The following is a 72,089-nucleotide window of genomic DNA, read 5'->3' on the forward strand; positions in this document are numbered from 1 at the left end:
TAGTGGAGCTAGGTATGGCCCCGTCATTAATGGCGCGGACAAGTGAGGAACTGTCAACTCACTGTGGGCTGTCAAAGCCGCCGTGAAAACGTCATGTCGCCGTGTAGCCGTCTAATCGCCAGGGTTGACCAGGCTCCGGGTGGGACAATGCTCCTAGGTAACTGTGCCGCATGTCCGTGTCAGAGCTGACAACGTCTGGCGGCCGTACGGCGGTTGGAGGAGTCAGCCGACCCTAGGTCGGCAGCCAGCAGAGTGGCGTCGGGTTCCTCCGGTCAATCGGCGAGCGTCATGTAAGTCGGCCATCGAACCTCGGGGTTCGGTCGGTCGGGATGGTTACGCCCGACATACCCCCGGTCGGCGATGGGCCGTTGGACGGCCGGCGGTTAGCCGCTGATGGCTCCCGCCAGTCGGTCGCCCCGACCGACGATCGGTCGGTCTATCGGCCAGTCGGAGTCGTCCAACGGAGGCGGTCAGACCGCCAAGCGGTCGGGCGGTCGGGCCCTCCGGCAATAGGTCGGGCCATCCGGTCGGTCGGGCGGTCGGGCCCTCCGACAGTAGGGCGGCGGGTATCCCCAACAAGAGGTATAGGGGTGCTCCACAAAGAAGATGCAAAAGAACAACTTACCCCTTTACAGATGATGAATGGTACGGAAAGTAGTGGAAAAAAATCCATTGGTGCGAAGTTCTAGCAGTTAATGCCATCTAAAAAATCCATCTAATAGTTTTAAGTTGACAAACGTTTGGTTGTTTGGAAATCTATGTTTTATCTTTTCAATATTATTATTGTTATTATTATTTTGTGCTACATCTAAGTGCCGTTTTAGATGTTTTTTTGTATCTTTATTTTCTTAAATAAAATTGGTGAATTTTTTTTTTAATCTTTTAACTCGAGAAAAAAAAGCATCTCACGTGGTCCATATTCATCGATACTTGCAGTCGAATAATTTAAAGTTTAAGCTAAGGTGCGGTGGACCACTCAACCATGGTGAGTGGTGACTGGTGACGAAGATTGCGGCCGTTTTGTTAGGTTCTGGATCGTTTTTCACGTGGCTGACTGATACACTGTGCTGGCGAATGAATGACCGTAACACTGTGATCTTGCACTGGATGGGCCAACGGATGGTGGGAGCGAAGGAAGGAGTGTCCACCTTTCGGGCGAAGCATGCATCCAGCCGGGCTCCTACTGGTACATCTCGATCCAGTTGCAGAGAGCCAGAAAAAAACGAACGTCCAAGTTCCGCGTGCTCCCGCGCCTTGATGACCTCAATTAATTGGCCGGTTCACACTGCCATTTGGACCACCACTAGTGTCCTTGTGTCACACATGCATGTCTATGGCCATAAATACCCATTGTTTCTTCACTCGCCTGTCCACTGAAACAAAGCGGATAAAGGAACCCATTTTTTGTTCGCACAACTTCACAATGGTGAGGTTCAAGAACTTAGGATGGAACTAATTTCATCATCTGTAGTTCATTTTATATTACTTCAACTCAAGCTAATATGCTTACTGTTACAAGATGGTGCCATTACGGTAGGGTCATGGGGTGGATCTAATGGGGTTTATTGGTCATTTGAGCATGCTCGGATGATCATCGGAATCAAATTTATCATGGGGGATGTCATTAATTCAATTTCCTTCCAGTATTTGGACGGTGAGAGAGCCAAGTGGTTTGATGCGTTCGTGGGTAGCGATGAAGGCACACCTAAAACGGTACTGGCTCTAAGATATTGTTCTCATTCTAGTTTAATTCAATTTTCTTATCAAAAATTAGTTTCTGCATACTATTATTTTAATACTCATTTAAATTGCAATTATCATCATCATCATTGTCATCATCATTATTATTATTTTTAAATCAAGTTATTTCTCGATCCGCCAAATTCAAAATCATTTAGAAATTCTCATGCTTCACATTTCCTACCACATGCCGGTATGCTGCTATATTTGTGCATTTTTTATATTATTGTCATGGCACTTTCTTGTAACCATTTTGATGGAAAAGAAGGTTTCCTACTCTGATCCTCTCTCTGTCTCTCTCTCCCTTCCTCCCTCTCTCTCCGCTCTCCCCGGCAACAACCCCGATCCTCCTATTGTTTATAGGGAAGAAAAAGGATTCAATAGCTTACCAGAAAGGGAAAAGGATCAGGTACAGTCCAATAATATCAATTTCTGTAACAGACATGTTTTCAGCATGTGGATTTACGTGTATCCGTCCTGGATAAAATATAGGTACATGTATTAAAATGCTGATTGTTCCTGTAGCGTCTTTTAAAGCATTTGATATGGAGCTGATGTCAAAATTGTTTCAGATTGTCTTGGCAATGCTTGGCTCGAGCTGGATATAATCTAGGTCTGACCTTAACTTTTTGTTTTTGTTTTGTATATTAATCTTGGAACCAATAATTACCTCAAGACTATTTCAGGCTACTAGGGCGATTATTGTGGTGACAAAGTTATTGAATTGTTTACGTTTGAGAGCAATTAGGGCAAATATGGGCCATACGGTCAGGAGCATGAAACCACTTTCTCCCTTGCTAAGAAAGCGAGGAGCGTTGTTGGCTTCTTCGAACATGCAGGTCAATGACTTGATGCTCTCGGGTTCCACTTGAAGCCCTGGTAGGTCTAGTTATTCTAAATTAGATTTTACCAAGTGCTTCAAAAATTTTAGTCTTTTTACTGTTCATCTACTTCCGATTGTCGGATTAAATCGGAACATTCGGATTTCAACCAATTAATGTATCAATATGTATGGTTGGTGCGGTAAATATTTCAAAATTTAAGATTACCTTATGCCACAATTAAATTGAACTTCTTTTTGTTTCAAAAGCCATGGTGGTGGGGGGTTGTTGTGGTGGCTCGAAAAAGCCACAGGCGATTTGAAAGGTGGTGCAAAAGCTGAGGATAGGTGCACGCGAGAGAGTGCAAAATAGAAGTCAGAGGCAGGGGAAGGGGTGGGGGTGCTCGGGGTAATTGCAAGTGCACATGACGGGGCGGGAAAGAAGGGGTTGGGGGATCAAGAGTTGAGGAGCCATAGGCGCTAGAAGAGGGGGGTTAAGGACAAGAATGGAGGAGCCACGAGCAGGTGGGGGCAGAGGAGGTGCGAGTGGCACCAGAAGGGGGGTGCAGGTAGATAGAAGCTCGAAGCAAAGAGAGGAAGAAAAAAAATAATAAATATTATTTTAAAAAAATAATAAAATATATAAGAAATTTAATATATCATATTTGAAATATTTTTATAATAAAATATTAAAAAATATCATAAAAAAATCTTTTCAAATTAGTTATGGATGTCAGCTTTGGATCGCATTATAATAAATCATGGAGATGCCATCTTCAAACTATGTTTGTTGCTGTCTTGGATTCTATGCTACCAACTTTGTATGTTCGTTTTTGATCTATCCCTTCGTAACAAATGGTGATGTTATGTTTGATGTTATTATCCAAATAGATTTGGCTGGTAGATTGCACGGGTATGGACAAAAGATAGGGGACTCATTTGGATTTAGACTTGGAGCATATATTTAATTCCTGGTGCAATCAATAATCTTTTATGATGCTGTATGTTTAGGATTACATATCTTGGATACGTTTCTTAAATCAGAAATTTTTTAGTTTGAATTCGGTCTTCATCACCTCCCTACATATTGAGGACGATTGTTCTCGTACGCATCCATCCAAATATGCTTCTGGTCATTTTTTATAGCTGTTTACATAATAAAACAAAAGAAAAGAGCTGATCATAATTTCCTCCTGTCTGGTTAATTCCGATTTTATTATGTCCTCTATGGTTTGAAAAATAATATTTAACCCACTTATGATCAGATCCGTCAGATATTATTTTACTCCGTTACTCATCTGCATGATAAAATAGGTTCAAAAATTTTTTCCACCGTGATTTGAATGCACTATTTTTTTCCTCAATATCCCTCCCTTCCCCAGCCTGGGAAATGATGACGCCCATCTGATTCTGAGTTGGCGGCACCCTTTCCCTCACTCCCTTTGCCTTCCTTTCCCTTTATCTCTCTCTCTCTCTCTTGTCTATTTTTCCACATACGAAATTTTTTCTACACCACGAGCAATGTAAAAAATTCAAGCACCGTTTTATATGATTGATCTACGTAGTCAGTACTTTTCAATATGCATTTAATACCTGCAGTTTCGATTTTTGATTTGAAAATTTTGAATAACGAAAATATCTGTCTTTTATAAAAAATTAAGACATTTTATATCCATATTATGACATCCTACATATAGAAAGTCATAATTTTGATGCAGGATATCATAATATGCCATAAAATACCATAATTTTTTTTAAAGAGTAGGAATATTTTCATCATTCAAAATTTTCAAACGAAAAAGTAGAAATGCAGACATTAAATGCGTATTAAAAAATAGTTGGATAAAAATACTCCTTCTATATTTTGACATCCTAAGATATAATATGACATCTTGAACCATATTATGACATCTTGAAAGCAAAAAATCATAATTTGATGCAGGATGTCATAATTTTTTCAAAGAATATATATATTTTCGTCCTATAAAATTTTAAAACAAAAAATCGAAATACAGATATTATATATACGTTGAAAAATAATGGCTATATAAATTAATTACATAAAGTGATGCATTCTATATTAGATTTTTTTGCACCATCTGGTGTGCATAAAGAATTTCTCTTTTCCATGCGGCAACGGCTCTGCCATGAGGTTCAGATCGTTGCCACTGGCTCTTATGGCCACATAGTTATAGGGGCCCAAGAAGAGCGGATCCTTGGCCCAGCTACTCCGCTTCATCCGGGCGCTCCACGGGTGGATGGCAGGCAGGGAGGCGTCCAGCATGGCGTGGGCACCGCGGATGATCTCCTCTGCGCTGAGCAATTCAAGCTCCATGCCCTCCTCCCCGCCCAACCACGCCAACAACACCCTTGACCTGCCGTAGATCGGGCAGTTCGAGTGCGTCCTCCTCATCCACTGCGCGATCTTCGCTACGTGTCTCGTTGACAACTCTGCTTTGTCGAACGCCATCTGGAGGAACGGGAAGAACTGCTCCGAATCATCGTCCATCTTCATGAAGAACTTGTTTACCACGCCGAATCTCAGCCGTCTGATGGCACCCCACTTGAAATCCGGAAGGGTCAGGGAGAGCACCACATCGGGGCCCAACGGGGACCCCAAGCCGACCTCCTTCCCCAGTTCTATCCCTGCCTTGAGGACCCCGGCGTTACCGTGACGATCACATGATCCGCAGCCATCAGGGTGTAACCCTGCTCGAAGTGGAGCCTCATGGGGCCGCTGCTCCCGCCTCCATCGGGGCACCACTCGATGTGGCGGAGCCGCCGCCCAGATTGGATCACGCCTGGGGGGATGGCAGCCGCGAGGGTCTCCACGATGCGCGAGTACCCCTTGGTGATCACGATCTGGTCAGCAGGGAAGTCCCGGTACTCGCTCTCCGCGGCGAGGTCCAGCCACCTGTGGTCATCGGCCAAGGTGCAGGTCTGCTCTGTGTTCAAGTGGATCGCGAAGGTGACGTCTTCCAGCGCCTCCAGGGTCCAGTCGCCCTCGCCGCCACCGCCGCCGCCGGTGAAGAATGGTTGGTTCATCACCAGGGAACCGCATTAATATTACCTCCGGGTATGAAAGTATTGGGTTGGGGTTGTATCCTTACGCGAAAAAACGATTGATCTTCTTTGGCAAAGAACCCTATGCCCGCTCAAAATTTGATATCCAGCCAACCATCATCCTGGGCTAATTCCTTGTCCGTGGGCTAATTTCCATGGAGTCTCGTATTGAAATTAGGATCGATAAAATATGATTCGATCCATCAATTCGATTCATATTCGATTTATCATAAATAAATTTAGATTTAGATTAAACAGATTTGGATCATAAATGGATTAACTCGTTTAACCCGTTTAATAAGTGGGTCGGATATGGATTTTAAATATCTGATCCGTTTAACCCATTTAATATTTAGGTTGGGTTGAGTCAGATAACTCATTTAATCTGTTTAATCTGTTTCTGATCCATTTAACCCGACCTGTTTAACCTGTTTAATCCATTTAAGACCCGTTTAATCTGTTTAAAACCTGTTTAACCGACCCATTTAACTTGATCCGTTTAACCTGTTTAACTCGTTAAATCTATTTAACCCATTTAACCTAATTTAACCTATTTAATAAATAGATTAAACGGGTCGGGTTATCTGTTTAATAAACAGGTCGGGTTCATGTTTGAATTTTTGATTCGTTTAATAAACAGGTCGGATTTGGGTTGACTATTTTTTGATCCGATCCGTTTACGATCTGACCCGTTTATGACCGATCCGATCTGTTTGCCACTCCTAACTGGAATGGTGGAGAAATATATGGCTTTATCTGGCCATCTTTCTACGAGTTCTGTCAACCAGCTTAGAGGTATCTCTTTTAACGATTCTTTTAAGAGAAACAGAAATGCCAAGATAAGTGAAAGGGTTGCCATGACATCGGGTTGCAAATTCGAGAAAATCGATTGTTTCAAACTCAGATTAAAATTAAAAATTTGGGAGAACCAATGACTTGATGCGCTCAGGTTTTACTTTTAAGCCCAACTTGGTCTAACTATTTCAAATTGCCAATAGAATGGGATATTTCAAATTGTGTGTTACGGTGCTTACCGTGAGCGCCTCGGATTAGCACTACGTCACAAGATATTTTAAGTTCTCGGATCAACAACACGATCGCCGACCACCTTATGAGCCGAGGAGTTCGTCTCCATACTGAGCTGAGGCATCCACGAGGTCTAACTTGTGTATGAGCTGCTCTCATCACCTCAGCCAACTTATCTCTTCAACATGCACGATATCTATTTATCCTGAATAAATAGGATCTGGCGTAACCATCTCTCCTGATCTTATAGGAGCGATTAAGGGCTGAATTATCTTATCCAGTTTGGTATGTCCAACGGTCCGACAATTTCGAGATCGTGCGATGTCACAGCTAATAGCTCAGTTGTCTGACATCCTTCTATATAAACAATCAGAGTTTCGAGGACCCAAGTAAGTCCAATTCAATCCCTCTCAAAGAACCTGTTGTTGCTCTTTTATTCTTTTCTTTTCTGACTTGAGTGTGGGAGAGTCCTCATCGGAGCCACAACCTCCAGTTTGGGATTTGTCTTGCAGGTCACTCCAACACCAGCATCCCTGCACGAGGACCAAATGTCCTTCTTCCAACTTCGACCGATTTCAGCAACAACAGATAGAGGAAGAGCCTACATTCGAATTTATAGCTCAAAGACGGACATCTTCTCGGCTTTCTAATGTCACCGCTTCCCGACAGGCGGCTAGCTAGGCTGACAATCAAGTTCAACTGCTAGCGCTAGAAATTTCTCCACCAGTTCAACTGATCGTCCCTCCACCGATTCAACCGACCAACCAGCACCAATCATGACTGACCAATTCGGTCAGCTCTTTCAGCAAGTTCAACATCCAACGATTGCAATTCAAGTGGTCCAAACCTTTCTCTCACCCTTTTAGGCGGCACCACAGCCTCTCCAGGCTGTCCCTGCACCCTCTACAGTGGTGCGTTATACAGTTCCCTTGTTGGTGCCACCTGTGCCTTCCATAGCGACGCCTCCATAGAATCCTGCTTTGACTGTGGCTCTGCAGCTACCACCTCAACCAGAGCCATTGGCGCCTCTTTGAAGTCTAGAGAGGAGGTTGACTCATCAAAGTTGCCCTAAGATCCAGCAGCCGATCAGGCGGCAATCTTCAAGCCCACAGTCGGACCATAATTCAACCCTCGGACGTCGATCTCCCCTATGCTCCGAGGCTGGTATCATCCGTGAAGTTGATTTTGAAAGGTGAATCCAGAAATTCGTCCAATAGTTGGGCCAAAAAATAGAAAAGGTCCTCAACAATAATGGCTCCTCGGTGCTGTCTTACAAAAGGTATAACAGCTAGCTGCCCTTCGCCCCGAGGATGTACAGGAACCACTCCCCCTGTATTTCAAATTGCCTCAACTGGAGGTCTATGATGGGACCACCGACCCCATCGATCATGTGGAGAACTTCAAGGTAGCCATGCTTCTTCAGGGAGCATCAGATGATGCAATCCTCTATCGAGCATTTTCTCCAACCCTTAAAGGGGCCGCTCAGCAGTAGTACTCGAGTTTGAGGCCGACATCTATCCATTCTTTTGAAGACTTATGTCGGTCTTTCATCGACCATTTCATCAGCAACCGATGATAACAGAAGTAATTCGACTACCTCCATACCATCAAGCAAAAGGAGGACGAGTTGATCCGCTCTTTCATGAATAGGTTCAACGTGGCGATCTTGAAGGTCCAAAACTTGAACCAGTCGACTGCGATGGCCGTGATGATAAGCGGTCTACTGAAGAACGATTTGAAAAAGTTATTAATTATGATTTATCCCCAGGATCTTCTGGATATGCTTGTCCGTATGGAGAAGTATACTGGTATGGAAGAGGCCTTTGCCGATGATACTCCTGCCGGTTCAGCCGTGGCGAGATCCAGTAAGAAGTGCCATAATAGCTCTGTTAATAGGTCCATTGGCATAAGTTTTTTTGAAGTAGTTCATGGATATTAACCTAGAAAATCAATAGACCTCATCCCACTGCCTATGCATGCTAGGATTTTTGAATCCGCAAATTCATTTGCACAGCATGTCAAGATTCTACATAAAGAGATCAGTAAAAAAATTAGCATTAGCAATAAAGTTTATAAACAGAATACAGATTCTCATCGACGTGCCCAAAAGTTTGCAGAGGGAGACTATATGATGGTTCGATTGAGGTCTGAATGGTTTTCACCCAGAATCGTGAAGAAGTTACATGCCCAAGGAGTAGTCCGTTTAAGATCATAAAGAAAATCAGATCCAATGCGTATGTGGTAGACTTACCTTCTGATTTTGAAATTAGCTTTACTTTTAACATTATAGATCTTGTCGCCTATAAAGAACCAACTCGGATACCTAATGAGCCATTTGAGCCTGAACCAATCTTTGAGAGCGAATCTGTCCCTGAGCATCCACCAGCCAAAATGTCAGCAAAACACGATCAGATTGAGAGAATTTTGGATGAGCAAATCCTCTCCACCTGAAGTCGAGGCTATTAGCGATATTTGGTTAGATAGCAAGGTCGACTGGAGTCTGAAGATATCTGGATCACTCGAGAAGAGCTGCAGTGCATTGATCCTGATTTACTTGAGCGTCATCGGAGCGGAATCGATCCACACTCGATAGGGTCGAGTTCTCCCCACCTCGGGAGAGTTGGTGTGGACACCAGAGCCATTAGAAGTCAGCGACATGATGTAGATTCGATTTGGATCGAAGAAGCCCCATTAGATTGATTCTACTTCAGTTATTTATTTTCAGTCAATAAATTTTTAATGCATTTAGCTTTGGGTCTATAGAGCCATATTTGGATTTATCCACATCACCTTTGGAGCCACCACTCTCCACATGCCCAAGAAAAAAATATGCATGCTAGCGTGTGCCATGCCCAAAGATTTTCATGCCAAGTTGTGCCAAGCATCAAGCGCCCATATAGAGTTTCATTTCTTTCCGAAGATTCCTTAAGAGTTCTTGGCTACTTATTTTGTTGAAGGCTGATTTCTTTCCTATGGTAGATTATTTTTTTTTGAAAATCAGACATAATGCTTTATTTTTTTATGGAGGACTGATTTCTTCTGTGTAAAAGATAAGAGATTCCTAAAGAAATAAGACCCCTAAAGTCCTATATAAATCTTTGTATCTTTCATGAAGAGGATAATGAATGATTTTACAAACTTCACAAATACTTATGTCAATTGCTCCAAGAGGGAGAAGGTATAAGATCCAACAGAAATTGCCCCACAAGGGGAGGGTGTGAGGCCCACTTTCTATCCTATCTCTTTAACCTTCATCTACTTAAGATTTAGTATTCCTACGATCCTGATTCGACTCCACCATCTACCCACGCAAGTCTATCCCACCAAGAGAAATCTGTCTCCTTCAGAATTTTCATCTATCGCGCTAAGAGAAAAGAGTGATCTTTTATTCTACAAATCATATGCTGTCAAGGACCTTCATTTTTTCTTAGTTGATCTTTAATTTTATATTTTTTTATTTTCGATCTGATGTTGGTAAAGACCTAGTTCTTTATTGATGGATCTGTTTGATTAAAAGATTAAGAGCCATAGTCAGGATAGTTTCTTAACTACCATGATTCAAATTCTTATCATCTTCTTAGATTTTTCTCATGGGTTTAATGTTTACTCTTTCTCATTCCATTCATATCTCTTTTTTTGCATTTACTCGTAAGCATGTTTAATTTATACTATCTATTTATGATTTTTCTATTGCTAGTTATTTACTGATCTCTAGAATGACATTTATCTGCATCATTTAGGTTGATCTCATTTTAATCTTGTATCAATCAATCATACCTCCTGAGCAGAGTATAGACAACTATACTGTCTGTCCTGAGAATAATGAGCCCATGACCGGACATGATTTGTTGTTGACGAACAGAAAGAAGCTTGATCATTAGGATTGATTTTTTTCTCTCTTCTTTAGGATTGTCCCGCATCACTCGGCTTACAATGCCATCCTCGACCATCCTAACCTGTGGACTTTGAAAGCTGTCATCTCAAGCTACCATCGATGGTGAAGTTTTCGATCAAGCACGGAGTAGGACAGATCTGAGGCAACCAAGCCATAGCTTGTGAATGCTTTACTGCCAAACTGAGAGCAGAGAATCAACCGACCCCAGTAGAGATCTAGCTCGAGCTCCCGATAGGCTTGGATGCTTGGGAGGACATGATTGACGAACGTCTCCAACCAACCGAGGACCTTTTAGATGTCCCGCTAAGGAAGGAGAATCCGAGTTGGATGGTGAAAATTGACTCACATCTAGATGAGGTAACCAAATACTGGCTAATTAATCTTTTGCAGGAGAATGTGGATCTTTTCGCCTGGTCTGCTGCAGACATGCCCGGCATCAATTCTGAGGTGATATCCCATCATCTAAAGATGGACCCAATTTGTAGGCCAGTAAAGCAAAAGAAGCAAAGTTTTGCCTTGGAGCGTAAAAGGCCATAGCTGAGGAAGTCGATAAGCCTCTCAAAGTCAATTTTATTTGGGAGGTCATGTACCCATACTGGCTAGCAAATCTTGTGTTAGTCAAAAAGACAAACGAAAAATGGCACATCTGTATTGATTTTGTCGACCTCAACAAAGTCTACCCTAAGGATAGCTATCCTTTGCCTTAGATCAACCACTTGGTGGATGCCACCTCGGGGCATGAACTCCTCAGCTTCATGGATGCTTTTGTGGGCTACAATCAAATCCACATGATGCCTGAGGATGAGGAGAAAATAGCTTCTGTTACTAATCGTAGACTTTATTGTTACAGGATAATGCCTTTTGATCAAAAAATATAGGGGCCACCTATCAGCAGTTGGTGGACAAAATCTTTAGAGATCAGCTCGGTCGCAACATGGAGGCATATGTTGATGGCATGCTTGTCAAGAGCCGAGCTGCCCCAGACCACTCGAGGGCTTCCAACTGATAAAACATCCTTCAACTTGGCTTTCGGGACTGAGGCAGTTATTCCTATGGAGTTTGAACTTCCATCTCTCAAGATTGAGGAATATAATGAGGGCACCAATTCGGTGTGGCTCCATACTAATCTTGATCTGATTGAGGAGAGTAGAGAATGTGCTGCCATTAGAATGGCTGCCTATCGCTAGTGGGTGATCAGATATTACAACTCCCGAGTTAAGCCAAAAGAGTTCTAAGCTGATGATTTGGTACTGCGGTGAGCTGAAGTCTCACAGCCTACCGAACAGGAAAAGCTATCGCCCAATTGAGAAGGTTCTTATCGAGTGGATGAAGTGTTACGCCCAAGAACTTATAGGCTAAAGCAGCTTGATGGGACTTTAATTTTTAGACAATGAAACTCAGCGAACCTCCGCATATATTACCAATGATGTAATAATACTTTTTATGAAAATAAAATTTACAGGGCCATCAATTCGCGATGGGTGCTCGAGTCCTCCAAGAGTTGCCTTCTCCTTCAAGAGTTGCCTTCTCTTTCTACTTAAGATCCTGAACTATAACTATGGTTAACTAATGTGAGGGCTAACTTACCAGATCCTTGAGAAGACCTCGATGACTCTGAGACGGAGATAACTTACCAAACCCCTGTAGAGTTTAAGTCACGCAAAAAGCGGAGGGAGATCTTTGAAAAAACCTCCGAATGGATAACTAATCAAATTCTCAGAACACCGTCGAGAGTGTAAGATACCGTAGGCACAAGCTCGCTGTTGGCACACACTGCCCCTCGTACGAAGATGAGATATGTTAGATGCCGTAGGCACAAGATCACCGCAGGCACACAATGCTGCTCGTGAGAGATAACTAATCAGATCCTCAAAATGCTGTCAAGAGTGTAAGATGTCATAGGCATAAGCTCATCGCTGGCACATACTTCCTTTTGTATGAAGACGAGATATGCTAGATGTCGTAGGCATAAGATCATCGTAAGCATATAACACCGCTCGTGAGGGATAACTAATCAGACCCTCAGAATGTCATCGAGAGTGCAAGATGCCATAGGTACAAGCTCACCGCTGGCATATATTACCTCTCGCATGAAGATGAGATGTGCTAGATTCCGTAGGCAGAAGATCGTCACAGGTACATAACATTGCTTGTTAGTTGGCCGGTTCATACTGCCATTTTCACCATTATTGTTGTCCTCGTGTTATGCATGCACATCCATGACTCTATTATGATTCCCAATTATCCCTTCATTTATTCGTCCATCGAAAGAAACCATCCGTTAGCACAACTTCTCAATGGTAAGTTCATGACCTTAGGGTGCAACTAATTTCATCACCATAGTTCTTTTCATATTATCTACAATTAAAGCTAAGATGTCTACTGTTACAGCCTGCCGTTGTGGTAGGGCCATGGGGTGGATCTGGTGGGACTACGTGGTCTTTGGAGAATGCTCTGACGATCACCAAAATCAAAATTAGCGTGGGGAATGTCGTTGATTCAATTACCTTCCAGTATACGGATGGCGAGACAACCTGCTGGTCCCCTAGGTACGGGGTTGCAGGAGGCAGTTCTAAAGAGGTATTACTTACTCTGAGATTGTATTTCCTTCTAATTTAATTTTATATTTTTAGGAAACATTTGTTCTTTCTATTGTTTTGACACTTGTTTAGCTAACTGTGCCAGTTAATTAATTTGCATTCCTCCGCAATAGGTATGCATGCAGTCAATGCCGGGAAGACTTGCCACCATCTCGGATTTAACAAAAATAAAAAAATAAATAAATATAATGAAAGCAATCAATTGGTCGAACAATCTCGTTAAATGCATCTTTCAAATTAATTATCAACAGATATTGGTATATAATTAACTTCCGAAGAAGGAAATAGAAAGGATTACTGCATGCAAGACTGGTCCATCGAACTTTGTTATTTTTGGAGCTGTAATATATGAGCTTCATAGTATATATTCTCGCCTATGCTTTTAATTGATGCATTGGACTAAAGATAGTCAATGCGTGGGTAGTTTCTCTGGCAACAAAAGATTCTGCTTTGGCAACATGTATGATTATTATAGGTCTTATCGCGAAAAACTTCGTTGCAACGGTGATACCGCATCAAATTTATTGCTATCCAATGAGAATATTTATATTTCATTGATTACCATGTATTTCATCAATTTCTATGATAATACCCTACACTGCCCCATCGATTTTCAATTTTTGATCGCCTTGCTACAAATTTGATATAGTATCACCGTTGCAACGAATATTTACTCAGCTTTACCTCGATGAACTCCTCAAAATCCAATACCTGGTGAACAAGTCCGGATTCGTAGTTCAACCTTCTTGGACCCAAAAATGATAATGTTTTTCATTTGCACCAGCTTTGTGTTCATCAAGGCATGTGAATGTTTTACTAATCCATTCTTATTATTTTTACGGCTACTATTACCATCATCACCACCATCATTATTATTTCTTTTAAATCGAGTTATTTCTAGATCCAATGAAAAGAATCTAAGGCAAGGAAACCTTGTTTTTCATCAAAATGTTTACAAGAAAATGTCATGACATTAGTATAGAAAATGCGATATATATAATTATATAGGTCTGACCATAAATTTTTCATTTTGTTTTGTAGATTGATCTTGGAACCAACAATAACCTCAAAGCTATATCCGGCTACTATGGCAATTATCAGGGAAACATCGTCATAAAGTCGCTTACATTTGTGACCACCACTGGCATTTATGGGCCATACGGTCAAGAGGAAGGAACCGCTTTCTCCCTTCCTATGAAAGCTGGGAAAGTTGTTGGCTTCTTCGGACGTGCAGGTCAATGGCTTGATGCTCTTGGGTTCTACTTGAAGCACACTTCGGCCTAGTCATTCCAGATTAGCTATGGATCTCTACTTATGTATCGTTGCATTGCAATGAATAATGGAGATGCTATCTCCTGGCTCTGTTTGTCGTTGTCGTGTTGATCTGTGCTACCAACTATGTATGTTTGCTTATGATCTGTCCCTTCGCAACTAATAGAGATGTTAAGAACCGTCTCTTTGTTATTATCCATTGGTAGATAGATTGCATGGGGATGGACAAAAGATTGAGGCATCATCTAGATTTAGACTTCCAGCGTATATTTAATTCCTTGTGCAATCGAAAGCCTTCGATCATGCTATATGTTTGTCGGTCTAGATCCTGGTTGTGTTTTCTAAACCCAAAATATTTGAGTTTGAATTCGGGCTAATTCCATGTCCGTTGGCACCTGTCGCATGGAGGTGGGCTAATTCCATGCTATATTTTGTTTATCCTTCTGTAATAAATAAAGATCATAATCCTATTGGATTATGTTGGTTAATTGAAAGCGCACACGTAGCAAACAGCCCCACAAATACTGGAAGTTCGTCGAAGGCGAGCGATCCCGTTGCAGTCAGGTGACGCGCTCCCCGCCGATTCGCCGCGTGACTATCTGTAATGCGACCATATCCCATCCGCCCCTTATGTCTCCACTCTACCTGCTCGCCACGTCACCATCCCATCTCTACATCACCTCGTCCTGTGCGGAATTAAAAATAAGAAATCCCAAGCAGTGAACATCGCACGAAGTCCAGATTCCGCGTTGAATTAAATATCCTCAGTAGATCGTGAATGCGGACGCGAGCATATGGCGAACAAAAAGTTCTATCACTACATCTCTATTTTGATAGTAGAAAAAATGGCTAGTTTTTATTTTTTAAGATGGATGCTGGCAGCCTGTCGGTTTTAGTTTAAAATTGATCCAATTGAACTGCTTCTCACACAATCAATTTGTACAGTCTACTGAGATGTCAAGTATAGCTCAGTTGGGCCTAAAAATATCTCAATAGGCAATAGAAGTTTGCCTTCGCATAATTTTGATTGCAAACCTCATACCTTGAAAATTGGAATGATGAAAAAACTTATTGCAGCCAATTCAATGGAAGGACTCTGGAAACCCAAAAAAAAAAAAATTAATGATCTTTATTTTGTCAATATTTTTTATAACTTCAAGGGCTTTCTTTTGTATTTGAATAAGTTAGTGAATAATCTTATCGAGAAAAAGAAAGATTTTCTTTAATCCACTAAATTTCAAGTTTCAAAAGAAAACTATAAAAGATGGAAGAATTATGAAAGTATAGCTTAAAATATTTTTTTTTATTGATTGTTTCACTTCATGATAAATCGAGATAAATAATTTCTATTTATAATAGTGAGATTTGTCATTATATAATTTGGATCATATTCTTCTTCTTATCTTTTAGAAGGATATCCATCTTTGAACAATGTGGGTTACATTCCTCTTCTTGATTCAAATAGTACTAACTCTCTAAAAAAAATTAATAAAAAATCATGAAAAATATTAAAATATCAAAGAAGATAGATCTCAACTTTTAAATTAATCTAGCCTTTTATTACTTCATCTAATTATTTATGGATCAAATAAAAATATCTAATTATTTATGAATCGAATTAAAAAAAATTATGTTTGTTTTTTTTTGTATTGGATAGGTTGACCCAACATATAGACTATGTTTCTTGTTTGATCAATCAATTCAAATGCCACTCATGTCCCATCCATTATGTTAAAGCAGTGATTTGATTTTCAATATAACATAAGTCATAGCCATGCACCATCCTATGATAGGTCAAATACAATATTGCGAGTCTGTCCCAATATACATATCGTATTTCTTACATAAAAGGTTAACCCAGATGGTGTTAAATCATAATTCTCGTTACTCTCTATGATATCTATAGTTAAGCATTAATTAATTGTAAATCATGCAACATCAATTCATCAATGTATAATAATATATCGGTACCTATAAAATATACAACAATCATGCAACTATACTATATATAATATCCTATAATCATGTGGATGATTATTTTGATGAATCCTTATCTCTATTGATAACTAACTCAAATATTATAAACATCGATCTGCTTTTGGATCTACAAAAAGGATAGTATTTTGCTCAACATTATCTTTCCTAGATAATTGCTCATCCACGGAGCCAAACCTCATTGTTAGAACAACTATAAATATCCAGATTTCCTGGAGGAAACATTACCGAAGTCCAAGGTAGATGGTTGCTTGATGCTAACTCGAGACCCGTGACAGGCAACACCAATGTGGGACCCTTTCCAGGGTCGACCTAAGCCCACAAAATATCTCTAGACTCACACACTAGTCCACTAAACATGTAGAGAGAGAAAGAGTGTAGATGAGAGAGAAGGGAAGAGAGTCGAGGATATATTTTTCCCCCTGAATCTCTCTTTCTCTCGTTTTCTTCTTCTTCTTCGTGGGAAAAATAGGGGAAGGGGGAAGACTTCTAGGTTGGCCACTCCAAGGCAGCGACACCTAATGGGTGAACATCTTGTGGCAACAATGGGCAGTCAGACGGAAAGAAGAAGAAAATACAAGAGCAAGGGAGGCCTTGTCTTATGAAATCCGGTAGCTCTTTGTCTTAAATCTGGTGATAGTGATGACCTAGGAACCAAGAAAAAAAAAAGAGGAGATGGTTTAACGACCTTATCTCATTGCTTTCATTGCCAAAATAGCTGTAAAGCCTTTTATGAAAAACTTGTAATTTGGCTCTAATCAAAGACTTCTCATCTGTAGTTGATGGGGGATTAGAGTGGGATGCTTAAAGGAGGAGGCTCTTTTATAGATTGAATCTAGGTATAATAGGAGTCTAACATGTCTCAAACTCCCCTTTCTTTGTTAGACTTGGGAGAGGAGGCCAACTCCCATCGGAAGTCCTCTTGGGCATGCGAGGTTTTGATTTTTTTTTTAACCATCTCCACTTTGCTATGAGATTCGTGCTGAAAAGTTGGGCTGTTGCAATTTCTTGGGCTAGATCAAAAAAAACTAACTAATTTCTGGGTGTTTTCCTTTTTAGTGCATTAAGTAAACTTGTGTGCTTGCTTTTACAACTCGTTCTCCTTGATCCTTTTTGCACATGCCTTGAGTATGTTCACCTATTTGTACCTTATATATATATATATTCCCACACGTTAGACTGCTATATATATCCACCAAATATTCCTAACCTATCCTTGGCTCATTTAATTCCAGGCCAGAATATTTGATCCGTATCTAACCCTAACAAATAGCCCGATGGAGCTGGGTTTGGTCGGGCTTTTGGTTGGGTCTTACTTTCGGAGTGGGTCAATTTGGCCACCTTTGATATCAATCTATATCTCCAAGTACTCTTTGGCTTCAAAGAGTAGTGGGAATGCAAAACGCCCAACGGCGAGCAAATAGCTTTCCAATAGTTGTGAAGAAAGGGCATTTAGAGGAGATAATCAATTGACTCAATGGAGCATTGACAAGGCACACGTCCTCCCAAATTCTTACCAATCGTATGGCTAATGAACTCTCGAGTGTTAAGCTTTCTCTTCCAAGCAAGCCATGGAAAATATCTAATTTTTTGAGGTAGAGGGGTGCTCCACAAAGAAGATGCGAAAGAACATCTTACCCCTTTAGATATGATGAATGGTAAAGGGAAGTAGTAGAAAAAAATTCATTGATGCTCGCTTTTCAAACAATTTTATCTTCCCCATCGGTCAAGGTGACAGATGCCAACAATGAGATTAGAGAATTTCATTAAAAAAAATATTATAGTTTTGTCAAAAAAAAATAGTAAGAGGTAATTTTATCAATGCAAAATTTTATCTATCAATACTCTATTCATCTTTCTTTGCATGCTCCCAATATGAAAGAATGCAAATTGATGGGTCAAGGTGGATGGATAACCCTCTTTTTTTATCCATCCTCTCTGTAATTTTTTTAACCAAATAGCAGATGGAGGCCATCCATCCTTTGAACCTCATTTATCCACCCACTTATGATCCTAACCAAAAACACGAGAAGAGTTATTGAGAGGGAAGATGATTATCTGAATTTCCAAGATAAGGACCTACGGTTGAAGAACTCCGAGACAATGCCATTTTCTTTGTGCAGCGGGCAAAAAGATCCTGGATCCTTTAATTACTTCAAACTACTCTCCTTATTCCTGTAATCGCAGGACCCCTCATTCTGTATTTAGAATTCAAATGTTCCTCTTATACGTTTGAATTGATCAGTTGGAATTGAGGTTATTTCAGGCCCTCTTTTGTTTTTAATTCATGAAGCCGAACAACCAGCAAACTGGCATTAATCAAACTTGACTACTCGGAAATTTTGAGCTCCTCTTACTTTTTGCATGATCTCGGACCGACGCCAAGACCAGTTTGTGCTAGCGTTCGGACGTGTCCTTGTCGTAGGGCCTCCTCTGACATCATTGTTCTGCCCCAGGGTCCAGGAGGAGTTCGAGCTGCGCGAGAGGCTTCGCAATACGTTCCATGGGGATAGCTGGAAGTGTGAAGAAACTCCCGCAGGAACATGGAGTTCACAGTTGCTATTCCCCGTATATGAAAGTTTGGATTAAAATTTTAAAACTCCACTGCCTCAATTTTTTAAATGCCACGTATATTCATGAACATATCACGTCGCATGGATCACATTTTTTTTTTTTTTTGGTATAACGAGGCGACGGCCACCTTCCAAGAGATGAAATCAGAACGTAATGCCGAGGCGGCCTTTTTCAATCGATGGAATTCTCGAGTATGCTGATAAAGTTGAATTAAAATTTTAAGACTCCAATGCTTTAGTTTTTCCAAGCGTCACATCCATCGTCCACATCTGGATTGGAGGAGAGAAACTTTAGAACTTAAAAAAATCCCAAAAAAAAGAAAAGAAAAGTGAGCGTTGCATGCATCCTTCTGCTACTCCTGTCCATGCATATTTTTCTGAGCATATTAGTGCCGGCTTAAGCGTAAGGCCACCAAAGCAAGGGCTTTAGGCCTCAATTTATTTTAGGCCCCAGACTCCCTCCCTCTGCTATCCATTTGCACCATATCCAATCATTCACCTACGGACACGAAAAGATGAATGGCACTGAAGATAAAAACGGAGACGGCGAGACAGACGGCGAGCGGGAGCGACGAGATAGGAATGGATGAGGAGGCCTCGAGGTAGAGAAGAATAGTTGTCCGTCGGGGCCGTAGACGAAGAAGTTGACAATTTGGATAGTGGAGTCATCGGAGAGCTTGCAGAGAGAGGCCTTAAGGCAAATGAGGGCGACACCAATAAGAAAGCCATCAAAGGCACCGATGGTACCACCGTCGATAGAGAGGATGCGGACCCGTCCCACCATCCGACGGTGACGATCTAACTTGAGGGGCGTCTCCTGGTCTCCGACGGCGGACATTCCACGCTTGAGGGATATCTCCAGCGGGTCAGAGTTTCAGGCTTCCGACGGCACCACGGCGGGGGGTTTTCGGGCTTCCGACGTCTGAGCGACGGCAAAAAAGGTGGAAGATCAGAGTCTCCATACATTGGTTTGTTTCTTTTATTTTTTTTTCTTTCTTGAGTCGCGACACATGTGGCAACTGGGACTGGCAATAGCATGGTCAAAGAAATAATGCTGCATTGTTATTTTTTTTTTTATAAAAAGAAGGTTCAACTTGAATCGTGCTATGGATTCCCTTCACTTTTAACAGTACCTTTTGTAACAATCATACTAAATCTTTACTATTATAGATGGAGGTCACTTATCTCTGCTTCAGCATACTACACACCTTTTGTTCAGGTTCAAAGTTTGGCTGGATTACTCAGATTAATGTTCCTTTTCTAATGATTTTTATGCTTTTTGGATCTACTGTATTATTCATAGTTGTTGTTTCTTTTGTTTTCTTTTTACTTTTTGAACTTAGTTCTCTACATTTACTAATGCAAATGTTTGTATTGGGGCTATGTTCAGATGTTTTGTACATAGTATATATTTCTAAATAAATTCGTATAGCTGTGTACAAAAAAGACTTCATATTGGATATAATATGAAGGGCAAATAGAAATATATGAAGGCTAATTCTTGTACTAAAATTATATTATTTTTTAGAGTGGTACAATATATATATTCATTATTTTCTTCTTTTACTAAATGATAAAAAATTTTACACAATAATATATCTGATCTAACTCTTAAATCATTGTTACAAACACATTGAAAAAGTCGTATTGAAAGTGTTAAAGCAATAAAATTTCAAGCTCCACAAATAAGAGATATTTTATTGAAATTAGCAAAAATTAGTGAAAATTCTAAAACTAAAAGTGAAGCTAATTGCTTAGCAACATATGAGTTTGAAAATTTTGAGTTTTTGTTGGATATGACTATTTGGTATAATATATTATTTACTATTAACTTAGTTAGTAAAAATTTATAATCAAAAAATATGCATATTGATGTTGCTATAGAACAACTAAATTTTTTTTTTCTATTTTTAAAAAATATAAAGAATATAGATTTGCATCTACTATGATTTTTTTTAAAGAAATTATATTTGAAATAAAAATAGAGCCTAAATTTTATGATAAATGTATCATTTATAGAAAGAAATAATTTGATGAGAATATTTATAATGAAATAATAAAATCTCTTGAAAAAATATTTAGAATTAATTATTTATTATATATAGTAAATCAAGTAATTTTTTCACTCCAAAAAAAATTAAAACAGTTTCAGATATATTGAAAATATATTTAGTTTTGCATTTAGCGATAAAAAATCGAAGTCATTAGACAATGATAGTTTGAAAGAATATTGTCTTAATCTTGAATATTTTTTAAAATATAATAACTACTCTGATATTGATGATTTAGATTTATTTTCAGAGCTAAAAATTTAAAAAAAATTATACAAATAGAAAATAACAGTCTAATGGACATGCTCAATCATATAAAATGACTCGATTCTTTTTCAAATGTATATATTACTTTTAAAATAATATTAATAATTTTAATAAGTATTGCTTTAGTAGAAAAAAAAATTTAAAATTAAAATTAATAAAATCTTACTTAAGATCAACAATATCTCAAAAAAGATTAAATAGATTAACTATATTATCAATTGAAAAAAAAATATTAGAAAAATTTTATTATAAAAATTTAATTAAAAATTTTGCATCTCAAAATATTAGAAAAATAAAATTATAATAAAAAAATTTACATAAAATTTAATAAAAAAAATTATATTTTAATATTTAACTTTAGGCCTCCCAATGTGTTGCGCCATCTCTGAGCATATATGGTTGGGTGCCAGGAGAGGAACGATGGACGGGCCCCGGGCGCTGCCGAGGCCGGTGGCAGGAACACCACGCGTCCTTCAACATACTTCTCAAACGCTGTGGATTTATCCTGGATAGAGCACTCTGGATACCTATTCTCAGCCACCAACGAGAACTCTCAGACTTCAATAAGAAAGAGAGGGATAGAGAGAGAATAAATTTATAATAAGATGATATATCAGAGAATAAATCTTTTCTTCTTGAGTTTTTTAGAAGCCAAGAGCTCCCGTAATCCTTTTTTTTGGTTACGACCCCCTTTCGTAATAGACAGGACTTTCAACCTCTTTTTCTTTCCTTAGATCTCTCTCATGTAATTAATATTTATATCTTTTAATATAAAACTCCCGATGAAAAACCTCCCATTTTCTATAAAAAAAAATGCTGCTGCTAGTTATAACAACACGTCTTGACTGAATTCTATGTCCAAATGGAAAATACACACACATATATAATCACCGCCATGCATTGTAGGGTATTTTTCATGTCATATTGCATGTATTACTATTTATTTTAGACTAAGAATGCATGTTATACATAGAATAGATGATCTAATTATATGAAAAACATACTATATAGAACAAAATAACAACATTCTAATATTATCAATAGCATCCCAACAAGACCTTGGTTTCGCAGTTGGTACCCTATCTTAAGAGCCCAACGCACATTTCATGTAAGATTGAGTAATGTGTATTTTAAGTTATCACCGACATCAATTAAATGTCCACCTTGATCGTCTTACAAACTAGATCGGCTATTGTAATATCGTTCACCATTGATCTCTTCTGCATTCCTTCCTGGCTGATCTCTCACATCCTAAAACTTAGATCTTCTAGATCTATTTACTTGTACATTATCCAGCCAAGCTTGTCTCACATTTTTTTAAAAGAAAAGAAAAAAAAAAAGATAACAAAATTTAACAACCACATATGCTTGCAACTTATTTTGACAATGATAAGTGAAATATGTGGACCACCTATGCCAACCTGTGCCCTCGGCAACTATATAGGCAGCTCTAACTGCACTCTTGCTAGACACATCATCTCCAGCCCTTTGCTTAAGGAGATCGATGAAAGCACTGGTTGGATCCTCTGTCCGAACAATCTAGTGCTACAAACCAGCAAGAAACCAAATCCATCTGACAGATGGATGAAGGAAAAGCATATGCTCTACCGTCTCCTCCTCCCCACAGCTGGGGCAGATCACTGGCATGTCCATGCCTCTCTCCCTCAGGATGCGTCTGATCGGAAGTCTGCCCCAGACGACCTTCCAAAAGAAGAGACTCACTCTCGGGTGCACCCCCAGTCTCCAGATCCAACCTCTATCCACCTGTCTAGTGGCCTCCGATAGATACAAACGGTATAGACCAGTTGTGACGAGTCTCGCTATAATAGAGGAGCCCCAAATCCTAGAGTTCGGACATCGATGAAAAGGAATAGCCAAGGACATCATCTGTCTACCCAATAGCTCTCCAAAGAGGTGAGTCACGATAGTCGGATCCCAACCTGTGCCCTCGGCAACCACATAAGCTGAGTCCAAACCTTTAAATGATGCATTGTACTGAGGATGGTCAATATGTGGGTAATTGCTTTGATTGCAACAAATTAAATCTGCTTTGACAATGCACATAATTAAAGTATCAAACTTCATATAGTTGAACTCAGAATCCATCAGTTGGTGGCCATAAACGTATAGTTCAATATTCTTGAACCCAAAAATGATGCTATGTTAGTTCAATCATCTTTATGTTTATCATGGAATGTGAGAATTTTACTAATCTCATTAATTATTATTACTATTATTATCGTCATCTTCATAATCATGGATATTATTCTTTTTATAGATTGAACTTGGACCGGCCAAGTTCATCATCTCCATAAAGAGCTACTACAATACTTATGCAAGAATGACAATCATATACTCACTCACTTTTGTTACCACCATTCACCGGTATGTCCCTTATGGCCGAGAGCAAGGAACTCAATTTTCTGTTCTGAAAAGTACAAGTTGGAATAGCAGCTTCCATGGACACTTGGGTACCCTACTTGATGCAATTGGGGTGTAGAAGAAAATATCTTTTGAGGTAAAAAAAAATCTTTTAGTTTGCATTTGATGATTAGATGATTAAAATCCCAAAATAAATATAACAATAAGGCCCATTATATATATGTTTACCTTACAAATATGTTTTCTTGTAATAATAATTAAGCTAATTAGGTATGCTACTTCACACCCTTCTTTTCACCACATGAGCTAGAAAAAACTCCTGAATCAGACTTGAAAGATGGCATTCCCCCTGTATTTTTTTCAAATAATTAATTATTTATTTTAATGAAACAGAAAACTGATTGACAGATAACAAGCAGTGGCCAACATAGTGCATTTGATCAAACTATTTACCTGAAGCCTCATTCAAGTTGACAAATTTGTCGACGTACAAAGTTACATTTTAACTTGGATAGATACCATAGCAATTAATTGAGTAATATATAGACTTAGTTAATAATTAGCAATTAGACTGTACATATGGTTGATGCTATGTTGGTCTTAAAGATTGAGTCTTACATAAACAAGTGAACTTTTTTTTGAGAAAAGATTCGGTCACTTTAGCTCCTCCTCGGGGAAAAGTAGTTTTTTTGTTCTTTTATAATGGAAGCGGTCCTCTAGCTCATGATTGTTCATATATTGCGAATGGCTGTCTAGTACAGTGTGGACTTGTTAAGGTGGGCCCATAGGATGAATAAAAACCACAATATCGAGGGCATCCCCAGTTCCCCACATGACTTAACCAAAATCATAATTCGTCGTAGTGGATGTGTCGAGTTGATTAAGTTCCAGTATGTGGCCGATGGGGTGGCCAAATAGTGTATATATATAAGACCCGACATTATTTATACGATTGATTTAGCAAGTAGATTCCTTTGCAAATCCTGAAAAAGAATATTGGGCAACAGTTAAGTGGATTATTCGCAATCTCAGAGATACATCCAAAATTTGTTTATACTTTAGAGGAGGTTATCTTGTGTTAGAAGGCTTTATGGATGTAGAAATAGTTAGGGATATTGACTCCAAGAAGTTTACCTCGAGATATTTGTTTGCTCTTGTAAGGAGAGCAGTGTCACAAAAATCCAAGTTGCACAAGTGTGTTGTTTTGTCTATTACTGAGGTCGAGTATATTATGGTGACTGAAGCATGCAAATAATTGTTATGGATGAAAAAATTTTTGTAGGAGTTGGATGTCAAGAAATAAAAAAAGTGCTCTATTGTGATGCCCAAAGTGCTATCCATCTTAACAAAAATTCAAGTTTCCACTTGAAGTCCAAGCATATAGATGTGAGATATAAGTGGACATGTGATGTCCTTGAGAGGAGGCTTTTACAGTCTGACAAGATTCATACTCATAAGAATAGTTTGAATATGATGACCAAGTCCTTACCTAAGGTGAAGCATGAGTATTATTGTCGAAGGCTGATTTGGATTTGGTGATGCTCTTCTCATAAGTCAAAAGAGGAAGTTTGTTGGGTATCCCTCCTTATGAGTAGGATCCGTCCTTATAGTTTACCATAATAATTGATCTTCTTATGTAAATCCATCAATATGATATCTCGGGGTTAGTAGAAGGTGAATCCTTCTTTTGATGGAAACTAAAACAAAAAGGGAATAAATTTTTTTTAAGAAAAGATGCCCATTTTTTCCATGGTGTCCTGCTAAGAGAAGGAAGAAGAAGGAGTTCTCTTCAAAAGATTTTGGCTAGGGTTTGGAGCAAGAGGAAGAAAAAAGAAGAAATCAATGTATTCGACATCGGATTTGTGAAGTTCATCCACAACTCCAACATTGGTTCAAACTATCTCCAAGGATTTCTTGGAAGGAATCAAAGGCATCTCCAAAGATTTTGGAAGGCATCAAGAAGATTATTGGTGAGATCTTTCTATCATTTATTGTTTTCAATCTTTTTCTCTGGTGATGTATTATTATGCAAAACAAGAGTGTTAGCTCTTGATGTGATGATTCTCTAATTTGTTTAGAGAAAAACAAACAAGTTATAATCCCTAAGTTATTGATAATGGAATATTTGGGAGAGGGATTGGTGGCCCCATGATTTTTTTTCTTTCATGATGGAAGGGTTTTCTACACAAAAAATCTTGTGTTTCTTGTGTTTGTTAAATTGTCTGCTTGATTTTCTTGGGGTTTACTCTATTATTTACACATATAGAAAAAAAAAAAAAAAAGGATACCACTTCCATAATTCTAGTGGCCATCTTTTTCCAACAGCCTGGAGTAGGGGCATCCTAGTAGAAGGTGAATCCTTCTTTTAGGTCAACGATACAACCTGCTCCAACTTCCGCTGGCTCGATGCTTATATATGCTTACTCAGTTGGTCAAGACATTTAGCTATTTGGATCCTCTTGTGTTATGCATGCGGCCCTATAAATGCCCATTGTACCTTCATTGGCTTGTCCATTGAAACCATGGAGAGGAAACCATTTGTTATCACAACTTCTTAATGGTGAGGTTCAAGAACTTAGGGTGGAACTAATTTTATCATCCGTAGTTCATTTTATATTACTTCAACTAAAGCTAATACGTCTACTGTTACAGGATGGTGCCATTGCGGTAGGGCCATGGAGTGGATCTAATGGGGTTTATTGGTCATTTGAGCATGTGGAATCAAACTTCCCGTGGAAGATGTCATTAATTCAATTTCCTTCCAGTATTTGGACGGTGAGAGAGCCAAGTGGTCCGATATGTTCGGGGGTAGCGATGAAGGCACACCTAAAACGGTAATGGCTCTAAGATATTGTTCTCACTCTAGTTTAATTCAATTTTCTTATCAAAAATTAGTTTCTGAATACTATTGTTTTAATACTCGTTTAAATTGCAATTATCATCATCATCATCGCTATCATCATTATTATTTCTTCTAAATCAAGTTATTTCTCGATCCATGGCAAATTCAAAGTCATTTAGAAATTCTCATGCTTGCTAAATCCTCACATTTCCTACCACACGCCGGTATGCTGCTATATCTGTGCATTTTTTATATTATTGTCATGGCACTTTCTGGTAACCATTTTGATGGAAAAGGAGGTTTCCTACTGTGACTCTCCCTCTCTCTCTCTCTCTCTCTCTCTTCCTCCCTCTTTCTCCGCCCTCCCCCGCCACCACCCCGATCCTTCTTCTATTGTTTATAGGGAAGAAAAAGGATTCAATAGATTACCAGAAAAGAAAAAGGACCAGGTACAATCCAATAATATCAATTTCTGTAACAGACATGTTTTCAGGATATGGATTTAGGTGTATCCATCCTGGATAAAATATAAGTACATGTATTAAAATGCTGATTGTTCCTCGTGGCGACTTTTAAGCATTTGATATGGAGCTGATGTCAAAATTGTTTCAGATTGTCTTGGCAATGCTTGGCTCGAGCTGGATATAATCTAGGTCTGACCTTAAATTTTTGTTTTTGTTTTGTATATTAACCTTGGAACCAATAATTACCTCAAGGCTATTTCCGGCTACTAGGGCGATTATTGTGGTAACATCGTCAAAGAATCGTTTACGTTCGAGAGCAATAAGGGCAAATATGGGCCATACGGTCGGGAGCATGAAACCACTTTCTCCCTTCCTGTGAAAGCGAGCGTCGTCGGCTTCTTCGAACGCGCAGGCCAATAGCTTGATGCTCTCGGGTTCCACTTGAAGCCCAGGTAGGTCTAGTTATTCCAAATTGGATTTTGCTACCATGCTTCAAATATTTTAATTTTTTTATTATTTATCTATTTTTAATTATCGGATTAAATAAGAACCATTTGGATTTCAATCAGTTAACGTCTCAATGTGCATGATTGATACAGTAAATATTTTAAAATTTATGATTATTTTATATAACAATTAAATTGAATATTTTTTTTGTTTTAAAAGCCATGGTGGTAGGAGGTTTTTGCAGTGGCTTAAAAAAACCACTGGGAGATTTGGGAGGTGGTATAGAAGCTAAGGGTAGGTGCACACGGGCACTAGGAGGGGGTGCAGGTGTATAAAAATCCCAAGCAAAACAAAGAAGAAGAAAAAATAATAATAATAAATATTATTTTTAAAAAATAATAGAATATATATGAAATATAATATATCATATTTTAAATATTTTTTACAATAAAATATTAAAGAACATCATAGAAAAATCCTCCCAAATTAGTTATGGATGTCAACTAAGGATCGCATTATAATAAATCATGGAGATGCCATCTTCAAACTATGTTTGTTGCTGTCTTGGATTCTATGCTACCAACTTTGTATGTTCGCTTTTAATCTATCCCTTCATAACAAATGGTGACGTTATGCTCGACGTTATTATCCTAATAGATTTGGTTGGTAAAATGCACAGGTATGGACAAAAGATAGGGGACTCATTTGGATTTGGACTTGGAGCATATATTTAATTCCAGGTGCAATCAATAATCTTCTATAATCATGTATATTTACAATTACATATCTTAGATATGTTTCTTAAAGCAGAAATATTTGAGTTTGAATTCGGTCTTCATCACCTCCCTACATATTGAGGACGATTGTTCTCATACGCATCCATCCAAACATGCTTCTGGTCATTCTTTATAGCTGTTTACATAATAAAACAAAAAAAAAAAGAGATAATTATAATTTTTTCATCTGAGATTAGATCCGATTTTATTAAGTCTCCGATAATTTGAAAAATAATACTTAATCCATCTGCGGTCTGATTCGTCTGACATTATTTTGTTTCATTGCTCATCTGCATGATAAAATAGGTCCAAGGATTTTTTTCACCACAGTTTGAATGCTCTATTTTTCCCTCAATCCCTCTCCTCCAAGGCCTGGGAAATGCTGGCGCCCATCTGATTGCTGACTTGGCGGCGCCCCTTCCCTCACTCCCTTTGCCTTCCATTCCCTTTATCTATCTCTCTCTTATCTGTTTTTCGGCAACGGCTCTGCCATGAGGTTCAGGTCGTCGCCACTGGATCCGATGGCCACATAGTTACAGGGGCCCAAGAAGAGCGGATCCTTGGCCCAGCCACACCGCTTCATCCGGGCGCTCCAGGGGTGGATGGCAGGCGGGAAGGCGTCCAGCATGGCGTGGGCACCGCGGATGATCTCCTCCTCGCTGAGCAATTCAAGCTCCATGCCCTCCTCCCCGCCCAACCACGCCAACAACACCCTTGACCTGCCGTAGATCGGGCAGTTCGAGTGCGTCCTCCTCATCCACTGCGGGATCTTCGCTGCGTGTCTCGTTGACAACTCTGCTTGGTCGAGCGCCATCTGGAGGAACGGGAAGAACTGCTCCAAATCGTCCATCTTCATGAAGAGCTTGTTTACCACGCCGAATCTCAGCCGTCTGATGGCACCCCACTTGAAATCCGGAAGGGTCAGGGAGAGCACCACATCGGGGCCCAACGGAAGTCCCGGTACTCGCTCTCCACGATGCGCGAGTACCCCTTGGCGATCACGATCTGGTCGCCAGGGAAGTCCCGGTACTCGCTCTCCAAGCAGTTGTTGACATCATCAAGCTTCTTTGGGATCCCATGGCCCACCGAGTCAATTATTTCGCCAAGATAGGAGAGAACATGGATCATCTCCGAGACCAAGTAGAGGAATTGAGAAACTCAAGAGATGATTTAAGAAAGGAGATGAAACGGGCCGTAGATGAGGGGAAGGATCCAAAGAAGGCAGTGCAAGAGGTTGGCTGAAGAAGGCAGACGAGATCATCGAAAATGCAGAAGAAATGGAAAAAGGATTCCATCCAAGCAAAAAGTGCTTCTACGGGTGGTGCCTTGATTGTCGCTCTCGTTACAAGTTAGGAAAGCATATTGTCAAGGCAACACAAGATGTTCAGAATCACAAGGCGCAGACAAATAGCTTTGGTGAAATTGCTGTCCCTCCCCTGCGAGAAACAGCGCCAACAATGGGCACCCCTCGATCGGGTATGGCTATTGGAAGCGAAGACTGGAATATCTGGCATTTGGGGCAAGCGCGTTGTCGGAAAGACAACCTTACAAATATATTTTCTTGTAATAATAATAAAATTAAGCTAATTAGGTATGCTACTTGGAACCCCTCTTTTCACCGCATGAGCTAGAAAAAACTTCTGAATTAGACTCGAAATGGCATTCCCGTTTGTATTTTCTTAAAAAAAAATTATTTATTTATTTCTATGAGATAGGAAACTAATTGTCGGATAACAAGCGGGGCTCAACGTAGTGCATTTGATCAAATTATTTACTTGAAGCCTCATTCGAGTTGACGAGGCTGACGAGTTTCCAAGTTATAGTTTAACTTAGACAGATACCCATAGCAATTGAGTAATATATAGACTTAGTTAATTATTAGCAATTAGATTGTACATATAGTTGATGCTATGTTGCTCTAAAAGATTGAGTTTTATATAAACAAGTGAACTTTCTTTCACAATGGATTAGGTCATTTTAGCTCTACCTCATGAAAAAGTAGTTTTTTTGTTCTTTCATAATGGAAGCAGTCCTCTGGCTAATGATTGTCATTATATTGCGAATGACTGTCTTGCACAGTGTGGAGTTGTTAAGGTGGGCCCATGGGGTGAATTAAAACCACAAAATTTACGGGATATCGAGGGCATCCCCACACGACTTACCAAAATCATAATTCGTTATAGCGGATGTATCGAGTCGATTAACTTCCAGTACGTGGCCGATGGGGTGGCCAAATGGTCTTCCACCTGGGGCAGTGAATCCGGATCCATGGCTGAGGTATGGATTGCAAACTTTCTTCCTCTCCTTTTCTTTTGCTACATATATATTCACATAACTTTATTTTTCATCAGAAAATATGCTTATACCTTTGTTAATTTTTTTAACATATTTTCTACTGTGGATTTTTTTTTTTTTGATGTAATGGAGGCATTGCCACCCATTTTATTAATTTTGTATGAAGAGTTATTATTTGTTATTAGCTAAAAGGAGAGTTTTTCTTTTTTTTATTAATTCAGTAATTTGTTTTCTCTTTTTTTTTTTTTTTCTGACTTAGTTGTTTGTCTTTAAACAACCTTTCAGCTTGTAAAGAATTATTGGTCTAGGTCTGACTTGAAGTTTATCGTTTTGTTTTGTAGATCGATCTTGGAATCAATCATTACCTTACAGCTATATCCGGCTATTACGGCAATTATTATGGCTACATCGTCATAAGGTCACTTACATTTATGAGCACCATGGGCCATACGGTCCAGAGGAAGGAACTGCTTTCTCCCTTCCTGTGAAAGCTGGGAAAGTTGTTGCCTTCTTTGGACGTGCAGGTCAATGGCTTGATGCTCTTGGGTTCTACTTGAAGCCCACTTCGGTCTAGTTTTTCAAGATTAGCTGTGGATGTCTACTTATATATGATCACATTGTAATGACTAATGGAGGTGCTATCTTCAGGCTCTATTGTTGTCTTGTTGATCTGTGCTACTAATTATGTATGTTTGCTTATAATCTATCCCTTCGTAACTAGTGGAGTTGTTAAGAAGTGATCTCTTTCTTATCATCCTTTGGTAGATTGCATGGGTATGGACAAAAGATTGAGGCATCATTTGGATTTACACTTCAAGCATATCTTTAATTTCTTGTGCAATCGAAAGCCTTCTATAATCCTGTTTGATTGTCAGTCCTGATCCGAGATATGTTGTTTAAACCCTAAATATTTGGGTTTGAATTCAGGCTAATTCCAAAGCCCATGGGCGCCCGTCCCATGGACGCCCATACTGGAACAATGAAGAAACAAATGGCTCTATACCTGGCCATCTTCCTACGAATTCTATCAACGAGCTCAAACGCGTCTCTTTTAAGAATTCTGTTAGGAGAAACAGAAACGCCAACATAAGTGAAAGGCTTGCCCTTGCAATCCAGTTGTAAATTCGGGATAATCGACTTGTTTCAAAATCAGATTTTCCTTTGAAAAAATGGGAGAACCAGTGACTTGATGCGCACAGGTTTTACTTAGCCCAATTTGGTATATGCATATGCATCAGTATCTATATACATACATACATATGTATATGTATGTATTTGCATACATTTATACACAGACACATGCGCTTGCACACACACATAAATGCATATGTTTTTCAATCAGAATTTTTAAGTTTGTGCTCCCGTTGATGAAATAATATTTCCAAACCAACATTCTGCATTGGAATGGTCTTGGTCAATAACTATTTTCTTCCTTTTTTTAAAAAAAAAAGTTTCAATATCAATATTTTTAAATATACCTGTAATATTATTACTCATATTTGAACCACAATGAAACAAAAATGTACTGTATTTTTCTAACAATATATCTATGTTGGTTGTGTTGGTTTTATTCAGATACCATAACAGAGTATATAAAAACACAATGGATAAAATCAATAACAGGCTCATTACGTTTGATGGATATTGTTTACCGTGAATCAAGCTACTTTGGTTTTTTATGCCATTTTTATTTTGAAGCTAAGTACAAGCTCTTAAAAGAAAGGTGCCAATCGTCTAAGCTAGCAGGTTTTGACCTCTTTGCTTACTATTTTCAATCATGTTATTGGGAAAAAAAATAGAAGAAAAAAAAAAAGCTTTTTAGAAACTACCGCAGATATGATAGGGATTTTGACCCCAAGTTAATTAAACCGTACATTGTGCTAAAGGCTGGTTTATACCCTTCCTGGGGAACATAGCAACTCTTTGTGAAACACTTGAATCATCACCTCACCAACAAAGCAGCTCTTTGTTTTAAAAAAAAATCCAATTATTTCTTCCTAGACGAACCAAGATACTGCACGGACAAGCTCATCCCAAGCAGCATTTATACATTTGGGCAAGCCTTTTCGTTCTCCAAAATCTCCATAAATAAGAATGAAAGTATAAACTTTACGAAGCTTCAGCACTCCCATGATTCTTCTCCAGTTTGTTGAATAACTAGTCATTGTCTTTGTAATTGCTTGCCACAAAACCAACATGCAAAGCTAATTTCCCCTTTAGCCAAAAATTCACCTGTGGCTGTGTGCAAACAATTTTTAGTAGCTAGCCACATGATTGAGCAATGTGTAATAGGATTTTACTGTGAATTGGTGATCAGCACCGAATTTCCTTGTCGGTAAATCTGGACCATTTACTGGTCTTGTCAGGTTTTTTTTTTTTTTTTTAATAGAAAATAGAAGACTAATGAGCTTCAGCCACATTAGCTACCCGCCGTTTAGTTTGAGGGAAGAAAAGTTTATGCTCATAGAAGGAAGACTAATAGTTCATGAATATTATAACATTCCTTCTGTTCATGTACCTGCCAGTTCTCTTGCTCCTTCCAAACTCTAAGATGGTAACATTAAATTTAATGTTTGATATAGAGATGGGAATAGATCATCAAGAGAGAGATTATCAAGCCAAAAATCCCCCCAAAAGTTACCTTCTTTCCGTGTCCCAGAATAAAAGCAAGTCCACCCGAGCCCTGAAAAATTTCTCTAATGGTGAAAAATTTCTGGTACTTCTTCGCTTCAGACTTTCCTCTGCTATAATACGCTTTGTTAATAACCTTTTGCCAGTGAGATTTTTGCCTTGGAAGAAAGTTCCTCCCATCTCTTCACTCCTAAACCTGCACTTTGACTCACAAACGGATTCCCATTTCACGGGGCACAGAATCCACTGACACTAGAGACATCTTTAACTTCCAGAGAAAAGCCTATCTGATTTTGTCAATCTATTTCATAACCCATCCAACTAACTTGAACAAGAGACATGCAGGGAATGCCAAGGTGACAAGAACCGAATGCATGAGAGTTATTTTTCAGCGATGGACAATAAACTTGCCTCTCCGACCCGATAGTTGCCTATCAAACCTTTCAATCAACCGAGTCCCCTGTTCTTGGGTTAGTTTTCTGTTGCTTAGAGGCAGGACTAGATGCATCATATATAGCTAAAGCTTCTAGTTTGCAGTTTAACGGAGAACCAATGAACTCTTATGGAAATTAATACTCAATCTATATAGGCTATAGCAGCTCAAAGTTGGAGATATTAGTTCCAGGACTGATGCTTGTTTATTTGTAGCCCACAGAAGAATAAAGAAAAGCCCATTGGATATATACTAGCCGTAAGTAGGGCTGGCAAAATATGATCCGATCCGTGTTCAACTCGTCATAAACATATTTGGATTTAGACTAAATGGATTTGGGTCATAAACGGATCAACCCGTTTAACCCATTTAATAAGTAGGTCGGATTTGAATTTTAAATATCTGACCCGTTTAACCCGTTTGATATTCAGGTCGGGTTGAGTCAGATAACCTATGTTGGTGCAGAAATCCGCCTGCGCCGGAGAAGCTGGAGTTGAGGAAGCCGCGGTCGCCGCCGGGACCTGCAAGGGAAGTCTAAACCGGAGGTGGGGTTGCTCCGGCAAGACCCTCCGACGCTCAAGTCAGTTCTCTGCCTCAACAAGAATGGAGTGCTCGAATGGAGAATTTAGCAGAGTTTCGAGATAAGGCAAAAGAGCTTGAAAAATAACGTATCTGAGTCCCCCCTTTTATAGGCGGGGGAGGCAACGGACTGATGGCGACGTATGTAACTGCCTGGTAGTGGGCCGCCCATGGTCAGGGGAATTGATTGCGAAAGATAATGGAGCAGACACGTGGGCATCACCTCGACTTGCCACGTGGAATCCGTTATGAGGAGTGGGGCAGCGTCCGTCGTCAGGAGAATCGCATGGTATCCGTCGCAGGAGGTGGAGCAGGTTCGTGGCCGTTACTGTGGCCTGCTAGGGGGATAATGGAGCTGTGCGGAGTCCGCCACAGGAAGTGGAGCAGGGCGGCTATGGCTGCTGCGGCTTGTCAGGGAATGATGATACTGCGTGGAGTCCGCCACAGGGGGTGGAGCAGGGTCGCGGCCGTTTTGAGGGCCTGTCAGGGGGCGTGGATCTGTCGATTGAAGCTCGGCAATGGTCGGAGCCGTCGTGAGCGGAGCCCGGCTCCCGTAGGAGTCCGGGCGGAGCTGTTCTGATGTCGGCGGCGGAGTCCGGCTCCCGTAGGAGTCCGGGCGGAGCTGTGCTGATGGTGGTGGAGCCCGGCTCCCGTAGGAGTCCGGGCGGAGCTGTGCTGATGTCGTCGGTGGAGCCCGGCTCCCGTAGGAGTCCGGGCGGAGCTGCGCTGCAAACAAAGTCAAGGGTGAAGTCCGGCTCTGATAGGAGTCCGGATTGAGCTTACCAGCGATTGATATTGAGAGCGGAGCCCGGCTCCCGTAGGAGTCTGGGCGGAGCAGCGCTTGCTGACGGCGGTGGAGCCCGGCTCCCGTAGGAGTCCGGGCGGAGCTGCACTTGCTGATGGCGGTGGAGCCCGGCTCCCGTAGGAGTCCGGGCGGAGCTGTGCTGATGTCGGCGGCGGAGTCCGGCTTCCGTAGGAGTCCGGGCGGAGCTGCGCTGCAAACAAAGTCAAGGGTGAAGTCCGGCTCTGATAGGAGTCCGGATTGAGCTTACCAGCGATTAATATTGAGAGCGGAGCCCGGCTCCCGTAGGAGTCCGGGCGGAGCAGCGCTTGCTGACGGCGGTGGAGCCCGGCTCCCATAGGAGTCCGGGCGGAGCTGCACTTGCTGATGGCGGTGGAGCCCGGCTCCCGTAGGAGTCCGGGCGGAGCTGCACTTGCTGATGGCGGTGGAGCCCGGCTCCCGTAGGAGTCCGGGCGGAGCTGCACTTGCTGATGGCGGTTCCGCCGTGGGTTCCGGCTGTGGGTATTTTATACCCAACACCAGTCCCCCTACATCCGAGTTTTGAATTTCAAACGAAGGAAGTACACAGAAGTACAGTCGGAACCGTCCCTTCGAATCCCGCGCCCTGCCGCTCCCAGATATTTTGGCATTAAATGAGCGCGTGCCGGAGTCTTTTCGAATTGAGGCGGTACGAGGGGACGCTTCGAAGACCCCACAGGTACGCTGGCCTAGGTACGGCGCAATTATGGCCCTGCCAACCGCCAGCCGCCTTCAGCCGTCTGCCACGGGGAGTGGGACACGTGTCGGATGCGGACTGGCCTGGGGGGATTCGAGATCATTATGGCGCCGGATCTCAGGGTCTATTTAAACCCGTCCTCCCCTCTTCAGGCGCCCCACTCCGCTTCTGATTTCTTGCTGAAGTCTGTCATCTCCCCGAGAGTCTGCTCTAGCGAACGCCCTCTCGAGCCGTAGGCGCCTTCCGCTTCTCGCTCCCCAGGCCCTCAGAGCAAGATAGGTTAGTGCCCACCTTCTTCTTCTTACCGCTTAGGGTTTTCTCCTCCTTACACTTCTTTTGTGTCCTCTCCTGAGTTGACTTCCGGTGTCCCCCTCCTTTCTCGGCTTGCTTTTCTAGGGCTCTTTAGGTTCTCTCCCAAAGAAAAATGTCTTCCGATTCTTCTGCCCCCGTAAGTTCTGGGAGTTCTTCGGCTTCGAACCCCCAGGCCCCTGTCTCTGCGGACGAACCCGCGCTTGGGGCAGGGTCTCGCCCGGTCTTCGCACCGGGCGCCATTCCTTGTTCGTCGACTCCGGACGAACTTCTCCTGATAAGAGCTCGGTACGGGGTCCCTTCAGAGTACGACCTGGAGCTTCCTGGCCCCTCTGACAGGGCCAGCACTCCCCCTCCCGGCCGCTTTTGCCTGTACCAGGAGGCCTTTCGTGCCGGGCTTCGGCTTCCGCTCCCAAACTTCGTCGCCGCCTTCTTTCGCTTTTTAGATATTTCACTTGCTTCTGTTGCCCCGAATTCCTTTAGGTTTTTGATAGGATTTCTCTCTCTCTGCCATATAGCCGAGGTCCAGCCATCCCTCTCCTTATTCAGATATTTCTACACCTTCAAACGCCATCCTTCAGCGAAGGACTGGTGGTACTTCTCCCCCCAGTTCGGCAAGAAGGGGTTGCTGAAGGGTGCCCCTTCTTCGATTCACAACTGGAAGGGGAAATTCCTCTTTGTCTACTGCCCGACCTTAGAACTAAGTCTGCCCCGTTGGGGGGCCCTGAGGGATTCCGTCCGTCGGGCTCCCAGCCTGGGAGAGGACGACCTCCAGGCCGCCCAGAAGCTTCTGAGTTACCCCGCTCCTTCCCTTCCTAACCTTCTGAGGGAGCAGCTTCTTTTCAACATCGGCCTGAGCCCCCAGGATCCAGCAAGTATACATCTTTCCTTTTCTTATCTTCTTCTTCCCTCTCTTCCTTTCTCTCTCCTTTTTTTTTTTTTTTTTTTTTTTTTTTGGGCTGATTGGTGCTGCTTCTTTTTCTTCTTCTTCTCTCCCCCCTCCTTTTTCTTTTCTTGTCGTTTTGTCCCTCTTTTTCTGGCCGTCCTGGCCCTGTAGCACATATATCGGAAATGAGAAAAAGGCATTTTGTGTTACCTTGTCCGCGCGTAGCACTAATATTGTCGTTCGTTGACCCTTTCTCGTTGTTTGGCCTATTTGGCTTAGAGGTCGCCGTGGGAAAGGGCTCTTCCCTTCCATCCGATCTCGTCATGTGGCCGAGCCTCGCCACCGTTTTTAACCCTTGCTGGCGAAGTGGCGGATGGAGCCCGGCTTTCTTAGGAGCCCGGGCGAAGTCTTTCTTGGGGGCGGAACCCGGCTCCCGTAGGAGTCCGGGTGAAGCTTTACCTGGCGACGGAACCCGGCTCCCGTAGGAGTCCGGGTGAAGCTTTACCTTGGCGGCGGAACCCGGCTCCCGTAGGAGTCCGGGTGAAGCTTTACCTTGGCGACGGAACCCGGCTCCCGTAGGAGTCCGGGTGAAGCTTTACCTGGCGGCAGAACTCGGCTCCCGTAGGAGTCCGGGTGAAGCTTTACCTTGGCGGCGGAACCCGGCTCCCGTAGGAGTCAGGGTGAAGCTTTACCTTGGCGGTGGAACCCGGCTCCCGTAGGAGTCCGGGTGAAGCTTTACCTTGGCGGCGGAACCCGGCTCCCGTAGGAGTCCGGGTGAAGCTTTACCTGGCGGCGGAACCCGGCTCCCGTAGGAGTCCGGGTGAAGCTTTACCTTGGCGACGGAACCCGGCTCCCGTAGGAGTCCGGGTGAAGCTTTACCTTGGCGGCGGAACCCGGCTCCCGTAGGAGTCCGGGTGAAGCCTACCTTTGCGGCGGAACCCGGCTCCCGTAGGAGTCCGGGTCTTCCATTTTGCTTGAGCCGGTGGCGAGGTTCTCGTCATCAGCCTGGCTTGTGGGGGCACTGTAAGGCCTCTCCCCCCTCCGGTCTAAAAGAACCGGGCCTTCAACTTTGCTCATGTCAGGACGAGGTTCTCCTCCTGTTCCTGACATGGCCATGGGGGCACATTAGGGCATTGCAAGGCCTCTCCCCCCATCCGGTCTAAAAGAACCGGGCCTTCGACTTTGCTCAAGTTAGGACGAGGTTTTTCTCCTGTCCCTAACAGGGCTGTGGGGGCACATTAGGGCGTTGTAAGGCCTCTCCCCCCATCCGGTCTAAAAGAACCGAGCCTTTGACTTTGCTCAAGTTAGGGCGAGGTTTTCCTCCTGTCCCTAACAGGGCTGTGGGGGCACATTAAGGCGTTGTAAGGCCTCTCCCCCCATCCGGTCTAAAAGAACCGGGCCTTTGACTTTGCTCATGTCAGGACGAGGTTCTCCTCTTGTTCCTGACACGGCCGTTGTTTTTGGAGAGGTCATATCCAGTCATAATACATCCGCGTTAAGCAGGAGGAGTGCGTTAGCTAGAAAGAAAAGTAGATTCAAAATGAAACAGTAGGCAATACATTTACAGTTCTCCTGCTCCTCCTCGAGGCCCTCCGGCGATGGAGTCGATGGTCCCGATAGGAGGCCGGTCCCCGGGCTGCTCCTCCCTCTTCTGCGGTTCGGGCGGTGGGAGGGCTCTTGACCGGTCTCCTCTAGCCTCAGGCCTGCGGCGGATGAATCTGTCGAGCCGACCTCGCCGGATGAGCTCCTCGATCTCGTCCTGGAGCTGGATGCACTCTTCGGTGTCGTGGCCGTGGTCACGGTGGTAGAGGCAGAACTTGTTGGGGTTGCGCTTCTCGGGGTGCGTGCGCATCCTCTCCGGCCTAGGGATCAGCTCCCTGACCTCCATCAGTACCTGGGCCTTCGAGGCGTTGAGGGGGGCGTAGCTGCGGAACTTCCCTGGCGGGGAACCCCGCCGAAACCTGTTGTCCGGGCTTCTCTGCCTGCGTGCCCGGGGTGGAGTATGGGCGCGCTTGTGCCCAGGAGGGGATCGGGAGCGAGGCCGGGCTTCCCTTGGCCTCTTCTCAACTGCGGGCCCGCCAGAATCTCCCACCTGGCGCTCCCTTGCAGTCTCTTCATCCTTCATTTTGAAGGCCTCTTCCGCTCGGGCGTATCCTTCAGCCCGAGCCAGCAGATCAGCGAAATCCCTGGGGTACTTCTTCTCCAGGGAGTACAAGAGATCATTCTTCTGAAGGCCACCTTTCAGGGCGGCCATGGCCACTGACTGGTCCAAGTTCCGGACCTCCAGCGCCGCGATGTTGAAGCGGTTGATGTAGGCCCGTATGGACTCCCCTTCCCTCTGCTTGATGTTGATGAGGGACTCCGAACCTTTTCGGGGACGTCGGCTGCTGACAAAATGGGCCACGAATTGGTGGCTCATTTGGTCGAAGGAGAAGATGGTACCCGGCTTCAGTGCCGAGTACCAGTTTCTTGCTGCTCCCTTCAAAGTAGACGGGAAAGCCCGGCACAAGATGGCGTCGGGGGCACCATGAAGCAGCATCATCGTTCGGAAGGCCTCCAGGTGGTCCACCGGGTCCGACGTCCCGTCGTAGCTTTCGAACTGGGGGAGCTTGAAATTCGGCGGGATCGGTTCCTGCATAATCATTTAGGAGAAGGGAGGGTCAGTGCAGATATCCTCACCGTAAGCGGGAGGCGCATGGCGGAGTTCTTCGATCCGCCGGTTCATCTCCTGGAGCCTCCGGTCCAGGAAATCCTCTCGACTTTGAGTCTCGAGGGTCTTTTGGCAGAACGGGGGCAGGGATCTCCCAGGGGTGGAGTCGTGGTCCGATTGAGGGCTCTCCACCCTTGGATTCGCCTTCTCGGGAAGGACGGGGCGGCTAGCCCAGGTGACCCGCCCCACCGCCGGGTTCTGGCATTCCGGAGATGCCCCTCCCGGATGCGCTGACGCCTGCGGCGGCTGCTGCTGCATCGCTTGCACGGCCTCGACGAGGCCCTTGACCTGCTGCGCCAGCAAGTCAAACTGCTCCGCGCCGACCGCCGTCGCCGGAGGGGGAGGAGGAGCTGGCTGAGAAACGGGAGGGGAGGCCGGAGCCTGAGATCTGGCTGCGGAGGCCGTGGACCGTCGGGTGGACGCCCTGTGCGGAGGCATCGGGTGTCGATCTCGCGGGGGAGGATTAGGGGTAGATGACGGAGAGATGGCCGGAGGTGGCTCCGTTGAGCGCTCCTTCAAGAACAAGGGTGCCGGAGGTGGCTCCGTTGAGCGCTCCTTCAAGAACAAGGGTGCTGCGAAGATTCGCGGCCCTTCCTCTAGCGCCAATCCTGTTGGTGCAGAAATCCGCCTGCGCCGGAGAAGCTGGAGTTGAGGAAGCCGCGGTCGCCGCCGGGACCTGCAAGGGAAGTCTAAACCGGAGGTGGGGTTGCTCCGGCAAGACCCTCCGACGCTCAAGTCAGTTCTCTGCCTCAACAAGAATGGAGTGCTCGAACGGAGAATTTAGCAGAGTTTCGAGATAAGGCAAAAGAGCTTGAAAAATAACGTATCTGAGTCTCCCCTTTTATAGGCGGGGGAGGCAACGGACTGATGGCGACGTATGTAACTGCCTGGTAGTGGGCCGCCCATGGTCAGGGGAATTGATTGCGAAAGATAATGGAGCAGACACGTGGGCATCACCTCGACTTGCCACGTGGAATCCGTTATGAGGAGTGGGGCAGCGTCCGTCGTCAGGAGAATCGCATGGTATCCGTCGCAGGAGGTGGAGCAGGTTCGTGGCCGTTACTGTGGCCTGCCAGGGGGATAATGGAGCTGTGCGGAGTCCGCCACAGGAAGTGGAGCAGGGCGGCTATGGCTGCTGCGGCTTGTCAGGGAATGATGATACTGCGTGGAGTCCGCCACAGGGGGTGGAGCAGGGTCGCGGTCGTTTTGAGGGCCTGTCAGGGGGCGTGGATCTGTCGATTGAAGCTCGGCAATGGTCGGAGCCGTCGTGAGCGGAGCCCGGCTCCCGTAGGAGTCCGGGCGGAGCTGTTCTGATGTCGGCGGCGGAGTCCGGCTCCCGTAGGAGTCCGGGCGGAGCTGTGCTGATGGCGGTGGAGCCCGGCTCCCGTAGGAGTCTGGGCGGAGCTGTGCTGATGTCGTCGGTGGAGCCCGGCTCCCGTAGGAGTCCGGGCGGAGCTGCGCTGCAAACAAAGTCAAGGGTGAAGTCCGGCTCTGATAGGAGTCCGGATTGAGCTTACCAGCGATTGATATTGAGAGCGGAGCCCGGCTCCCGTAGGAGTTTGGGCGGAGCAGCGCTTGCTGACGGCGGTGGAGCCCGGCTCCCGTAGGAGTCCGGGCGGAGCTGCACTTGCTGATGGCGGTGGAGCCCGGCTCCCGTAGAAGTCCGGACGGAGCTGTGCTGATGTCGGCGGCGGAGTCCGGCTTCCGTAGGAGTCCGGGCGGAGCTGCGCTGCAAACAAAGTCAAGGGTGAAGTCCGGCTCTGATAGGAGTCCGGATTGAGCTTACCAGCGATTAATATTGAGAGCGGAGCCCGGCTCCCGTAGGAGTCCGGGCGGAGCAGCGCTTGCTGACGGCGGTGGAGCCCGGCTCCCGTAGGAGTCCGGACGGAGCTGCACTTGCTGATGGCGGTGGAGCCCGGCTCCCGTAGGAGTCCGGGCGGAGCTGCACTTGCTGATGGCGGTGGAGCCCGGCTCCCGTAGGAGTCCGGGCGGAGCTGCACTTGCTGATGGCGGTTCCGCCGTGGGTTCCGGCTGTGGGTATTTTATACCCAACAACCTATTTAACCTGTTTCATCTATTTCTGACCCATTTAACCTGACTTGTTTAATCTGTTTAACTCATTTAAGACCTATTTAAAACCTGTTTCTGACCCATTTAACTCCATCCGTTTAATCTGTTTAATCCGTTTAACCTAATTTGATCTATTTAATAAATGGGTTAAATGGATCGGATCGGATTATCTGTTTAATAAACAGGTTGGGTTCAGGTTTAAATTTTTGATCCGATCCGTTTATGATCCAATTCGATCCAATTGCCACCCCTAATGGTAAGTCCTTTATTTCTGGCATTGTTAAGCAAGACTATGACGACATCGGAAGCAATAAAAAGAGAGGATCTACTTGCCTCATAAAAGGAACTACACTCTCTGCAAATGCAAATAGAGATCCTTCGGATCTAACTTCAATTCCTTCAAAAGGAACTACACTCTCTGCTCCCCCCAAAAAGCAAACCACACGTCAAACTAAAACTAATAATAAGTAGACAGACCTAAGTAGCTTAGCGTTAGTGGACTAGGCAACGGCTTCTTATCACATTGCCCTACATATATCCATCTTCTTTTTTATGAGTTTACATACATCTATAAAAAATTTAAAAAAATCCAGCAAACTAAGCCGGTGGAGAACAACTCATTGGGCACCCAACTCCCACTGTGACGTCCTCTGGAAAAGCTTTTAAGTCTTTTAGATCAACTTGCTTAAATCACTTAAACCGCGATCATATCACACATTATAAAAAGCCCACCCCTTGGTCCAACCAGGGCCGGATATATCGATTCCTCCATCTCTAATACTGAGAGCTATCCTGCACAACAGCTGCTGCACATGGCGAGAAACGCTTCCATCCTATTGACGAAAGTGAGAAGCATCAACGGCAGTCCGTTTCTGTTGGTACTGCTGCTGCTTGTGAACGTCACTGTGCAGGCCGAAGTCCTCAAGGCTGGGCTGTGGGGAGGCAATGGAGGGTCGCCTTGGGACATGCCGGCTGCTAAACGCCTTCTAGATATCAACATCCGCCATGGGGCTGCCATCGATGCGATTACAATTTTGTATGAGGGAGACCAGAAGATCGAATGGACTCCCCGACATGGAGGCGGAGGGGGCGATTCCAGTGAGGTATATATACATATTAAATTATGACTGCCTACTCCCATACTCTTCTCTCAGCTACCTGAGACGTCACTTTTATAGAGTACATATATGCATGCTTCTTAGCCAAACATACAGTTGGAAGTCTTTTTTTCTTTTTTTTTTCCTCCTTATCCCAAGGAAGGAGCTAAGCTTTGCCAAATTATTCCACAACAATGCATTATCATCAGGCTTTTTTTGGAGAAAGGCATTTCCAGCAGTCTTTTTTTCTTCTTTTTTTTTCCCTCCTTATCCCAAGGAAGGAGCTAAGCTTTGCCAAATTATTCCACAACAATAAATGATCATCAGGCTTTTTTTGGAGAAAGGCATTTCCAGCTTGTAAAGTTCAGGAGGATCTTAAGAAGAGTAGAATAAATAGAGGAAGACCTGTTTTGAAAAATTCTTGAGTTTCGCTCTCTCTCCAAATTCTATTACAGACAGCTGCAAGCAACTAATCCCCGGTTGAATGCACCAGATGTTGTTTGTTCCTGGTTTCCATTTTGTCTAAAGATCCTGCAAACTTGATGGCCATCCCTTTGATCTGAGTTGAATTTTGATTGAGAACTAGATGCTCCATCAGAATGGACATCTAATAAATATATAGTTGATAGTTTCGGGGGACTTACTATATAGAGCACATCTCACATTTTCTTGCCAACTTTTTTTTGGTTAACACGTCCCCAGTGTGAAGTTTGTTGTGACGTGGTAACTATAAGAAATAATGAGTCTTCTTCGGAATAGCGGATCTCTAAATAGTCTTATGAGAAGGACATCAAGTACTATCATTATTCAAGAAAGAGCAAAAAGAATTCATCGTGAAGGATCTCGAAGATTGTAATTTCCAAAATGACACATCAATCAAAGAAAGTACATCATATAGATCAGTTGGAAGTCATCATCAGCTTCTTGTGCAAGCACTAAGAGGATGGACTGGTGGTTATATGCCTTAGATTCAAATAAAATGTGCTTTCTTCTTTAATCAGATTAGTATTAGGATAATTCTTTTTTTATTTATTTTTCTGTGTTTGAATAGGTACGTGCAAGATTAATTAGGTCTCTATAATTTGCTCACTTTTTCTTCTACACTTGAATATTTTTCTTCTCCTTCTTTTCCAAATTCTTCTTGACGATTAGTACGAGGTTGTAGCATATGGTGCCGAAGCATACATCAAACAAAGCTTTGGCATGAATACTGGTGCCTAAGTGTGGCATAAACCTCTAACGTTTTAGAATGAAGAGCTGTCTTTGAAAACGTATTATGGTCAAAGACATAATTCCATGTCTTTCATCTTTTTTTGGCATCACATCTTTTGCTATTTTTTGTAAATATCTGTTACAAACTAATTAAATGATTTTTTATCAAGCTTTTTTCCCGGAAGTTAAGGTTCGAAGACCTCATCGAAATTAATTCATGGAGAAATTTATCATAAAGAAAATAAGAGTATGTTCTTTTTTTTGAGCCAAGGAAAAAAGTACGCCAGACACAGCCCATGAGAAGGAAAAAAAGAAAGTGCAAACATCTGAACAACTACATGCATCAAATATATGACTGTAATGATTTGTGGTGAATCTTATTCTGATTCAAAGGTTTACATTGTAGATTACCTTCCAAACTGGAGAATACATTACCTCCATATCAGGTCACTATAACGACGTTGTACGGTCACTGACTTTCGTCACGAATCTTGGCACATATGGACCGTATGGGCGTGAGACAGGAACTCCTTTTTCCCTTCAATTGGCACATAGTAGGATCGTTGGCTTTTTTGGACAATCAGGCGCAATGCTGGACGCAATTGGAGTCTACATCGTGGCATGCGGTACCAACTAGCAGCTATATGCTAAGACACAAGGATCTATATATGGTGCGGCTATTGATCTGGTAGATGTGGATTGATGTTGTTATTTGTTGGGTGGATGTCTGGTCATGATATTATTTTGCAGGATCTTTTCAGTACCATGCGATGCAGCTAGAAGAAAGAAAAAATAAAACAGAAAACAATCAAATGCATGGATCAGCCAAAAAAAAGCTCGCCTCCACGGGACATGCAAATTTCACTATAAAAAAAAATATTACAAGAAGAGATCTCACCTTCAATCCTCGTACATCCAATTTCTTCCTAACAGAAATTTCTCCCTCACAAAAACTCTCTCTCTAGGAAGACCCTCTGAACCCCTGAAGCAATCATTGTCCGCTATCCAAGAGTCCTACTCCTTTTTCTCTCAGCGTCGCGTGCTCTCTCTCTTCCTGAGTTCACGGCTTTCCACACGAAACCGTCCGCGTCCGCATCCCGCATCCACAGGTTACCAAGCATGGGTCTTCTCTCGTGAAAAACCAAGCCACCCCCTCTCTATTGGTATACAGGCCTTTTTATAGGCTTAAACACGTCTTAGATTAGGATTAGAAATCCTAATCAAGCCCAAACAAAGCTCAGAAACCTCCCCAAGCCGTTGAATCAAGACCGCCAGATCTCAGAGCTGTCCGATCGCGATTGGTCCATGGAATAGTATTGTGGACCGTATGAAACATGTGGAAAACGCCCATGCGGTCCACACGCCCGACCGTAGACCACCCCCGATCCACCATGGACAGAGGTACACGGGCTGCTGAGCCCGCTACGTGTGCACGTGGGCTTGAGCCGGCTCGTGCCCGTGCCTGTGCGCCTGGGCCTGGGCCTGGGCCGCACCCCACGCGCCCGGGCTCGGGCCGGGCCCGCCCGCTGGGCCGCGCCTGGTGAGGCGCGGCCGCACCACTGCCGTTTTGCTGGCCGCCGGCGGTCCTCCATCATTTTAGATTTCGTGCCGACTTCAAACACGCATATTTCCTCCATCCGAACTCCGTTTGAGGTGATCTTGGTCTCGTTAGACTTCATTTTTCGTCACGAACCTCGTTGTGGACTCAATATGGATCGAATCTCAAGACATCACATTCTAACAGTTGTTAAATGCATGTTACTGAAAAGAAGGGGAAAAAATGGAACTTCCCTTTGAATGACGTAATCTAGTGAGAGGATAGGAATTTACGTACTCTGTTGTTGTTATTTTTGTTGATGCTGTTGCTTAACAATAAGAGTTGGGTTAGTGCAACTCTCCTTGCCCAACTCTCATGAACCTATACAGATGGTACAAAAACCTGATACAGTAGAGTGGAAATGGTGCAATCAGGGCAAATTCACAGTTAAAAACTGCTATTCTTTTTCAATCACGGGGGCATCACATCTCAAATACAACAACAAATTGGAAGATGCCGATTCCTATAAAAATTAAAGTTTTCAATTGACTTGAATTTAATAACGTAGTGCTTGCATCCGATAATCTGAAGAAAAGAAATATCCCAAGCCCACCTTTCTGTGCTTTATGTTACTCAGAAGAGGAAAATATAAATCATCTATTTTTGATGTGCAAGTTTTCAGCCGATGTATGGAACGAGATCACTAATAAATTGTCAATATAGAGTATTCCAAGCAGTTACACCACACTGTGAATGGAGTGGCAAAACAATCTTCCAAGTTCCTTTCCCAATTTAGTTTGGGATGTTCTTGCAATTTCAGTCGTGTGGAGTTTATGAAAGGAAAGAAATGGAAGGATTTTTAGATACAAAGGAAACACAAAGTGTAGAGTTCTCAAGAATTTCCTGTTCTATCTGGAAGATTGGTTGGTTCTAGCAGGTGATGACAAGAAAGTGGAGATAAGTAAGCTTTTATAGAAATTAAGAGGCTGAAGTGAGGTGAGTGCAATCAAGTTCTCCCTACGACAAAGAGTATAAAATTGACATCCAACAGCCATGAGTAGTGTTCAGGTTCCGTATGGATTTCTGCTCTTCTGGTGTAGATCTATAACTAATATGGAGTTTTAGTAGTTATATTAGGAAGTCTCGCACAATGAAAACCATGGTAGAATTGCCCATCGGAAGTCTGTATTATGTTGTTTGTCTTCGACACTAGTTAGAATCCTTTTCTAACTTCTGTTGACTCATCTGAGTTGTTTTCTTCATATCTGAATAAAGAGGTGGTCTCATCCTCCCATTTTCACATTAAAAAAAAAAAAAAACTCTCATGAACCTATGCTAATATTCTTATGAAAATTATTTAAGAAAATTGAATGCAATGTGTATTTAAAAAAAATATTGTTTTGAGTGGTGGTGGCTTGTTGTTTTAATCCTGAGCTTTCGAGTTTAATTTATTTTTTAAAATTAGTTTTTATGATAGTCATCAAGTAAAAATTGTCTTGATGATTAGATAGTCTTGAGTTTAAGATTCATCGAACAGGTACTGAGATCCATGCTAGTCAATGATCAGAATGGTATAGTACAGATCAATATCATGCTATTTTAACATATCAGATTTTGTTATAATATAAATGGACCCAGCAAACTATTTACTGATTTTAGTTTAAAATATTCAAAAAAAATTATAGGGCATATCCTGTTTCGAAATGAAACAAGGGTTCGAAGAGCCAAGAAGGATTTTGAGCACCCCATCCTTCTCTTCCCGTCTCCCTCTCATTCTCTCTATCTGGCCCCGTCCCGCTCCCTTCCTCCCTGTTTTTATCTTTTCCTCTCCCTCTATTTTGAATTGATGGACTGAACTATGCCAATAACTGATTAGTTCAGTTCAACACAATCCAAACCGACCGATTTAGCATAATTCAACAGACCATGTTTGAGCTAGGATGCCATTCCAATTTTTATTTTTCTTTTTGTATAAATATAGTGTTGAACAAGTATGATGCTTGTGAAAAGAAACTGATGGTTCATATACTTCTTGATTTTTGCCAATAAATGTTTGTCAGCTAGTTGGCTATTGGGGCCCTTCCTAAGAGCTTACTCATAAGAGAGATCTAGGATTCAAACCTTGATGATGGCTCGTTGGTTAAAATAATGCACGAATATGGATAAAGAAAGCTTTTTAATCCAATTTATTGTTCATTATTATGTAAAAGATAGGAGAGTATAGAAATTTATATAGGAGGTTTTCTAAAAAATATGTAGGACATGTTTGGATGCTTGGGTCCAAAATCTTTTATGACTCTTGGCTTGAGCTAGTACAACTAGGAAAAATCAACTTGGATTAGACTTATATTCTCAAATATTCGGGAGCCTTTAGAGTAGGCTGACCTAAATTCTATAGGAAGAAAAAAGATACCAGCAAAAAATAATTTTCCAAGTCCATAGGACTTCTAACTTGTCTAAGAAGTGTTTCTACGAGAAAAAAAGAAAAAAACTTGACTGAAAATACTAGAAAAATTGTTCTTAAATCGATTGGTTATGGAATGATATTTTTCTAATTAACTACAACTTTGCCAGCCATAACAAGTGTTTAGTAAATCAATCATAACTTTTTGTCCAATCTCCAACTAATGTGATTCACCTAGCATTAGAAAGCAATTTGGTAATAGATATTTGGCAGGGGATTTATCTATGATATTTTGGTAAAATTTTGAAGCTACTGGTTCTACAACTCATCCTTCCATTGCCAAAATTTGAATTGCTTGTATTTGTGAGTCAAATGCCACTGTATGCTCATGCTTGGTCTTTAATTAGGCTCTCTTGTAACAACTAATGATGCTTTAATACTCCACTATTGACATTTTTATGAATCTTAAGGCATCAGACTTTGATCTTACTCTAGTATATCTTTCAGTGCTGATACAAGAGAATCACTATACCCGATGATCTACTTTAGTTACTATGAGAAAAATTAGATAAGATTCAAGGTAAGATCTATCATATCAGAAAACTGAATTATGCATTAAACTTTCAAAGGTCATAACCAGCCTGTATAGCATCCTTATGGCATCTTATTAAGGTGTTGCCCTTGACAAGTGTGGTGCAGCAAGAGATCAAAATCAAATTCTATCATTTGTATCCCAAAATTGATCTATCAATGCAAAATTTTTTATTTCAAGAAAAATTTTGGCTAGATATATCTCTCAATTCGAGATAAATGAGACAAAGAGGCTACAGATAAAATCAATATAGAAATTGAAATCTATCTCTTGTTAGATTTTAGTTTTATAATTATGTACTAGTTAAATTTATTTCCAAGGAGATGTGTCCTCTTTCAATTAAAAGAGGAATCTGATCCAAATTATATAATTCAATTTGGGATGGATTAATGAGAAAAAAAGAAAAGAGAGAGATATAGATCCTATTTTCATCAATTTTTTAGTTTTTCTTAAATTTTCTTAAAAGATTCGAGTTGGATAAATTGAAGGAATGACTTCCTTATCTCTAATTGAATCATGCACACCCATATCATTTTATTGAGCCTTGATGGTTTTTGCCACATTGAGATAGTGTTTTCAAGTTCTTCGTTAGAGTATTTGAGGTATAAGGGCCTAGGTTATGCAACCAAAAGGTAAGCCTGCATCACTATAGATCAGCACCTTGAGCCAATTATGCAAAATAATAGGAGTTCAATATTAGTTGAAGTCGGCCCTCGAGTGATTGGATGTGCATAAGATAGAAGATGGGAATTGTTGTTTCCCTTATCATCTCAATTAACAAAAGGATCTGCTTCCAATGGTGGATGCCTGGTTTGCTTCCAAATTTGAAGGTCAAAATCTTTCTGTCCGGTAGACAACAACGCGTGGGTGAAGCTCGAAACTAACGGTAGAAAGTTTCAAGTTGGAAGCAGGTCGATGGTTTTCGGTAGGTCAAAGGCTTTCACCATCATACCTAGTTGTCACCTCTAATGCCGGACTATCTCACTGACCAGCAAAATGCGGCCCACCGAAATCCACGGGCTGTCGGGCTCCTACAAATTCCGTTCGACACCCCTTCCCAAACCAAGCGCTTGGGTGCATGGTCCCCCAAAATCCAACTTTCCTTTTCCGGAAACAGGTCCTCCATGTCTTGCACACTAACCATATCCTAAGAAAAAAATAGAAAAATTCTTTGTACGCCGCCCCCGATATAGAAAAAATATATCATCTCATCTGATTGGACCATATAGTCATCATTTTTTAATATATATTTAATCACTACAGGATACATATTTAATGCCTACAGTTTTTTTTTTTCATTTAAAATTTTAAATGATGAAAATGCCCCTCTTCTTCTGAAAAATTATGACATTTTATGATTATATTATGACAATCTACGATCAAATTATGACTTCATGCACGGGATGTTATAATTTTTCATTCAAAAGTCATAAAGTTGGAAGGATACTTTCATTATTGAAAATTTATAAAATTTTTGAGGGATGAATGTCCCTTCTTTATTATGACATCCTATGAAAAAATTATGACATCTTATGCAAGACTTCATAATTTCACCACTAGATGTTATAACATCGACATAAGATGTCATAATTTTTTTAGATATAGAGGATATTTTCGTCATTCAAAATTTCAAACGAAAAAATAAAACTACAGACATTAAATGCATGTTGAAAAGTGGTTGGATAAAAATTTCTCTCTTATATTATGACATTATGAGGCCAAATTATGACTTTCTTTGCAAGAAGTCATAATTTGGCCATAACATATCATAATTTCAAAGATGTCATAATATTGGATTATAATTTTTTCAAAAAAAAATATTTTTGATATTTAAAATTTTAAATAAAAAAATAAAATTATAGATATTAAATATGTGTTTAAAAATGATAGCTATGTAGATCAATTGGGCGAAGTGGTGCGCTCCATATTGGATTTCTACACCATGGATGATGTACAAAGAATTTCTCAAAAAAATAATATTGTTTACCAGCTCAACAATAAACCGGTCCTACAGCATTCCATTATGTGGAGCTACAGTATTTTAGAATTCACACCATGCTCTTCTGAGGAGAAATTATTGATTAGGATAATTTTATCATATATATATATATATATATATATATATATATATTATTATGTATCATTTAATAAAATATTATCGTATCAATCTAAAAAAATAAATTTTTTTCATTGGAACCAACAAAACTTATCAGCTAGTGGCTAAAATAAGCTCTTTTTCCCTTCAAAGTTTTCAACCAAGCCTAGACAGCAGTGCCTCTTTTTCCATAATAAATGTCGTGGTAATTTTTTATTGGATGATATGAGGTACATGTGATAGGACAGTTATAACCAATAATTTCTCGATTTTGAGTGCTACTCTACGTACCAGCATTCTCTCGCACCACTGCTACGAGGACCCCAGCCACCCAGTTCCTTTGCCAAGACCACCCGACCCTCGTCTCCATCGATATAACGTTTATTAGCATTATACGCATCATTCAAGATGATGCAAGATGTTGATGAACCGACTATGAACAAAAAAAAATAGAGTACCACTAGGGAGAAAAGTTTGTATTTGAAACTTGACCAGAGGCACTTTGGTGGAGCCAACCAGTCTCGGCTCAGCCAGTTGGCGTCTCTTGCCACTATAGAAAGAGACAGGTTGGAGTCCGGTTGTCCACTGGCCCGCTAAGCCACATGGTCAAGGATGGCGGAAAGCTCGGTTTCCATACCCATTCATTGATCGATAGTGGATGCAGCCTAATTGAGAACACGGTGGATTTGATAAAACAATAGATTATCTTACTCTCCCACAAACCACGGTATATCTAATGGTCGCCTATCAGCAGCCCCGAGCCCGGGTTATCGAAACCAATGTGCACCCCGAAACTAATCACCGACTCCCTTCAGCCGCCTCCATAGACAAATACCCCCCGAATCCCCACATCCAGCTTTACAAGAGGGGGACTTCAAATAGCGGAAAATACACATGGAGCCAAACCTTCAGATGGTGGCGGACCTGCCAATGCTATGGTTCACGTAGTCTTGGTTGGTACTGTTGAAGCAGAATTTTATCTCGAGATCAGATTAGCTAAAATTGGACGACAACGGTAGATCGGTGATGACGATGGGATTAGCAAAAAAAAAAATTTCGATCGAAGGTGGCTCTAATGGAAATCCTCCGATGTTCAAGTCAGAATTCTAGCAACAGATGGGAAAGAGTGGAGGGAGAAGATTTTCTATACTTTAGGAGTTCCCTGTGGGCCTTTATTTATAAACTGAGACTGAGGAAGCGTGAGAAGAAGAAAAATCAGGCAGTTAGCCTTGACTTATTTGAAGAGATTTGGCCATTACTAAAGAAATATATTTATTATTTCTTCCTTATCTGCTCTGTGGGCAACTGTCATATCGGGGTCATTTGAATTTTGGGTGAGGCATGGGATTTGAGAATCTAAGAGGATCAATCTTTCCTTTATATATTTTATGACTTTGGTCAGTATAAAATCACCCCCAACATAAGCCTCCTACTCTCGAGTCCGAGTCAGAATTAGATCGAACGAAGGGAGTACTTCAGCTTTGCCAAAGATGTGCTATGTCTATAGCTTCCGATGAGGTGAGGGGTCACATTACCTCAATGTTTATCGTTCAAAGGCCATCTCATTTTAATTTAAAGTCGATCGAAGGCTCCTTCAATCGGGCCGATCAAAGGTCGTCTCATTTTAAAGCTGATCAAAGGCTCTTTCAGTCGAACCGATCAAATATCGTCTCATTTTAAAATCGATCAAAGAGTTCTTTAGTCGAGCCAATCAAAGATCGTCTCATTTTAATTTAAAATCAATCAAAGGCTCCTTCAATCGGACTAATCAAAGGCCGTCTCATTTTAATTTAAAGCCGATCAAAGGCTCCTTCAGTTAGGCCGATCAAAGATCGTCTCGTTTTAAAACGGATCAAAAGCTTCTTCAATTGGACCGATCAAAGACCGTCTAGTTTTAATTTAAAGCTGATCAAAGGCTCCTTCAGTTAGGCCAATCAAAGACGGTCTCGTTTTCAAGTCGATCAAAAGCTCTTTCAGTCGGACCGATCAAAGACCATCTCGTTTTAATTTAAAATCGATCAAAGGCTCCTTCAGTCAAACCGATCAAAGGTCATCACATTTTAAAGCTGATCAAAGGCTCTTTCAGTTGGATCGATCAAAGACTGTCTCATTTTAATTTAAAATCGATCAAAGGCTCCTTCACTCGGCTTTGCTTGCTTAAGAACAAGGGGCCTCCGAGGATCCTATAGGTTGCTCCTCATTTGTTGTCGTAGTAGACGGACTGAGGGTCTTTATAGGTAATCCCTCGTCTGTTGCTGGAGTTAATGGACTGAGGGTCCTTGTAGGTTATCCCTCATTTCTCAATTAGCTGGGGTCTTCATGGGCATTGGCATCGCTAAAAAGTGAGCACGATCTTCGAAGATTCTTATAGGTTAGCCCCTGCTTCTCAAACTAACGAGGTTTCTGCCCATGTAGGTTGGATCAGCGAGCATTGGGCGTCTTTGTAGGTTAGCCCCCATTTTTCGTATTGCTAAGATCTTCATAGGCGTTGACTCACTGAAGAGCGAGCATGGCCTTCGAGGGTCCTTGTAGATTAGCCCTGAAGAAAAAATTGCACGTCCGATTGATAAAATCAAGATGCAACGAAATTCAAAAATTTGATCTGACATGCGATCCGATCGAAATCGCATCTCGATCTATGCTAGATCGTTCATGTATCTAAGATCAAGACAATTTAAAATAATTTTAAATCTGATTATAATGATGATCGTATCATCACCTTTGTACGGATAGTAATACACTGCAGTTTGAGATCGTAGAGTTAAGATTTACTGTCGAGCTGCACAAGTGTCTGATCTCTATAAGTATCCACTTAGGCTCGATCGGAGGTGGCTCCAGTGGGGACTCTCCAACGCTCAATTTAGAATTCTAGCAACAAATGAGAAGAAACAAAGAGAGAAGATTTTTCATACCTTGCGGATCTCCTGTGGGTCTTTATTTATAGACAGAGACTGAGGAGCTGTGAGAGAAAGGAAAATCAGATGATTAAACTTGACTTATCTGAAAAGATTTGATCATTATCAAAAAGATATATTTGTTATTTCTTTTTTATCTGCTCTGTGGGCAGCAGTCATATCGGGATCGTTTGAATTTTGAATGAGACATGGGATTTGAGAATTTAGGAGAGCCAATTTTTTTTTTATATGCTTCACAGCTTCGACCAGTACAAAATCACCCCCAATAAGTATTTTTCTTGTATGCATTCTTTGGGTGCAGGCCGATGGGGTCGTCAAGGTGGGGAAGTGGGATGGGAGTGGAGGCGGTGCATGGGACACGGGAACTGCCGGCAACCTGCGGGATATCAGAATTCAGGCCAAAGCCGCCACTGATGCCATTCAAATTATGTATCAGAACAACGGGACGACTGCATGGACTCCCCAGTATGGTGGCAACGGTGGCGACACCAATGATGTAACTACGACAACTTAGCCTTTTCCTTCTCTATTCCTGTTTCCCATTAGAGAATGTTCTCTCTCCTAAAAGCAATAAATTAATTAGGAGTTATCAGGAACCATCAGAGATATATTGACCCCAAATTAGTAGATCAAAAGCAAAGTTTGTACTCATCCGACTCCAAATACTTTATTTTTGACCTAAAGAAGGTGGAACTCATCACCCAAGACTTGTACGCAGACACTATATATATTAGGCAGAGGCGTGTGATCACCAGAGTGCACACTCTTCTTTGTTAAACGCTGTATGCACCTCCATGGAATCTGTCTTTAGTTACTTTTTGGAGAAAAATAGGAAAAGAAGTCGAAGAATCAATCCACTGCGATTTCATATAGGGATTTTAACGAGGTCAGAAATAAAAATTTAACATTGCAAAAGCTATGAGATTCCTTTCAACTCTCTTAGAGAGATTATTTGCCCAGAGCAAACTGATAGCCAATTCCGCTAATAATGTCATTAGCGAAGTCCACAGGGCCAGGTTGTTCAATTTCTCCCACAAGCACGAGTAGAGTTTAGAGAACGAGGAACACGAGAAGCAACCAAGCGCTGCAAAATTATGTCACATAAGGATGTGTTTGTTAGTTCCACAACAGTCGAGTGCTTGATATATTTCCACTAGGCAATGGCATGGCTGCACTCATTTAAGTCTATTTCTCTTAAAAAAGTGTCAATGTGGCTTTTCAATGTAATAAATTGATATAAAGGTTTGTGGTAAAACGGTTAGTCACATGTTAATAATATGTATGATCAAATTTTTCATTGGAGAGTTTTATTTAAATATTATTTGCTTTTGTAGGTTACCTTCCGGGAAGGGGAATTCCTTCGCTCTATACCCTACAAAAAATATTATTTTTTTCGAGAATCCTTTTCTTTAACTAAAAGCCAATGTCTTGTCAAAAAAAATTATTTTCGATAGTATATTGCTGTCATAGGTCATCACAAATATCTCTCTCACAAAAAGTTTTATTAGTGACGGACCATCGATGATGGTATATTTTTGACCGTTTATAGTCCTTAGAAATAAGATTAACTGCCGTCATTAATGCATTAGCAAATGAAAAAAATAAATAAAGATTTTTTTTTGTAACAACAAGGTAGTCATAGCTAAAATCATTTTTGTGACAAATTTTCATGGTCATTAAAGACAAACATTTCTATGACAAAAGATTTAAAATTTTTTATTAATAATTTTTTTAATATATAAGTCTCTATAAAAGATCGAACCTAAAACTTATTAAACATTTACCTACTACGTAACCACTATGATAACATTAACTTTTAATATAAAATCATAGTTTATTATACTTATTTAAAATTTTTAATGTTATAAAATATTTTTATTTTAAATATATTATGACATATTTTATTTTTTATTAATTATTTTTTATAACAATTTAATCATCTTCTTTTTTAAAACCCTTTAAAAGTAGATAATTTATGACTCTTTTTATTTATACTGTAATTAATAACTAATAGTATTTAATATAGAATACTTTTTAATACTTTGTATTATATATTTTATTTAAGTTAGATTGGTGATCTAAATCCTTAGTTAAATTTATTTTTATAAAAATTTTTAGCAATTATGTTTTAAATTATTACCTGTATTCTATATATTGCTTCCAATATTGATAGTATATTTCATAGTAAAAATTATTTTTTTCTAATTGTTAAACTATTTTAACACATTTAACTTATTCATTAAATAGATCATATCAAATGAAGTTGAAAATAAATATTTGATCTATCAAATAATTCTAGCTAAATATAAAATATACAATCAATTTTATTAAATTGAATACCGATTAGGTGTATGAATTTCAATAGTTCAATATATTTGAAAAATCTATCATATTTCCAATCAAAATCATATGGTATTATCAAAGTTTCCAATCAAAATCATGTGGTATTTCAAGATAGTCACCAATATGTCAAGATCTTAATAACTAATAATGATGATTGAGTTTTGCCATCATAAATAAAACTTTTTATGAGGGTGCTAGTACTTCCTTACTATATTTTGATCATAAATGAATATGTTATTTATGAGAAATCTTAATATAGTTGATAATGTACTGAGTTTTTAGCGATTAACAATAACGACTAACTTTGGCCCTCATAAGTAAGATACTTTCAAAATAAATTTTATATTCTTAGTGACATCTAATTGCAAATAATATACTTTTTATGAGGATATAGATTCATTTGTCACTAATACAGTGGTATCAAAATTGACACCAATGCTTCCCTCCAAAAAATTAATATTTGTGACAGAAAAATCCAATATTTATGGCAGCATTTCAAGATAGTCATCAATATGTTAAGATCCTAATGACTAATAATGACGACTGAGTTTTGCTGTTATAAATAAATTTTTTTGTGAGGGTGTTAGTGCTCCCTCACTATATTTTATCATAAATGAATATATTATTTATAAAAAAAATTTAATATAGTTAGTAATGTACTGAGATTTTAATGATTAATAATGATGACTAACTTTGGCCATCGTAAATAAAATACTTTGAGAATAAATTTTATATTTTTAGTGATATCTAGTTATACATAATATACTTTTTAAGAGGGCGTAGATACATTCTTTACTAGTATATTGGTATAAAATTGACACCAATGCTTCCCTCCAAAAAAAAATATTTGCAACGAACAAATTCAGTATTTATAACGATGTTTCAAGATAGTCATTAATATGTTAAGATCATAATGATTAATATTGATGACTGAGTTTTGCCGTCATATAAAATTTTTTGAGAGAGTGTTAGTGCTCATTTACTATATTTTGATCATAAATGAATATATTTTTTGTAGTGATATCCGGTTGTTATGGTCCCTTCACTACAAGAAAAGAACATTTTTACAATGAAATTATTTGTGACAAAAATATTTTCATCACCATTAAAGCTATTTAAAATGATAAAAATATTCATGATAAATAATTTAATATTTATAATAAAAATAATTTTTCAACATAAATAGTTTCTTATCCGCGATGAAAAAAATTTTTAGTCAAAAATATGATTTATTGGTGATGAATATTTTCATCGTAAATAATATATTATTTATTTTAATTTTAAATATCAAAATATTAGTGATAAAAATATTTTTATCATAAATAATTGAAGTATTTATGATAGAAAACTAATTTTTATCATCAATAAATTTATTTCCAACAAAAATATTATCATCACCAATATTTTAAAAAATATGAAATTTAAAAAATTCAAAAATTATAGATTATTTGAGATAAAAATATTACATTATAAATAATTGATTATTTGAGATAAAAAAATAATTTTATCATAAATACTTGATTATTTATGATGAAAATATTTTTATCACCAATAGTTAAAAAATCAAAAATTTTAAAAAATTAAAAATTATTTATTATTTATGATAAAAAATTTTTATCATAAATAACTAGCTAAGTGTTTATGATGAAAAAAATTTATATCATAAATACTTAATTGTTTATGATGAAAATATTTTTATCATTAATATTTAAAAAATTAAAAATTTAAAAAATCAAAAGTTACTTATTATTTGTGATGAAAATTTTTCATCATAAATAATTCAGTATTTATGATAAAAAAATATTTTTCTCATAAATACTTAATTATTTATGATGAAAATATTTTCATCGCCAATATATAAAAAATTAAAAATTTAAAAAAATATAAAATTTAAATTTCTGATTTTGTGTAAGACAACTGTATTCATTTTTTGTAGTAGCTATGCACATCTTTTATCCTTTTATATGGTAAATAAATAAATGTGAGTTATGATCCTGATCGAACTTTTTGTATGAAAAAATCATATGAAAGTGGATGATATTTATGGATTAGAATGAATAGATCTTTTTGAATAAAACGAGTTATATATTTATTTGTGATGTAAAATTCATTTGTTCATCACTGTTACTGTTACTAGTGATATCAATAAATCTTTCTGATAGAGTGTCTGCCTTAAGCTGTATGAAAGAAGCCTCCTTTCATACAAAAATCATATAGTTATATAGTGTATTTTAGCATGACTTTCACGATCTCGAAAGGTACCATGCTTCCCGCATCGATCGATGCTCAAATATATCTCTGTAGGAGTTTCAATCATGAGAAGATAAATAATACGAGCACTCATCTTCCTAGCAATACAAAGCATAAATATGAGCTTATGCTTTATAACACAACTTGTACTACCTGCAAATCTATTTTGATTTTGGTTAATTGCTAGATCTTTGATGCTCATACAATTTTTTTTGAATTTCTCAAGCTCGATCCTCATATGCATGCAATATACGAGCTTCTAGACCTCTAACTTTCTATCCCTACCCTACCCTCCAAATCTTAATCATGATAAATTTCTCTCGTGATCTCAAAATTACCATGATATTTTTGTACTTCGACTTTCAGAATGAGAACTTCAAAAAGAAGACGAGCTCCTTAGAGATTGAAATTTTCAAAATTATCGATCTTCGATGGTATCCATTCCATTGCGAAAGTCGAAGAGCTATTCTTATAATAATTATTAGCAATGTAAATTGAACTTTTCATCGAAATTATATTTTTTATGTACATAATATTTTTTAAATTTTTTTTTAAAAATCATAAATTAACTATTTATATAAATTTTTTTGATTAATAAAAAATTAATTTTTTGATAAAATTATTTAAAAAAATTTTTTAGATCAAAAATTTTTTAGATTAAAAAAATTAATTTTATTTTTCAGCATGAATATTTTTTTAATGTCATTTTTTTAGTTAAATTTTTTAGATGGAAAATTTTCTTGGTAGAAAAAAATTCAAAATTAATTTTTTTATGAAATTGTTATTGGGAAGATTTTTTTGGACTGAAAAAATTTGAATCTTTTTTTAATTATTAACGATGTAAATCAAGTTTTCATTGCAAATAGTCTTTAATTTTTTTAAAAAATTTATTTATGATGTAAATTTATCTTTCATCAACAACTAAGTTTTAAAAATATTATTTTAATCAATTTTTGTGAAGAAAAAATTTGTTAATGGAAAAAAAATTTATTAGCGATGAAAAGAGATTTTCATTGGCAAAACTATTTTAAAATTTTTTTTTATTTTTTTGAAGAAAAAATTATTAGAGAAAAAAAAATTTGGATAGTATTTATTAGTGATGAAAACTATATTTTCATCGTTAATAGACTTATTAATATGAAACTTTTTTTCCATCATCAATAATTTATTTCATAAATTTTTTGGATGAAATTATTTTAGAAGAAAAAATTTTTTTAGTGAGAAATTTTTTGACAGAACTTATTGACGATGAAAATTTTTTTCTGTTACTAATAATCTTATTAGCGATGAAAATTTTCGTCGCTAATAGTTTTGCATTTATTAAACATTAATTCGACATCCCTTTTTGTCAAGTGAAACCCACTTCCTCCCCCCTACGAGCTCTCCCCTCTCCCCTGTCCGAGCTCTCCCCTCTCCTCTCTCCGATCGAGTTCTCCCTCTCCCCTATGCCTCTCCAAGCTCTCCCCCCTCTCTTCCCACTGGCGACCGCATCTCCACCATCACCTCACCGTTGCCTTTGCTATCGCCGTCCGCACCATTGCCATTGGCTTCTCCACCATAGCCGTTGCCGTCCACCGGAGGTAAAGGTTCTTCCCACCTTTTTTTTGGTTGATTAGGCCATCGAGGGCCAAAGGGGGTTGTGGAGGTGGGGGTGGGCGGCCAGGGGCGACACGGTGGCCGGAGGTTCGGGGGGCAGAGGGGGTTGCAGGGGTGGGGGTGTGTGGCCGAGGGCGACACGGGGGCAGGGAGGGGGTCGAGGGCCTGTCGGGGGTGATACGGGGGTGGGGAGGGGGTCGTGGGCAGTTGAGGGTGACATGGGGGTAGGGAGGGGGCCGTGGGCGGCCAGGGGCGACACAGGGGTCGGGGGGCGGAGGGGGTCGCAGGGGTGGGGTGGGTGGCCCGGGGCGACACGAGGGCGGGGATGGGGTCAAGGGGCAGTCGGGGGTGACACTAGGTGGGCCGTGGGTGACTGGGGGTGACATAAGGGCGGGGATGGGGGCACCCGGGGTGACACGGGGGTGGGAAGGAGGCCATGGGCAGTTGGGGGTGACACGAGGGCATGGAGGGGGGCGGTCGGGGAGGGAGGAAGGGAAGAGAGAAACAAAAGAGAAAAAAATTAAAAAAAATTAAAAAATAAAATATTAATCAAATATTTTATTATTTGATTAATAAAAATAAAATTTGGATCACGATCCAAATTGGATCGAAGTCGGAATCCGAATCGAGATCCCGATTCGGGTTGGGATCTAAATCGGGATCGGATCAGGATCCAAGTTGGGATCTGGGTCGTGGGGGGTTGGAGAGGGTGGTGGTACCGTGCGGGGTGGGTCGCGGGGGGTGGGTGACAACGGCGATGCCATGGGAGCGGCAATCATGGGGGCCGAGTCTGGACGGTGCAGGGTGGGTGACGGTGCCGACACCACGGGAGCAGGGGTCGCGGGGGCCGAGTCCGGAGCCCATTTAGGAGAAAAAATATTTAGAAAAAAAATATTTTTAAGTAAAAAATATTTTAAAAAAATAAAAATTATTTATTATATATATATAAGTTAAAATACAGATTGGGTCGGGGTCAGAGGAGAGGCGGGTTAATCGACCCGAACCCAAGGTCAGTCTGAATAGTTTAGGGCCGAGTCTGAAGCTCAGCCTGATGGGCCTCCTAGCAGTCTAACCCATTTCCAGCCCTATCCATGGGACTGCCTCCATGGTGCTGCTTTTGATGAATTTGAAAGATAAAAGAGAGGGAGTGGAGGATATTCAGTGCATAATTAAATTTTATATCATTATTTTATGTTAATATTATTTTACATACTCAACTATTTATAGTTTATTTTATATTTATTGCATAAATTTTTTAATGTTACTGCTAAAATTTATAAATTTTTTATTATTCCACTAGTACAATGCACATTATTTTTGCTTATTATAATTTAATTATTTTGTGTATTGTTTTGTATGCTTTTGCTTATTATAATTAAATATAAAAAAATATTTTTATTTTAGAAAAAATTTTACTGAAATTTTTGATGAAAAAATTTCAATACAGAGTTACTTTTTTTTTGATAAATTAGAAATCCATCTTTGAATATATGTTTAAAGATGGTAGTTAAATTGTATTGAGCCATAGATTTTTATTCAAGAGTCGATTTTGATCGAGATCGACTCTTAGATGTCCCATATTTTAATTTTTTAAAAAAATAATAATCTTATTATTGTTAATAGTTGATATTTTATTTCATTATGTGGTACTCAGCAGTTTTCTATCCACTGTTCTCTGAGTATATAGTAGAAGGGGGCGTAGGTAACATATTCATGTTGTATACTTGAAGAACCATGGGCAGATACTGTCAAAATTTTTATAATAATGAAATAAAATATCAACTAATAAAAATAATAAGATTATTTTTTTTCTGAAAAAGATAGGGCCACACCTATTAGTAATGATTTGAAATAGATGAATCATGTATTTTTGCTTCATTAAATTGCTAGAAGAAGATTTTCTGTATTACTGTTCAGTCTATGTTCTTTAATGCATGCTATTTTGTATAAAATGATCTATTTTTGGATCCGGATCGGATTTGGTCCGGAATCCAGATCGAGATTTGATCCAAAATTTGGGTTGGGATCCGGGTTAATGGTTTTTATATTTGTTGTTAGATGGATATCAACAAAAGCTGGATGAATATCCAAGATATTTTTTTGCCTGAATATCGAAAAGGTATTCTCTCAATGTATCTTGATGATATCGAAATAAGATTCAATCGTACAGATCGTAATGCAGATCATGAATGGGGTGACAATGAACCAACACTGTCTATATTTAAACAAATAGTTTGACCCATTAGTGGAAGGAGATATAGATTTATGGACATGAATGAGCTATCAAAGGCATACTTCTACGTTCTAAATAATTGTAAAGAAATTAAAGATTTTATTGAGTAAGTGCCATCTTAGCATACTATTTAATATTTTAAATAATTTTTTATATCAATATAAAATTAAAAATCATGATTTGTTGCAGTGAGCACAAGAGTATACTATCTAAAGAGAATAATACGGATGCTGATGATCGACATAGAAAAAATTTATAAAATGATTTGGAGACCTTATAAGTTGCACTAGTAATACATTATTTTTAATAATTATAGAAATAATTATTTAAACTAACATAATTTTTTATATTATGATGTAGATGAAATATAAGTATTTTAATAAAGAAGAGGGTGCGATCGATGAGTTGTATGATTTAGCATGTAGCCTCGATCGAAGGATTAACCACTACACATTCTGTATCATTGGAGGAATGAGATTTTACACAAGAAAGCTTGAGATGCAACAACGGACCCAAAATAGTGAGATTACTACGATAGGATATGAAGGAGAAGAAGAGATTGAATATTATGATGTACTGATAGATATCATAGAACCGAAATATTGGTCCAATAATTCTATATTCTTATTTCAGTATGAATGGTGGGATATTAGCAATAAAAAGATCAGTATTCATATCAATCCATACTTTATCAGTGTAAACTTTGCACGAACATGGTACCAGAATGAGCCAAATATATTAGTAACTCAAGCGAAACAAGTAATATATTTGAAGGATCTCAAGTATTGAGGTAATTGGCATATCATACAAAGAATAATACTTAGAGATGTATATGACATACTAACTCGACTAAAGATGAATAAAAATTTAGATTTACATGAAGAGAAAACTTTTCAAGAGGAAGAACAAATATTAGTCGAGCTTCTTGTTGATGAAGAACTTATAACAGCTCCTTTGAATAGGGCTGATCTGCTGCCCAACGAAGTTGAAGCTGATTTTGTATTTAATCTTGATGAGTCAGAGGACGACGATCAGTTCATAAATGATGATGAGATAGAAGACAATACATTAGTCAATTCTTGTGATTCGGAGGAAAAACTACACATCGAAGAAAATACGAATATTGATGAGTAGATCTATATTCTTTGTTGAATCTTCTCTTGCAATAATGGTATGCGATATAATTCTATTCATTAGAATATAATTTACTTTTTGCTATTATTATTCAATATTACAAGTATGGCATCCGGAGACAGACGACAACATTCGCGTTCGTAGCCTACCCTTGAGGCTGAGGCACCTTCATCTATTTCTACTGCCGCACCAGCAGAGTCACTAGAGGGTCCTGTACTAGCAGGTCCCAGTGAGGCAAGTTTGAGTGAGGCGAGTCTGAGTGAGGCAGGTCCGAGTGGTATTATTATATTTTTTATATAATAAAATTTATTTTTTTTATTTGGATAGCTGTCATACTAATGATTTATTTATTATTGTTTCAGGCCAGTCTCTACAGGTGGTGAGGCGAGAATAAGTCCATCAAAGAATCTCACTCTAGAGCATTGGAGATGTGAGCACCCAGGACAGCTTCTCCGTATTGAGATACCATCCGACTACACCAGGCCCATTAGGAGTGGTGCAAGCCGTGGCAGACCGAGCTGGGCATCATATGCTGCAGCTATACCTCCATGATGCTTTTTATTTGACTTCACGTTGTATGAGCTCAGAGAGAGATTTTCTACATCTAACTATAGATAAAATAAATTATACTATGAATATTTAATTAGCATGATATTTTTTTAATATTTATTATTGATAGGGTGTATTTGATTTTATTGATTTTAAGGAGGATCTTATGCGATGAGCTGTGGATGCTTATTTATGTTTATATTTTAAGGAGTATCACCACCGCATCCATCAGCATTGATACGATGTAATGCAGGACTATGGGGTGGAGGTAGCACGGCAGCGGCCCTATGACAGCATCACTATGGATGATTAGGCTCTCGTGTGTCGGCATTACAAGGATCCGGCATATCTAGTTACACATCCAAATTTTTTTTTAGAGTTTAATGATTAAATCATTTATTCTTAAATTCAGTTTGTTACCTACTAATTTGACTGCTAACTGTACAGAGACGATGTGCCCAGAACATCGCAAATCGGACAAGACAGATCGTGTCGCAGGGGTTCAAGATCGTTCGCTCGTCATATGGAGCAGATGGTAAGTAATTTTTAATTAGCATATTTTAACTCTCTAACTATTTAAAATATTTTAATTAATTATTCTCAAATTATAGAGAGATGCAGAGAGTGGCGAGCTTCTTAGTAGAATCGATATCTACCAGTGGACCCACCAGCGATTGTTAGGGGAGTGGACGATGGGGAGCCAAAAACTTTTTGTAAGTTTTTTTAATTATTTTTTTATTTACAGTTTGATTTTCAGTACAAAATTAAAATAGCTATAATTTTAATTTTTAAGATCGTATGATAGGCATTAGATCCCAGCCTATCCCTGAGGGCTCGACGCACCCACAAATGATGAGATCTGTGATCAGGTGCTTGGTATGAGATCTTATTATATTAGGAGTCTAGGGCATGAAATCAATACTCTCTCATCCTCACGCTTGTCTAGGACTGACATCCACACTGCCTGCGATATTCGGCTGGCGAAGATGCAGAGGCAGGCTACTGAGGATCGACAGCGAGTTGAGCAGCGAGTTAATGAGTTGGCTACACACGTCGACGAGTACCAATTGCCCCAGACCCAGATGATGGAGCGGATAGCGCAGATGGAGTGGATGATGCAATTGATGAGGCAGCAGCAGGTTGATCCGAGCACTCTTCTTCTCCAACCCGTTCTCCTTCTGTAGATGCCGATATTTGACGACCTATTTATGTAGCTTTTTATTTTTATTTCAGATCTCTTGTAATTTTAATTTAATATAATAAAATAATAAAATTTATTTATGAGTTTATTTTATAAATTTTTTATTTTTAATTTATAAAAAATATTATACATATAATTAAAAATATATATTCATAAATTATTTTTTAAAAAATATGTGTAAATTTTTAGCTATGAAATTATTTTCGACGAAATATTGGTCATCAAAAAAATATTAGCGACAAAAAAATTGATCATAAATAATTTTTTAATTAATTTAAAAATATTAAAATTTTATATTAAATTAATAGTGATGAAAATAATTTTATCATAAATAATTGATAATTTAGTAGTGATGAAAATTTACGTCAGAAATTGTCATATTTGCGTTGAAATATTTATGTCGCTAATATTTTTTTTAAATCTAAATTTTATAAAAAATTTTAATTAAATAAATAGCAAGGAAAATTATTCGTCGCAAATAATTTTTTTATTAGCGATGAAATATTTCATCACAAATTAATTTTTTATGATTAAAATTTTTTGTTGTAAATAATTTTCAAAAAAATAATTTTTTAACGATGAAAATTTTTTGTCGGCAATATTCATTATTGACGATGAAAATTTATTTTCATTGTAAAAAATTATCAACGATGTTATTATTTATGATTAAATATTAATAATAATAATTTTATCATGAATAATTATAATTAATAAAAATTAATTTTTAATAATAAATTTTTTATGCCGCTAATATCATGTCCAGTGCTTTCGGAACATACCAAACAACGTAGGACTGCTTACTTTCGTGACCCACACCAATAGGACATATGGACCATATGGTGAGCGATAAGGGACAGCGTTGTCCATTCCACTGGCGGCTGGTAAATTTTTGGGCATCCTTGGACACTCGGGAAACCTGCTTGATGCCCTTGGGGTTTACTTGGGGCCGAGTTAGTTCATATATATCAGCTTCATGGACGGTTTTCACTTTAATTTGTGAGCAATATCAAAAGTGTATACCATGAGTGCTTACCTTTAATTTGTGTGCTGTAATAAAATGAGAATATTATGAACTTGTTTGCAGCTATTGTTGTAAATGTTGATTAATAAAGTCAAAAGGAATGTGTTTGGAAGTGCTGGATCCAAATTCCCTCAGCGAGGAATCGCCTGCTGATTCTCTCTCTCTCTCATCTGTACTAAACCTTTCACCATCCCGGATCAAAGATCATCTTTAGGGAGGCACTTACTAAAAACTTTATATTTAGCAAAATCATAAATTTAAAGAGCACTTAGGGTTATTTGTTTGAATGGGCTGAAAATCTCATCAAATTCATAGATTAGACCAGTAAAATCAGTTAGACAATAAGCTTATAGACTGAGTTAGGCCTCTATCCATAACTATGTATGATTGGTTTTAGTGTGGACTGGCCCAAATCCTATAAGAAGAAAAAAATTATTATATGTTGATACAAAATTACAAGATTGAGATTGCTCTCTTCGCTTTTCTTTGACACTCCAGACACAGCAAAAGCTTGCGTGTAATGGTGGATATTTGATAGAAAACTTGTACCTATAAGAAAATGCTTGTGTTATTTATATCTGGTATTTTGTGTTAGTCATATATGGTATCATTTGGAAAATTGATTCCAAGGGCGGCTTCACCTCAGGTTCTTTGTATCATTTCATTGTGAGGGCAGCTATCAGCTGTGCATTTGCAAATTCAATATCTTTGGAGCATGTATGTGCTGCAGAAAATCAAATGCTTTATTTAGCTTTGTCTGGAAAAAAAAAAAAAAAAAAGCTTGATAACAAAGACGTCATCCATAGAAAAATTGGAAAATATCTTGTAGAGTGTGCATTTTGCAATGCAGTTGAAGAATCGATCAATCATTTGTTCATCACTTGCCAATTCTCCTTGGAAATCTGGAGTGCTGCATGTCAAAGTCTCAATGCATCAATACTCCCTTCTAGGTTTGAGACACTCTTTCTCAATTGGACGTAGCAATCTTTCCCAAAAGGAACACCAACCTATAATTAACATGATCATTGCTGCTTTTACTTGGGCTTGTTTACCTCAGACCCCTGGTTTCAGGCTGTTTTCCTTTCCTTTTCCGCTTAAAATCATGCTGCAACTAGTGGCAGCCCTTCCAGTGCTGTTCCCCTTTCTGTTACATTGTAATCCGTACATAATCTCTGCCTCATTAAATAAATTTTGGATGGATCCTGCTCGAAGATTGGGGCCTAAACCTTATGGGTTGGGCTGAGCTGAGAGCTTGGATCACACAATTTTAGAATTGGATTGAGCTTGGGCCAGTGATTTACCTAGCCCAGCCCCATACTTATATTGCATGTACATTTAAACTACACAACTATAATAAAATATAATACCAAAAAATGTTTGTCATATACGTAAGTATGCTAGATATTCAAGAAATCATGTTTCTAATGAATGATTGTATATAAATCATTGATAGTGATTTGTTACTAATTGGAACGTGTCTGATTTAAATTGAACTCTTGCATGTGACTTGTCGGGCTGAGCTTGATCCTGTGCATATTAGGTTAAGTTTGAAGAAAAATTCTTGATACACCACGTGGTGTAGAATGTATGCGTCGTGCATGGTGATTGGCTCAGGCACGAGATCGATAAAAAAAAATTTTTTTTCATATACTGTCCGAATCTGTATGTGAGCCAATCACCGAGGTGCACAGAGAATTTTTCTAAGTGTGAATCAAGCTGAGTTTGAGCCACGTTGGTAACTAGGCTAAGGCCAGGAGTATTGGTGGCCCAGTTAAATCCGCGCGGTGTGATCCTCCAGCTGAGTTGAGTGTAGATAAGTGATGAAAAAGAGAAGGAGAGATTTATTTTTATTTTTCTTCTCACTTAATCAAAAGTGTGTACAAAGACCTATAAATACAAATATGTAGACCTAAATACAGATAGGGAATAACAAGAATATGCCAAAGAATAACCAAGAATATGCTACGGAATAAATCCCTGATCCTTTAATTAGATATTTTTTTTCCAATTAAGCTTAATCCTTCCAATACTCCCCCTCAAGATGAGGCGAAGATATCTCGAAGCCCCATCTTGTCAGTCAATCCAGAAAAGGACAATGAGCTAAGCCCTTTGGTTAGAATGTCTGCCACCTGATCAGAGGACCGAATATAGGTAATACAGATCTGACCCTGATTAATCTTTTCTTTGATAAAATGACGGTCAATCTCGATGTGTTTGGTACGATCATGCTGTATCGGATTGCTTACAATCTCAATCGCTGCTTTGTTGTCACAATATAACCGAAGAGGAAATTTGTTTAAAAGTTGTAATTCCTGAAGCAGTTTCTGAAGCCAAAGAAGTTCACATATGCCTAGAGCCATTGCTCTATATTCAGCTTCTGCTGATGATCTAGCCACCACTGACTGTTTCTTGCTTCTCCAGGTAACTAAATTACCCCCTACATATGTACAATACCCCGAAGTAGATCGCCTATCATCCAATGATCCAGCCCAATCTGCATCAGTAAATCCCTCAACCTGGAATGTGTTGTGTTGGGAGAACAACAAACCACGATCAGGACATCCTTTCAGATAGCGTAATACTCTGAAAGCTCTCTCCATGTGTGATTCTCGTGGATCATGCATGTATTGACTGATGACACTGACAGCATAGGCTATGTCGGGTCTTGTATGTGAAAGATATATCAGCCTTCCAACTAACCGTTGATACATTTCTCGATCAACAGGAGCTCCACCATCTGTCACTGTTCGATGATTCTGATTTATTGGAGTAGTAACAGGTTTACACCCCAACATCCCAGTCTCAGAAAGCAAATCTAGTACATACTTTCGTTGTGACAGAAAAATACCTTTGGATGATCGTCCAACTTCTATGCCCAAAAAATATCTTAGTGGACCCAGATCTTTTACTTCAAATGCTTGCTTTAGTTTTCCTTTGAGTTGTTTAATCTCATGATGGTCATCTCCTGTTATTACAATATCATCAACATAAACCAAGAGTATAGTTTTCTTTCCCTTGAGATGTCTATAGAATAGAGTATCATCTGCATTACTCTGTCTATATCCCATTCCTTTTACAGTCCGACTGAATCGATCAAACCAGGTTCGAGGAGACTGTTTAAGACCATAAAGTGAGCGCTTTAGCTTACAGACTTTTCCAACTGTTGCTCTAGTCTCAAATCCCGGTGGTATCTGCATGTATACTTCCTCCTGAAGATTTCCATGAAGAAATACATTCTTTACATCTAACTGATGTAATTCCCAACCAAAATTAGCAGCACATGATATAAGTGTTCGAACAGAGTTCATCTTGGCCACTGGAGCAAAGGTTTCATCATAGTCTACACCATATATTTGAATGTATCCCTTTGCTACTAGCCGAGCTTTGTATCTTTCCACCTTGCCTTCTGGAGTCTGCTTTATAGTGTACACCCATTTACACCCTACAGGATGCTTACCAGCTGGCAGAGTGACCAGATCCCACGTCTGATTTTTGGATAAAGCAGTCATCTCTTCTAACATTGCTTCCTTCCACTTAGGTTCTGCCATAGCCTTTTGCCAGGTACTAGGAATACAGACAGAGTCTAATGCAGCTATAAAACTTTGATAAGATGGAGACACATTCTTATATGAAACATAATTAGTGATATCATAACGGTAACGAGCAGGAGGAACAATTGAGCGAGTACCCTTCTATTTTGCAATAGGAATATTAAGATTAGAAATGGAAGAAGTAGTAGAAATATTGTTACCATTAGGAGACTCTAGAGAAGAAGCTTCAAGCGGTGGAGATACCTGGGCAATTGGTGGTGAATGCACACTGGTCTCTTCTTCTTTCTCAATACTAGGCTCCCTCTGAACATCATTCTCAATACTAGGATACTCCCCCTGAGCATCAGAATTTGGTGTGTATAGAAAGTCACCCGGAAGAAATAATTCTGGTGTCTTATTATCAGATAGACGACTTCCATAATAAGCTTCAGTTTCTCGAAAAGTAACATCCATAGTAACAAGCATTCGTCGCTCAGGAGGATAATAGCACTTGTATCCCTTTTGAGTAGCAGGGTAACCGACAAAGACATATTTTAATGCTCGTGGATCTAGTTTTCCTACTGAAGGTCTATGATCACGAGCAAAACAAACACATCCAAAGACCCTAGGAATGACTACATAATCAGTAGACCCTTTCAAACATTGTATGGGGGACTTAAACCCGAGAGTTCTTAGAGGCATACGATTGATCAAGTAAGCCGCGGTCAAGACAGCCTCACCCCACAAGAATTTAGGGACTTGCATGGTAAAAAGTAAAGATCGGGCTACTTCCAATAGGTGCCGATTTTTTCTTTCGGCAACTCCATTTTGAGCAGGAGTATCAACACAAGTGGTTTGATGAAGAATTCTGTGAGTTTGAAGATACGCACGAAACTCCTGATTAATATATTCTGTGCCATTGTCAGAACGTAAAATTTTAATTTCAACACCAAACTGGGTCCCTACAAATTTATGAAACTCTTTAAAACAGTTTAAAACTCCCGTTTTTTTCTTCAATAAATAGACCCAAGTTACTCGACTAAAACAATCAATGAAGGTAACAAACCACCTATGGCCCTTGAGATTATTGATACTACATGGTCCCCATACATCAGAGTGAATTAAAGTAAAAGGTTGAGAACTTCTAATTCCAGATATAGGAAATACTGTTCTGGTGTGTTTAGCCAATTCACAATGATCACAAACTAACAAATTTTTATTGCATTTAGTTGATAAAGATGGAAATAAACGACTAAGAATAGAAAAAAGAATGTGACCTAGCCTACGATGATGTAACATAAGTTCTGAAGTGGCACTTTCAGCAGACAATGCATACCCCGTCAAAGAAGAGCTCATACTTTTCTCATCAGTTGATAGATAATAGAGTCCATTGTGCATTCTACCACCCCCAAGTATCTTCCCCATTTTCTGCTCCTGAAATAGACAATGTGAAGGCCAAAAAGTGACAGAGCAATTCAAATCTCTAGTAACAGAGCTGATAGAGAGTAAATTTATAGGAAAGGATGGAACATGCAATACTGATGATAATCTTAAATTAGGAGTACAGTCAATGGATCCTTTTCCTGAAATAGAGGTAAAAGATCCATCAGCTATTCTGACCTTGTCATGTCCTGAACATGGTGAATATGAAATAAAACTATTAGGTACCCCTGTCATATGACTGGATGCTCCTGAGTCTATTACCCAGGAGTTGGATGTCTCACAAGTAAATGCATGTGACTTATATGAAGTACCTGAGTGTGCAAAAAGGGAAAAATCACGATATTCGTCCTGGTGGCTAGACTGTTCCAGAGTAGAAGGTGTGGTGTTAGAAGATGATTCATACTTTTCCATCATTCGTCGGAAGGTCTGATACTCCTCTGTAGATAAGCTGTGTATAGCACCCACGATCTCTTCAGAGAGATTGGCTTGGGAGCAGATCCACGAACATGATTCTGTCCTCCAGTTCTGCCACCACTACGACGACCACCACGGCCTCGACTACCACGCCCAGGCTGATTTGGGCGGCCATGGAGATCCCAGCAAAATGCCTTAGTGTGCCCAGGCTTTTTACAATGAAAACATACCTTCTCACCTACTTGCTGTGGCTGTACGGTAAGGGCTGATCTTATAGAACTATTGGAGTCAGAAGTCACTCGTCGCCGTGTCTCCTCGCTTAAAACAGTAGAGAAAACTTGACCTAAACTAGGTAAAATATCTCTGGCGAGGAGCTGAACTCTGACAGATTCATATTCCGGATTCAGACCATATAGAAAGTCCTGGACCCGTTCTTCTTCTAAATATTTCTGAAATCCATCAACATCGATGGAGCATTGTAGAGCAAAAGTTCTATAATGATCAGCTTCGGACCAAAGACGTTTCAACTCGGTGGCATATTCAGTAATAGATAAATCTCCCTGACGAAGCTGACGTAATTGAGAACGGATCTCAAATGCTTGAGCAGAATTCTGTTTCTGTGAGAACATTTGGGCCACCGTCTCCCAGACTTCCTGTGCAGTCTCCAGCAGTTGCACACTTCTTGCCACATTTGATGTCATGGTATTTAGAAGAAATGCTAGAACAACAGAGTTCTCCATTCTCCATTGGGCCATATCCTGCTCATTATTATCAGGTTTCTTCTTTGTGCCGGTGAGATATCCCTCCAAGCCTCGCCCTTGTACAAGTAGACGAGTGCTCCTCTCCCATTATAAATATGTCGTTGGGCCATCAAGTTTTA

The 72,089-nt window shown here is 40.0% G+C and overlaps 1 protein-coding gene and 2 pseudogenes across 1 annotated transcript; 1 reads left to right on the forward strand and 2 right to left on the reverse strand.

Moving 5' to 3' along the window:
• Positions 1-4,640: 4,640 nt before the first annotated feature.
• On the reverse strand, positions 4,641-5,775 carry LOC140855709 (polyamine oxidase 1-like; annotated as a pseudogene).
• A 2,573-nt stretch (positions 5,776-8,348) lies between these two features.
• Positions 8,349-31,152, forward strand: LOC105055249 (mannose/glucose-specific lectin-like; annotated as a pseudogene).
• Positions 31,153-71,205: 40,053 nt separating this feature from the next.
• Positions 71,206-71,964, reverse strand: LOC140855306 (uncharacterized). Its single transcript, XM_073251180.1, has one exon. The coding sequence runs from the start codon at positions 71,962-71,964 to the stop codon at positions 71,206-71,208; it is 759 nt and encodes a 252-aa protein (XP_073107281.1).
• Between the last annotated feature and the right edge of the window lie 125 nt (positions 71,965-72,089).

Source organism: Elaeis guineensis, chromosome 2, assembly GCF_000442705.2.
Source record: "Elaeis guineensis isolate ETL-2024a chromosome 2, EG11, whole genome shotgun sequence".
NCBI classification, from domain to species: domain Eukaryota; kingdom Viridiplantae; phylum Streptophyta; class Magnoliopsida; order Arecales; family Arecaceae; genus Elaeis; species Elaeis guineensis.

What these genes read in the sequence shown, in the direction of transcription:
- LOC140855306 (XM_073251180.1), bottom strand. Translation starts at nt 71,964, where the DNA reads ATGGCCCAATGGAGAATGGAGAACTCTGTTGTTCTAGCATTTCTTCTA.